The sequence below is a fragment of the Hydra vulgaris genome, chromosome 11, assembly GCF_038396675.1.
Source record: "Hydra vulgaris chromosome 11, alternate assembly HydraT2T_AEP".
NCBI lineage: Eukaryota > Metazoa > Cnidaria > Hydrozoa > Anthoathecata > Hydridae > Hydra > Hydra vulgaris.
Window position 1 is genome coordinate 53,689,660 of NC_088930.1, and position 72,089 is coordinate 53,761,748.

Sequence of the window (72,089 nt, forward strand, 5' to 3'; positions counted from 1 at the left end):
AGAAACAGAAAGATTGATGAAGCATGCGTTCTAATTGGTGACTGGGGTTATGGTTTAACCCAAAATGAAATCCTATAATTTGTATGCTACCTTAAACGCGAAGATCAATTGCACTTATTCAAAAATGGCAAGCCTGGTAAAGATTGGTTTTATGTCTTTATGAAGAGATAGTCAAAAGAAATTTCAACAAGAAAAATTGATTACTTAGCATCTAAGAGAGCTGCTTCTTGTACGCCAGAAATGGCAACAATGAATGAAATTATTATACTGTAAACAATTGCTGCAACGCTGATGGGCATTTTGCATCACCATTTATGATATACAAAGCCAAAAGAAACTTTCGTCCTGACTGGGCAAGAGGTGGTCCAGTTGGCACCAAATATTCAATTTCAAAATCAGGTTGGATGTAGCACAATACGTTTATTGATAGCCTGAAAGAAGTATTTATAGCCGAAACTGAGAAAATTGGTGGTATTCTTATTTTAGTATTAGATGAGCATACAAATCACACAACTTTGGAATCGGTATTGCTGTGCAAAAAATACAATATAATCTTGATTTGTCTACCAGAGCATTCTTCACATATTCCACCGTTGCTCAAACTGCTGTACAAGAGTGGTAAATGTTTTAAACGCTTGCATGCAATCGCTGGTTTCCAGTACATTGGTTTATTTCCATTTAATAAAAACAACATAATTTATAAGGCATTAGCAATCATTCAAATGTTTAATCCACCTTCATCAACTTTGGCAGCCACCGCAGCACCTACACCATCTTGCTCAGACACAGCTTCATAATCTTCAACACCGATTACCATCTTTCTCAACTACACCAGCTTCAAGTTTTAATAGGTATCAAGCATGTGTTGAGCGTTGCAAAAACAGTATCGAGATTGAGTTGAAGAAGTTTTTTCTTCAACTCAATCTTGATACTTTTTATTACCGACAAAAATGTGATCGAGTTCCTCGAACAAAAAGATGAAGAAAAAGCAACAAAGGAAGCCATGAAAGTTGCTAAACTTAACGCAAAGCGTAGACTGTCTATGCCAAGTGTAAACATGTTTCTTTGCACAACCGTTCTGGATGTGTCGGAAACGGTTGTGCAAAGAAACATGTTTACCAAAGAAATGTGTAGTTGGAATTAAATTTTTTGGTTGCAAAAAATGTAAAAACTTAAATATAGTTTCTTTAAATATAAGTTGTGTTAAAAAAAAGAATAAAAAAAGAGTTAAAATTTAAAAAATTCAATGTTTTCTCAAGTGCTCGGTTTTATCAGAATGTCGCCTAAAACCGCACAATTTTTTTTCTTTACATTTAACATTTTAGATAATTTTATTATTATTTTTTTAACATATATTTATATTATCCTATGCAGTTTTTTATTACCTATCTAACAAAAAGAAAAAGAAAAAAAAAGGTAATTTAATTTTTATTGATAAGTGTGCGGTTTGACCCGGTTTTACTTTATGCTTTTTTTCTACACAAAGTGAAAAAAAATAACTGGTTATAAGAAGTTAGAAAATATATTTTAAATTACTGTAATAACAGTTCTTTTTGTTTTTTCTGAAGTCACTGATTTAAAAATTGCAGCAATTTTTGAAAATTTTAATAATATCGAAACCATTAAAAACAATAAATGCTAAACTATTTCCTTTTTTGCTCAAAAAAATAGTTCTCATATAAAAATAGTTCTTCACATGAGAACTATTTTTTTTTTTATTTCTACTATACTAGTCATATGTGTTTAGAAGTCTGTCTTTAATTGTTGGAATTATTTAAAAAGACGCATAAGAGAAAACATTTCAGAGTTAAATATGGCAAGTTATTTTGTAATGATGCGTCGTTTTTCATAAGTTTTTGTTATATTCATTCATTGGTGTTCTTATGTGACATTTTCTAAAAAGGCCAATATATTTAAAGGCCACAAACTTGTTGTTTCAAATGATTTAATTATATTACCAGCTGTAAATTAATATTATAAATATATAAAATAAATCAATTTTATTTTTTGAGCAATAGATATATTTTATATTTTAGATTATATTTTTAGATATATTTTCGAAGCAACTTTTTTTTCTGTATTTTATTAGCAAAATGTTGTAAAATTTTAGACTCATAAATTAATTTTTTTTTTTAGCAAACTCTGGATTGACTTTGGTATTTTAATTTAGTTACTTTTCTGGTATTTTCCTAGGGAGGTGACTTAATTTAATTTTTGTAATTTTTACAAATATTTTTGGTTAGACATTTGTTCAAAATCTCAACATAAGTATTAAATATTTTGACAAAAAAATTTCAAAAGATTCCTTTTTAACATAAGTCAACTTTTTGTTTAATAAAACCTGTGTTTAATAAAACCTGTGTAACTGTTTTATACTGTTTCATACTGTTAACCTTGTTAAAAATTTTGTGTTTTTCCAATTCTGGTGGATATCTGCAATCATTCCTTCTTTTTGCATTATCATAATCCAGTATTCATATGTTCATATGTAACTTTTTTATTTTTGTTTCAATGTTTTTTATAGTTAATGCCTAAGAATGATTTGATATAATTTTTTTAACATAATCCCCTGATTATCAGTAAACACTTGCTTTACTTTAGATTTACTTAAATACTTTAGCAATTTAACTTCATTATCAACATCAGGCAATAAAGTAGTTGGCGAAGATTTTAAAAGCTGTAAATTGTATGAGTCAATAAATCATAAAAACAAGAAAAGTTCCAAAACACCTATGTAGACAAAAGCTCGATAAATAAAATTTTTGACCAAGCTAGTAAAAATCGTCGTATTTGCAAAATAGGTATTGTGACATCATAGCATTGTCAGTTTTAATAATTTCATATTTTTGTTTTTTGAGGAAGTCAAATATTAGAGCAAAATCATCATCATCGGATACCCTTTTCAATTTTATAATTAAATGAGAAGATGGTATAAATTGATGGAAACTTCTTGTCCCAGGAATAGTGGTTGTTATTAAAAATCTATTAGTAAGTTTGTTTCTTACTAGCTCCATTTCTTCAGCAGTGACATACACAAACGTAATCCCACTGATTGACTTTTGACAGTATTCAAACATTGCTTGAGAAGACAGTATATGACCTGTGGTTGGACTCTGCAAGCTAGCTGTTGCAACAAGCCTTTTAACAGTGCCACCTGTTCCATCGCATGGAGATTTGACTTGTTGCAAAGAAATTCCAGATGCAATGGAAAGAAAAATCTTGAGCGTGGTGACAAAATTTGTAAAATTGTAAAAATGCTTGCAGTTTTTATACTGCCCTGCACAGCCATCACAAAAATAATGAATTTTTGTAATTGTGGGACAAAGATGAGTTTTTATATGATTAATGGTTTCATGCATAACTTCATTAATAAATCCAACATCATGATTCAAATCATCTGAAATTACACAAAAAGAAGATATTTCCGATTTCACTTTCTTGTAATAGATGACAACTGGATGAAGGGAACATTGACTCTTGCTCCAATGGCAACTCTGTATCTTGTCTTGTACTACAAAAGTGTTATTCTCTGCAAAATCTGCCAGTACAATAGTCTCATTAATACTAATTGTTTCTTTGAGATGCTTTAGATAGCTAGATTGTGATTTTGCTATAAATGAATGAGAAGTAAATTATCAAGTTTTTCCCACAGGAGCTCTATGAATTCATTTAATGGAAGTTTTACTGTTAATAGTTCAGTTCTATCTGTTTTTGTCCACTGTTTGAAATCCACTGACTGTTCATTTTCATCGCTGTCATATTGCTCTTTTGGATCATCATTTTGTGTGAGATACTGCTGGAAATAATTTTGGGTAGCCTGTATGCCAGGACAACTATTGCATCGGTGAATCATGCAAACTTTAGATTTTCTGCTGCAGAAAATCTTTTCAATGATTTCATGGTAAGATGTTTCAAGGCCTATAGCACTCAACATTAATTTAACATTTTGATGTATTGTACACACACAAACAGAATGCGTACCTTTTGGACCAGCAAGGATGCACCATTTAGGCCAAAGACTGCAAAATTTAGAAAATCCAATTTTATGGCCTGGGTACTTTGTCTTATATGCCACACAGAGCTCCTTTAAGTTACACAAAATCAATTTTTTTGACATTTATTTTTTTTCCCATTACTTAGAATGTCTTTTTTACCTGGCATTTGCCTTGAATACTCATCGTTACAGTAAAAAAGCTTTACAAGTTCTATAACATCTTTACTGATTCGATGCCATTCAACCACATCAGGGTATGCTATGATGCCTTTTTGGTTGCGTAAAAACTTTGCATTTTGAATTTTGTGTTTGAAAACTGATAACTCTTTTGCTGCTTTTCTGATCGACCATGATTTTGGGGTTAATGTCAAAATTTGAAGTTGCTGCCTTCTGTTAGAAACCTTAAGTTTTTCTTTCATGCATTCTACAAGGAAGTCTAGATTAATGAAAGCGCAACCCATGGTAACAGAGCAAAAAATTTGACTAACCATTTTAAAATAAAAAAACAACTATCAAAAAATTTAAATTTCACTGTTTTATCTACATTTTTGAATTCAGTACCCTCAAAAATGGTCAGGTACCAATTTTTAGCCACATTCTTCCACTAGATCTTAAATTATTTAATTAAATGTACTTCTACAAAGTTCTTAATTGCAGAAGTGGAAAAAAATAGGGCGTTTTAGGCTGAATTTCAAAATGTCATAACTTTTGAACCATTTGGATTTGGGAACTCAAACTTTTTTTTTGTTATATTGATACGTACCACTGGTTCAAATTTGAAAGAAATCTTGAAAGAGGGTGACTGAAAAATTTCAATTTTTTGTCCCACTTTTACATGTTATATATATATATATATATATATATATATATATATATATATATATATATATATATATATATATATATATATATATATATATATATATATATATATATATATATATAAAATTTTTTTTTTTAATTGTTAGACTGCCTGCCCCAACCAAACCCTCAGTCGATGTAGCAGCACTCACTTACAAGTAGGCTATAAGATAATTGATGTAGCAGCACTTCGTTGCGAGTCAGGCTATTTATCAGTCAATGTAGCAGCACTCTGTTACGAGTCAGGCTATTTTTCAGTCAATGTAGCAGCACTCCCTTGCAAGTCAAGCTATAAAATAGTTGATGTAGCAACAGTCCACGCATGATTTACAGTAAAAAAAATAAAAACATTGTTTATATTATTAAAAACATTCAGAATGTTTCAAAAACATTCAAAATGTTTTAAAAACATTCTGGTCAATTAAATTTGCATTTTTGCGTTTTTTTTAAAAAACGATTAACTTGTAATTAAATTAATGGTTTTAACTTTCTGACAACATGGAAATGTTGGACAAAAGTCAAAAGTAATTAAAAGTGACGCAACAAAACTCAAATGCAAAAATGTATAGAACTATATAATATATATAATCTATGATATAAAATATGTAATATATATACAAGTACATATCTATAAGTCATATAAGTACATCTTATCATATATATAATATATATATATATATATATATATATATATATATATATATATATATATATATATATATATATATATATATATGTATGTATATATATGTATATATATATATATATATATATATATATAAAATATGTAATATTTATACAAGTACATATCTATAAGTCATATAAGTACATCTTATCATATATATATATATATATATATATATATATATATATATATATATATATATATATATATATATATATATATATATATATATATATATATATATATATATATATATATATATATATATAATATATATATATATATATATATTTATGTATGTATATATGTATGTATATATATATATATATATATAAATATATATATATATATATATATATATATATATATATATATATGTTTATATGATAAGATATATATATATTATATATATTATGATAACATGTACATATATAACTTATATATATGTTCTTGTAGATATATTACATATTTTGTAATTAAATTAACAAGTACCCTAACAAGTAAATTAACAAGTACCCTAATTTTGGATTTTTATTTTTTGAATGATAATTGTTTAGAAATAATTCAAACTATTAAAAGAACAAGAAAGAAAAGGAAAGCTTGAAGTGGTTTGAATCCATGAAAGTGGTGAATCCATTGAAAGAGTTTGAATCCATTGAAGTGGTTTGAATCCATTGTTATTAATAATCATAAAAATAAGGTACAAGATCAACATTTAAATTAACAAATGATTTTTGAAAATGAGGTTTATGGATTTTCAACAAAAGATGATCAAACCCTTAGCGAAGTAGAATTTAAAAAACTTGCTTGTGATCAAAATCTTGTATCAAATTATAAACAAATTCAACTAGAAATAAATGCTCAAAAAAATTGGGATTTATTTTATAAAAGAAATTCAACAAAATTCTTTAAAGATCGACATTGGACAACTCGAGAGTTTGATGAAATAACTTCTGAGGTTAAATTAATTATGTATTATTATAAAATTCATTATATATTAATTATAAAAATATTTTTATGATATATTAATAGTACATTTTAATATTTATTTCTGTTACAATAAGCGTTTTTTAAATACTTCAATAAAATTTGTTTGCGTTAGAAACTAAATGACAAAAAATTGTTAGAGGTTGGTTGTGGTTGCGGAAATGCAATTTTTCCATTAATTGAAGAAAACAAAAATGTTTTTGTTTATGCTTGTGATTTTTCTTCAAGAGCAATTGAATATGTAAAAGTGAGTTATGAGTTGTTTTTGTAAAATATAAAAGAAAAAAGAATCACAAACATTTTCGGTGTATTTATGAAGTCTTAAACATCTAGGCTCACAAGCTTTATGAACTGTCTCGATGTCTAGCTTTCCAATCTGATGTGACCAAAGATGATCTTTGTTCATTTGTACCTGAAGCGTCTATTGACATAGCACTGATGATATTTGTGCTTTCTGCTGTTCATCCTGATAAAATGAAAGAAGTTTTACGAAATGTACATAGAGTATGTGGTTTATTATTATTTTTTTAAGCTTTTAAATTAAGATTTTTAGAAAAATTTGTTGAAAAGAAATTTCAACAAATTTTTATTAATAAATACATAACAACAACAAAAATATAATAAAATACTTATTTTATTATATTTTTGTTGTTGTTATGTATTTGCATGTATTTAAAGTTAGTTTTTTAATTGCATAGACTATTACTAGTGAAAGTAGTTGCAAAATGTATAAATATGTTTTTTTTTTATTGAATTAATTTAATTATAACATGCATGTTTTTTTTTCAGTATTGATTCTTTAGTGTTAGGGTTTGAACAAACATAGTCAAATGTTAATAGTATATTAACAATTTTTATAACAGACTATTAATCTAATGTTTTCTTATTCAAATCAGTAGTGATGTTTCTTTTAGCACATGTAACAAGCATTTTTTTAAACTAAGCCTACAGGCAAAATTATATTATTGTTAATAACTGCAGTTCCTACCCCATGTACATGACACTACAATACTTTTTATATTCAAAAATTATTTGTTATAAAATTGTAAAAACATATGCATAAAGTTAAACTGATAATGTTCTAGGTTGGTATATTTGTTTTCTGCAAATATTTTTCGAAAAAGTTGGGGCTACTACAATAGCTCTGTAATTCTTTACCTCAGTGTTAGGTCGGCCACTTAATACATTACTAAATAAATAATGTAGGATTCATAGAATTTGTATCGTAAATAACTGTACCTTAAGCAGAGATTGAAAAACATACTAATTAGAAGATACAGCCTGTTATATGCCTCATGTATGAAAGCTTCCACCATGACCAGCTGCTTTTCATAATTTTTATTGAGTTGCATTGAGTTTAAATTGCCTAAAAGTTTGTAATAAAATCTTAAATAAAGTTCCTCAATAATTGAGGAACAACTTTATTTAAGATCTTATTACAAATACAGAATTTTGAAAGATCAAAATAAATTTCTAAATAATTTATCTTAAAACCAAATATAAGTAGGTTAATAGCTTTCTGCACAACGTGGCCAAAATGACAAAACGTAAAATGACATTTGATTCAAATTATTTGGCATATTGCTGAAAGATGAAAAAGATTGAAGAAAGAAGATTCCAATATTAAACATTTACTGAGCAACAAAAGGATCAAACTTATAGAAGAAACTGTTCAATTTTGCAAATATGCACTTGCCAATTTAGTATTTTCGAGAAATGATTATAAAGATCAAGTATAACTTACACTCACCTACTTATGTCCAGACATAAGCTTTAATGTTTATGCTGCAGGATTAATTTTCCATGCATGTTTTATGGCAAAACTATAAGTATTTTAAGTCTATATGACATAAGCTTTAATGTTTATGCTGCAGGATTAATTTTCCATGCATGTTTTATGGCAAAACTATAAGTCTTTTAAGTCTATATTGTATTATGTATACTGTCATTTGGTCCAGTATAAAAATTGGTTAGAATCTTATGATCTAGGAACTAATGATGTACTAGAGGGAGTAAAAGTAATATTGAAATTAATTGAGAGTCATACGTGGTATTTGGATCAAACCTTGATTCCATTATGTCTTGCAAATAAAGAAGTTGAAGATGATGAGAAAGAAAAAGATGAAAAAGTTCTTTTCTCACAACCTGTTCCTACACACTATGAGATGTCTGAAAATCCACTCCTTCTAAAAGATCTAGACTTCACCCAGGAGAAACTGCCTAGCTTGTCACAGTTGGTTGTTAAGAACTTGTGGTTTATTTCTGTCTGTTGTGTTATTTATAGTCTGTTAAATTTGAGTAAATACAATTATAAACCTTGTCTAAATTTTCCTTTATTTATTTTTGACCAATTTAAAACTTTCATTGAATTTGTTTACTATATGTAGTTAACAAATGCTCTGAATAGGCGATTAAGCTTGTGCCAGAGTTTGTTAAATCCATTCATAATAAAGAAGAGAAACAAGATATAATGTTAACTGTTTAGTAGAGTAGTGATTAATTCAGGGAGTTTGAAAAAGTACAAACAACGGAGAATGCCAAAAAAAGGCCACTCACAATGCATAATTTAGAGTTTTTAGTTCACAATTTTTCATCAAATACAAGAACAAAATTTGTTGTCCTTTTTTCTAGATTAAGTTATCATTATTGACCTTAATAATGTCGTTAAATATTTTTCTTAGCTGAAAATTTATTTGTTTACCTTAACTATCCCAGCTACTTGAGCAAAATAAAATTGTTGCAATAAATTTTATATGAAGCGCTTATATGAAGATCTAATCAAATTTATGTAAGATTTTATGAATTATATAAAAGCTGATTATTTGCTTAGTTCAGTTGTTGTGCAATTAACAGCCAAAGATGGTGTACCATTTATTAAATTTTGTGCATCTTACGATATAAGAATACTGTTAATTACTAATGGTTATGCTAATATTCCAAAGTCTCCAAATACGATTTGAAAAATTGTGAATGAATATGCAGCTAAATTACGCCAAAACAGTGAGCTAATCAAGGTGAAGGGTTTGGCATCACATTAGATGAGTGGACTTCTGTAAAAAAAGCCATTATATGTAAATCAGACTCCAAAACACATGTAAATCTACATGTGTTTTGGAGTCTGGGTCTTGCTAGAGGTCATGGATAAATTGGTCGTTTAGATGAAAAATGCGGTTTCGATTCTGACAGATGGAGCATTGGTAATGAAGAAAATAGAAAGTTTATTAGCGTTAATCATCGATTATGTTTAGTGCGAGGCATTCAATCGGCAATTATCAAGGTTCTTTATGATAAAGTTAATCTTGTTAGAATATTTTTCTAACAACAAGGAAGAAGATGTGGGTAGTTAAGAACTATTATTTAAAACTAGCGTTGATCTAATTATTAGACATGCAAATATTGGTCTGTTGATAAAAAAGATTTGCAAAATTGTTAAAATATTTTGCCAATCACTGACAAAAAATGAAATACTGCAGAAAAATATTAAAAGGGAATTGAGTAAGAAACTTTTGAACGCTCAAACCCATTTGAGTAGCAATAACAATGTTGTAGTATTCTTATAAAGTTACAAATCCTTTACAAAAAGTCTTATTTTGATGTAGAGTCTACAATCACATGTGATGAAAATGATATTGGCAAATTATCAAACATAATACCAGCATTGCAGCCTTTAAAAGTTGCTGTAGAAGCATTGTGTTGCAAAGATGTTAATCTTTATGCAGCTGATATAACATTACAACTTATGTTAATCAAACTAACTCAGCAAAACACTTTATTAAACAAACTAAAAAATTAAATGAACTTAAAACAGGCTCCACTCTGCTGGAAAATCTGGAAAAAAGGCTGTTTTTAAACAACATGCTGGAAAAACTGGAAATTAATGCTTTAAGCAACATTGATGCCGGAAAAACTAGAATTTTTGTTTAAATTGCTGTTTAGTAGCTTAATTTGTGTTTAGTTATTGGTTTTTGAAGATTTTTAAATCTTACTAACATTTATTCCTTTTAAAATTTTATATCTTTAATAAAGATTAGTATTGTTATTATAAATATGGAATTGGTTAAAAAAGTGAAGCATCAAAGACAATTTAAAGATGACTGGTTGAGCGATGATAACTTTAGAGATTGGCTAAAGAAAGATCTTAAAGATGATACTAAAGCAAGATTTGTGGTTTGCCACAGGTCAATAGAACTCTCTTCAAGTGGGTGCTCTGCCTTGACAGATCATGTAAAAGATTTGCAGATCATGTAAAAGATTATTAGAACTCTCTTCAAGTGGATGCTCTGCCTTGACAGATCATGTAAAAGATTTGCTCTTTTGCACAATATAGAATTAAGAAAAATGAAAAGATTCTTTGCAAAACCAAAAGAGAAAAGTTCTTTACCATCTGTCTTTTCTGACTCTAATGAGTTAATTACACAAAAACAAAAGACATTAGACTTGTGTGTCAAAAAACTAGATGTTTTTGACACACAAGTCCAATGACTTTGACCAATATGTTACCTGATGAAAAGCTTAATGCAGGATTTTCTGTTTATGAAGAACTACATCATCTGAAAAAGAATATTGAATTATCTTTTGGCATTAAATTAATTTTAGCACTTTGTCACGACCAGGCTGCTCTTGAGTATGATTTTAGCATAAACAGTTATTCTATTAAAACAAACATGACACCTTTAAGTATTATCTCTCTGAGAATCGTAAAGGACCATCTAATTGCCAATGATTTAAAACCGCACATAGTCGAAATCACCTTTGGTCAAAGCTTTTCAATCAGCCCATTAAAAATATATAATTGAGTTGGATAATGCTAAAAAGGAGAGAGAGAAAACAGACCAAGAACAAAAAGCGATGTATATCACAGCTGACATAACAAAATTAAATCAAAAAGTTAAGGTTGCAAAAAAATGCAACCTTGGAAAAAGAGATTACAGAGTGTATGGAACATGCAGAGAAAAAAAAAAATGACCTGAGTTACGCTAAGGAATAAAATTGAATAAAAAGAAAAAGTATCGAAACTAAACAAGAGATTGATTTTTAGAAAAACAAATTGAAGAACTTGAAAATAAGAAGAAAAGAATTATTAAGTTAGTTTTTATTAACAAATGAATTTTATTTCAGTCTTATTGTTATTATTATCTTAACACGTTGTGTATGGAGCGATATTCAGTGATTGTAGCTAAAATACGGCGGATAATTGACACTATAAACTCTCAAACTAAATATTTACTCTCAAACCAAATATTTACTCTCAAACCAAATATTTACTCTCAAACCAAATATTTACTCTCAAACCAAATATTTACTCTCAAACCAAATATTTACTCTCAAACCAAATATTTACTCTCAAACCAGATATTTACTCTCAAACCAAATATTTACTCTCAAACCAAATATTTACTCTCAAACCAAATATTTACTCTCAAACCAAATATTTACTCTCAAACCAAATATTTACTCTCAAACCAAATATTTACTCTCAAACCAAATATTTACTCTCAAACCAAATATTTACTCTCAAAAATATTTTTTTATTTAATTTAAGCTATAAAAATGGTATTTTTAATTTTTATTGACTGATGAAAGAGTACATAGTCAAACATAGTGTGGAACATGATTTTATGCGCACTATGGAAAATGAATATACTCGTGGCAAGTATACTCATTTTCCGTAGTGTGTATGAAATTTTAATACAGAGTATGGAAAACCAGTATACTCATCAGCAAAAAACCCATTTGAGTTGCTTTATTACTGTTAGAACTCAATAAAATTGAAGTTCAGTGTAAATTACGAACTACTTCCAAAAAATATTTTTTTCCTTTCAAGTAACTGTAAAGCTTACATAAGGTAACACCTTTTTTTCAGATTTTTTTATTATTTTATTATTTTATTATTTACTTACTTTATTATTATATTAATTTTAATTGTTATTTTCTTTTTATTGTTTAATAGATAATTTTATATATAATAGTTTCAAATATAATTTTAATGGTTTGATTTTTTAATCTCTGTTTTGTAATACAGATATAATGGCTTGTAGATATAATGTCGCAGAGGCCTTCAAACATTATCGAATGTGATTCTTTCGATAATGACGATTTTAGTAATGATACAAGGATATCTTGTTCTGAATTAGACTCTGATCCAAATCAAGGTTATTGTGGAGGGACTATTTCTGTATTTGCTGTTCCTAATCTTAATTCTCAATTACAAGGATGCGCATGTACATGAGGTGGAAATAACATAAGTCTTTGAACAAGAGGTAGAATGCAAACTAGGGGAGGTTATAGAAGTTAACCATTAATTAAATGACTCGACTTGGTTACACTAAATAACGACACAATAAGTGAGGATTACTAAAGTATTGATTGGTTAGAAGATCCACCAAATATCAAAAGTTATCCAGATTAAATCCAGGTATTTTTAACAAAATCCCTGGATTGAATCTGGGTGTTTCTAAGAATGCACTTCTAATATTTTTATTTGATATGTAACTGACAGATTACTTACTGAATAGTTTGTTACAGAAAATAAATATATATGCTGACAGGTTATTAATGCAGTAAGACCATTACAACGTAGATCTTTATGGATCCAATCGAAAGATATCAATCTCGATGAGATTAAAAAATTTATTGGAATAAATTGCAGAGACTCTCAAGAAAGTCAGAAAATGGAACTTAGAGTTACTGTAAATTGCAAAATTAATGAAATAAGAGGTTTTTGGAGGTCCCAAAATGATGCTACATTTTGCAAAAGGAAAGAAAAAAGAGATGGTTTACCATATCCAATACACATGTTCCACAAATGGTAAAAGTTACCATTTGTGGAACATGTGTATTGCCATCTTGTTGAGTTTTAAGAGTTTTGCCATCTTGTTGAGTTTTAAGAGAAAAAATGAAAAAGATGAAAAGTTTTATTGGAGAACAAAAAGTAAAACCATCTGCAAGACCTTTGGTCCCAAAAAACCTGGAAATGCAAGTTTCCATTACCCATTGACAATTCCATAAAATGGAAGAAAAATAAAAACTAAAAAGAAATGTAAGCAGTTTATAAAAAAATCAAGTAAAGAGAAATACAAGATACTGCAAATACTGCGCTGATCAACTAACTCTTTGTATTGATCCCTGTTTTAGATTGTGTCATATAGGGATCCCCAAGTGCCGAGACAAGTTCATATCATAGATTAACATTAAAAATAAATTAAAAGTTAATTAAACTTTTCAAAACAAATTATCGAATGAGATATTAACAAAGATCTTTTTAATTTTTAACACCATTTTGTTTCTGGCAAAGGAAAGTTAAGGTTGGTCTTTGACTATTTTTATTTTTTAAATCAAGATTAATGCTCTTATATTTGATGTCAATACAAAAAGTTTCTTAAAATTTATATTGCAGGGGTTTCCTCTTAGGTGGTTAAACAAAAATATAAGATTCAAGTTTTTCAATTTTATATATATCTGAAAAATATATATTAGATCATTTTGAAAACGATTTTTTGAATTAGAAATACAAATTATCATAAACATAAGTTAGAAATATATATAAAGTTATTTTTAAAATGGTTTCCTCAATTTATTAAAAAAATAAAAGTTTTTAAATCTTACAAAATTTAACCATGTTAGATTATATTGTACTTAGTGATTTATATACAAAAAATTGATTACATATTTTAAAAGAAAAATATTCATCTTGTGTATTTTAAAGTTCACTTTGCTTAATTATTATTTTTATTATACTAGTTTATTTAACTTAAACACTTAACTTTATGTTGAAGCAAAAACAAAAATATGCTACAGCAAATGTTTTTTATAACGCAAACTAAATATGAAGAGGAAAACCCAATCTGATTGTGTAAATCTGAACTGAGTTTAAAAACTCTGTGGTGAGCAAAAACATTTATTATTGAAACCAGATATTTTTTGAACGGAAAAAACTATGCAGATTTGATAGTCTAAAATTAGGCTCTGAACCGAAAGTATAATGGCAAAATAACAAATACTTTTGTTAATATCTCATTCAATAATTTGTTTTGGAAAGTTTTATTAACTTTTAACTTATTTTCTATTGTTTATCTATGATATGAACACAACTTGTCTTGGCACTTGGGGATCCCTTTAAGTATGAATATTTAAAGTGTAATATTGACAAATATATGTTCATGTAAAAACTTACCTGATGGATGTTTAATTCAAAATTTAAAAGCACTTTTAGAAAGTTATTAAAAAATTATTAGCATTTAAACTCAAGTGAGTATACTCGTTGTCTGTACACAAGGAGAGTTTCGTTCGACGAGTATAGTGGTCTTCTGTGCTCAATGTGTTAAGTTGTTTCTCCTTTAAAGTTTTCTGATTTTGTGATTTGAAATTTCTGATGAGAAATTTTGCAATTTATTCATTTTAACTAAGATAATGCTTTAAATGGATTGTAAGCGTTTTTTCCATAAGAGTTTTTTTGATATAATAACTAGAAACTTGGTAAGCCTAGAAGTAGTTCTTTATTTTAAACAGTTATTCTGTAATATAATGAAGCTTTGCAAAAAATTGCCATAATTGGAGGCTGGGAACAAAAAAGCCCTTTGACTTCATCCCCTCACGTGAATGACAACAAGTTGATAAAGTATTTTTTTATACTATTTTCAACTAGACTTATATTCATTGATAAATTTTAAGTTTCATAGTAATATCTCTCAGCGTTCGAAAATTATGACCATATAAAATTTGTAACCCACTCAAATTGAGGGGGTTTAAACATTATATGGTAATAATTTTCTAACGCTGAAAGATAATACTATGAAACTTGAAATTTTTCGTTGAATATAAGTCCAGTGGAGAATAGTACAAAAAATATTTTATTAACTTAACACCCCTCATGTTTGTGATGGGGAGGGAGGGAGATAAAGTCATATGGCTTTTTCATTCACATCCTCCAATCATCACAATTTTTTGCAAATCCTCATTATTGGGCATAAGTATAAACATACAAATATTTGGAGTTTGCTCCATGTGTGAAAGTTATCTCAAACCAGAAAAATCCTGGATTTGTCAGTAGTATATATATACATATATATATATATATATATATATATATATATATATATATATATATATATATATATATATATATATATATATATATATATATATATATATATATGTATATATATATATATATATATATATATATATATATATATATATATATATATATATATATATATATATATATATATATATATATGAAGAGTGTATTTTCAAAATGCGGTATATCCATTTTTGAAATAATTGACTTTTTTTGCCACACAATCATTTCTTGTATATTGGGAAAAATTATTGTTGCTTAATGTATATATAATTGTATAATAATGTAATAATGTTAATAATTGAAATATTGGTAAATAAAAAATATATATATTATTTGTCTATAAATTTGCATTTACTTTTAAAATGCTGTATATCCAATTACAGCTTATTAGCGAAATTCGGTATATCCATTTTATGAAGATATTAAGGAAAGTTTATAAACTTTAAAAGACCTAAATAACTTTTAACAATTAATTTTATTTAACATATTGTATAACTCTGTATATTTAATGTTTGGTAATTATATTTTAATGATATTGTGAATGTAAACAATGTTCTATTAAAGTAATGTAAACTATTATGTTTCAAAATTCATAATAGTGAATTTAAATTTATTTCGGAGAGTTAAATATGAGACAATAAACCATAATATCTTTTTTGTTTGTTTAATATTTAATTTTAAAGTTTAAAAAATAGTGATAATGTAGTTGTAATAATGATGATCAGATTTTTTAAATATTACTTTTTTAAGGAAAGAAGCATCAACTATGCTTATTTCTTGCTTTATCCATAGCACGCATATAAAAATAGACAAAGAGTTGATGCATTGGAAAATGATCAAATTTTTTAAAACATTTCCCTTATCTTCATAGGTCATTAATTTTTTATTTCCGCATATATTTTTAAGTCTGTTTAGAATTAATGGACAATTAATATAACATCAAACATCATCCTTATTTTTTTTAATGAAATAAAATTTTAAAAATGAAACACTGCATTAGCCTCATTTTCTTTGCAATAAAGGAATTGTCGATTTAACAAACAAAAAATAAGTATTATTATTGAATGCTTTCCATAAAAAGAAACAGATAACAAATATATATAAACTCATTAATATAATTTGTATTTTTGATATATTTTCCATCATCATTCTATAATCAGTTCAGTTAAACAAACAGAGTATGAAAGTATAAACAAACACTAGAATGAAGAAATGCTTTTCTTTTTTCTTGTTTCAAGCATTGTATCTTTTTTTCTATGTGAAAAAAGGAGATTAGATAACGCATTAATTTTGTCCATCGCAATCTGCCATTTTATTAATGCAACTTTACAAGGTTTGCGCTTGCACTGAAGTAATATACATTTGCCACGGATCGGTCACAATTAATTACCGCACTTTGACAATAAATTAAAAATTCCATACCGTGTTTTGAAAATAAATGTTTTTTAGAAGTAGAAAAATATAGGGTTACACTTTGCTTAGCATATATTTTGACACAATGTCTGTTAGGTCCTTATGAACTAAAAATAAACCACGCAATTTCTACGTTTTTTTGAAAATGGCGCTTTCTGTGTTTTGAAAATAAACTCTTCATTTATTTTAGGGGTGTACCGGATCAGAAATTTTGAATAGCGGTCAAAACCAGATTGAGAATTTTATTTATGTATTTTTTACCTTATAATATTTAACAAGTGTGTAAAATAAAAATTGTTTTTACTTTGGTTTTTCTAAAAAGTTGAATTTTAAATTGTGTTCCTAGTTCTGTGAATTTAAATTACAAATTAATGGTTATATAGAGTAAACTGGGGTAAGAGTAAATGAAAAAAAAAATTGAACGGTTGAGCAATTTTGTTTTTTTTTGCATTTATTGAAAGTTAAAACAAAAAATCTTTAAAAATGCGAGGCACCATTTTGTAGAGAATTTTGTGCTCTATCTAAAGGTGTAAAAATTATTTTTTTAAATTTAATTTTGCCTTAGCAAACCTCAAAGTTCTCACCCTTGTAAAAAAAAAAGTTTTTTTTTCTAAAAAATCAACTTTAAAACTCCCAAAACTAAAATTAAATTTTACTAAACAAAAAAGACCGTTTTGTAGAAAATTTAATGGCGATCAAGATTCTCTTTTCAAAATTGAATTTGATAGTTTCGTAAAAAAGTTCTGAGCAAAAAACCAATATAAATGTTTTTCGGGGGAAGAGTAAACATGCTAATTGTTCGCACTTATGCATTCAGATGAGTGTGGTTAAGCTTTTAAAACATAAAAACAAACGCAAACAACTTACAATAAAAAGCAATTGCAACTTGCAGTAGAACAAATCAAAAAAGGCGAAATATCACTCAGTAAAGCTTCAAAGGCATATAATATACCAAAGGCAGCTCTTTAAAGCGTGTGCACAACAAGTCTAATCACGTGATAGATGTACAACAACTTAGATTTTCAGGTGATCAAGGTAAACAGCATATAATTTGCAGGCTCGATGCTAAATGCCCTTTAAAATTGGTTGATAACAACAACAAAAATTAATTACACAGTCAGTAATTGAGTCAACGCTACTGGTACCATTCTACTAGCAAAATTTTTTAGCTCCGGTGACGCATTTACACGAACACAAATAATCACTAGATTTCAAAACACTGGTTTGTTCCCACTTAATATTAGCAAAATTGATCAATCAAAATAATTTATAGGTCAAACATTTCAAGTACCATCTCAGCCTGCTTCATCATCTATATCCAAGTCTGCTTCCTCATTCTCAACTGAGTCTGTTTCATCATGTTCATGCAAGTCTGTTTCATCATCCTCAGCCGAGCCTGCTTCATCATCCTCATCCCAGCCTATATCATCATCTAACATCAGTCAGCATCAAACTTCAACAATTTGCCAACTTCAAAATTTACCAACAACACCAGTGACTCCTGCTCAAACGTATCAAATGTTGCAACACTTCACAGAAAAACTCTAAGGCAATTTGAAAAATGTTTTACAACGCCACCATATTGACACGCTAATAACCCGAAAGAGTCAGCATTCCGAGAGTTGAAGGCCAGTGTCTAAGTGCATCTGAGGTGCTCAAGAAACTAAAGCAAGACAATGAGGCCAAAATGTCAAAGCAATTAAAGAAACGCAAAATTCACTTCAGTGAAACTTCAGATGAAACTCAGCAAGTGCAACATTCAAAAAAACCGAGACAAGACAAAGGCATCAAGATGTGCAAAAAGTGTTGCAGAGTTTGGAAAGAGGCATTGCCAACTCAAAACAAATGGGTTTTTTGATCGTGCTTACCCAAAAAATATAAAGTTGGTGAAGAGTTTTTTTGCATGAAAAAATGCCGCGAACCTGCTTCTGTCGATGAAACAACTTTTCCCCAATTATTAAGGGAAAAGGAAACGTTTTTTTTCTTCATAAAAATTGATTTTTTTAAAGATTTTCAAAATATTTTTTCTTAATTTTTATATATTTATATAACGTAAAAAATTATCTTTAAAACAATAAAATAAACATGAAATTTTTTTAATTTAAAAAAATATTTGAATTTGAAGCTAAACCGTTTACTCTTATCTCAGTTTACTCTATTATTTTGTTTGGATACAATTGTAATAATCAATGGATTTTGTTTTAAATTTATGTTTTATGTGTCATTACAGGTCATTACGTTATAAATCTACAGGCATATGCTACTTTTTTTTTTCTTTTTTTTTAGTTTTTGTACCATAATAATAAAAGGCTTATGAACACTCTGTTCATAAGATTTTTAATATTATATTAATATTAGCTCATTATTGTTCTTGAGATATCCACGTTTTAATTTTGCTTATTTATTTTACTTAAAATTGATTTTTTGGCATTTTATGCTATATTTAATGAACAAAACTGTCTGTGTATCAAATTTCAGGTATCAACCTGAAATTTGATACACAGAAAGTTTTCTCCTGACAGATTTAAATATCATCTTTAGATGATATTTAAATCTGCCATGTAGAAAATTTTGAGCACTATACAAATGTATATAATTTGTTTCCTAAATCAATAAAAATTTATTTATAGTAATATTAGCAATGTCTAATTTTTAAATCATTCTTTGTTCTTTTTGAAGTTAATATTAAACTTGCATTAATGCTACTTTAGTTGTACCAGAGTGGGCTCAAAATTGGGACAAGAATTATTTTTCCAAAAAAACCTTTTCCCCCTTCTCCTTCTCCAAAAAAATTTATTTAAAACACTATAAGACAAGTGCCCTGAACAATTTTTTTTGATTTATTTATTTTTTAAATGTTTCAAGATACCATCTTCAAATATCTTTGATATGTTTGTTATACAAATCTTTTTTTTTTGGTTATAGATTACAAAAACAGTTTATTTAACAATTATTTGTAGTCATTTGTAATCACTTTTTTCATAGTTATTCGTAATTGCTTTTATTCCTAAAAAAGTTAAAAGGTTCCAAAGTTTTGAAAATCATGTAAACCAATTATGAATTTCAAATGAATAATTATTCATTTGAAATTCAAAATTGGTTGCAAGTATGGTAAAGTGGTTGCAAGCTATGGTAAGTCTGCTTGAAATGACATTGGTGGCAGAGTAACTGCAGTTATAAACAATTATAGAAAGGAAATCAACTGATACATTTTAGATGATGTTTGAAACAATTTTAAAAAAGAAGTTGACTGATGGATTTTAGATAATGTTTAAACTTATTTTATTAAATATTTTAAATTTATTATAATTACTGTTTTTTTTAATAAAAGTAAATATTAGGTTAAAGATTATTATATTATTATACAAAGGTCTAATTTATTTAGTATATTTTACTATTAACATTTGTAAAAGCTGATTCTGAATCTTGTTTTCTTTTTTTTGCACTTAGTGTTGATGGTTATTATCCTTTGATTTGCTAATACTCCAATAATCACAAGATTATCTTGGGGGTTTACATATGCATCAATTCATCTGTTGTGAAATCAGGTTTGAATTCTTTGACTATTCTTTATTGCGCTTCTGCTTAGCACCTTTTCACTCTATCACCTTTCTCTTTGTTCTTTATTGTTCTCCTTCTCCTCAAGACTACACTCTTTTAAATGTAATCAAATTGACCATGTCCTTTCTCTTTACCCCTCTGCCAATATTGTTGTTGGAGATTTTAATGCTTATTACACTAAATAGCTTGGCTCCAACACCACTGACCCTCTTGGCACTAAAGCCCACAACTTCTGCGTTTCTTTATCTTTTACTCAGATAGTTGATTTAGTGACTCATTTTCCAGACAACCCTAATCACTTAACTTTACTCTTTGATTTGTATCTTGTCTCTGATTCTACCTTGTGTTCCGTTTCTTCTTTTTCTTCCTTAGGTGGTTCCTAATGTGATGATCAATTTTTTGTTGGCTATGCAATTATCTCTATAAATTTTCAATCTCGCACCTCTTCTTCAGACTCACTCTATCATCTCACTACAACGCACTAGCATCTTACTACTACCCTAAGGCTGACTGGGATTCTTTCTGCCTTTTTCTTAGCGAATAATATAATCATAATTTAATGATGAATGAACCATTCTGCAAGTATGATTCATTGCACTATTTGTAACTGGATACTAATTTGAAAACTCTCTATTAAAAACAGCATGTTGAAATCTGTTACACAAAAATTTCTACACCATCTAAGTGATTTATTTTGTATACCACATACTTTTTAGTTTAAGATTCTGTTATGTGGCACAGAATCGCAAACTTTTGATATATTTAAGAATACAATATCTACTGCTAATTTTTGTTCTGATGCATGTGTTAATTTATAGATTCCAGAAGGTTTGTATAAAAAAATCCATGATGTTCCTTAAACAAAAGATTTTTTTTTTGTAGATACAACATAAATGTAGCTTTTAAAATACATTCCATTACTTTGCTTATAACTGACATAAATGATACTTGTTGGAAGCTTGCTGAATTTGATTTAACTCCGCTTTTGGATAGTATCATATTTGCATTTAACTATATTGACATACATTATTATATAATTGATTAAAAATGAAATTTGAAAAAACTTATATAAGTGACAAAAAAAGTAAAAATGCATCCACACATTTTTTTAAGGAATAAGAGTGAACTTCTGTACTTTTAGATGGATTTAGTGACTTTTATTGAAATTTTGTCTGGTAAAAATTTAGGTTCATCACATAAGTTTGTTTATGGTGAGGATCATCACATATGTTTGTTTATCGTGAGGGTCATCTCATATGTTTATTTATGGTGAGGGTCATCACATATGTTTGTTTTTATTTTTAAAATGGTTAATTATTATTGGTTATTAATTATTATTGGTTTCCTTGATGAAAACTGAGCTTTAAAAGCTTTTTCAAAAAAAAATTTTAAAAAATTTCCTAATTATAAATAGTTTATAAATAGTTTGGTTCAATATTGCCTTTTACATTTCATGAGTTAATTTTTACTTTTTTTTTTTGTTTTACATTTTTATTTGTAATTGTTATAATAAAAATTAATGTTCTCTATTATAAAAATTGACGAATTTCTTGTATGAATCATTAATATCTAAATTTTTTAAATTCAAAAGCTGTTTAACTTATTACTTAGGCGTAGCTATTGAACATATCACGAACGCCATTGTAACTACCTTAACTGTACAAAGATATTTTATTAACTGATATCATTTTCTTTAAACTATTTCTAAAACAATCCAAAAACTTTATCGCAATAAATAATTTTGTAGTTTTAACGTAGTTTTATGTTATTTTTATTTTGAATGAACAAGTGTTTATGTTTATACAAAAGTATTTCTAATAAATAAACAAGTGTTTATGTACCGCAAAGTTTTGGGGATAAAAATATCTAAATTTAATTTCAATTGATTAATACAACTTTATATTAACATTGCAAAAAGTTAAATTAAAAGAAAAAAAGAGTTAAAAGATTGCAATTCTTTTTACTTTTTCTAGTGTAAAAATCTAAAACCATCTTTCTCTTGTTATAAAATTAGAAAATGTCCTAATATTTTAAATATATAAATATATATATATATATATATATATATATATATATATATATATATATATATATATATATATATATATATATATATATATATGTAAATTATGTTAGTGTATTTTACAAATAGAGTGCTCAATGTTCTTAAAGAACAGAGCAATAATTAATTAGTAAAAAACACTTATCTAACTTTTATCTTCGACTCGGAGTTTCACCATCGCTGGATCATCAGGAAGAGTTACTAAATCTCAAAAAAAATTCAATTTATAGAAAAAATATTTTACAGGAAGTTATAAATTATTATAAAAAATTTTTAATTACTATATTTTTTTGTTAACGGGAAGTTACAGAAAGTAATTATGAAATAATTTTCTTTGGAATGGGGATAGTTTAATTTGGTCATTTGTTTTTATAATTTTTTAAGAGGTATTTATTTTCGTGCCTACATTTAGAAATTAATTCAGATTTTTTATTTAATAAATTTTCTTGATTCAAATGAGTAATTATTTCAAATTTTTCTTGCAAACATAGCATACATTTTTTGGAAATGTTATTATAGGCAGGGGCAGATTTTAGAATAGACCATTGTAAATTAAAATTTTTATTTTTTTCTTTTAAATCCCAAATATATTTTGACAGCATAGTCTCTTTTGAATATTTTTTGTGTTTAAACGATTGTTTGTGGTTGGCATAACGTTTTTTCCATTCCCCTTCGGTTAAGCCAATATATTGTTTATCAGGGTTGTTTTGTGAGGAAACAATGCACTTGTAAATTACATTTTTCGAAAGGCATTTTCCATTTAGAGGGCAATCTATTTTTTGTTTACAATTACAATAATCAGTGTTTTTTTCTTTTATATGTTCATTTTTACTAATTAACGCGTAGTTGTGGCCTTTTATAATTCTTTCTAAATTTTTTGTACAACTATAACTTACTTTAATGGTATTTCTGTTAAAAATCTTATGTAATTTATTAGAGGGAGGAAAATGTTTGTCTACTAATTTTAGAAAAATTTTACCAATATTTGTTGAAACATTTTTGCTGTACGGGGGGTTGAACCAAATTATGTTTCTATTTCTATTACGCTTTTTTGCAATTTTCTTTTCAAATTTTAGCTCGAAATTTTGAAAGCCACTTTTTTTAAGGGCATCTTCATAAACGCGTTTAGAGGAGTTAAAAATATTTTCATTAGAAGAGTTTTGGTTTAGCCTATTGTTAATTGAAATTGGAATTTGTTTTAGAATTATATATGTATATGTATGTGTATATATATATATATATATATATATATATATATATATATATATATCTGTGTGTTTCACTTGCAAACACACTATGAATGTATGTATGTATTATTTAGGTACTTAAGCCAGGTGGAATAGTATTGTTTCGTGACTATGGTCTATATGATCATGCAATGTTACGATTTGGGCCTGGCCATAAACTTGATGATAGGTTTTATGTAAGACAGGACGGAACTCGCGCCTATTACTTTTCGACAGGTAATTTTTTTTATAAAGATATAATTTTTTACAAAAATATATAGGATTTTATATATTTTTTTGATATTTATTGATTATATTATTATTATTAAAAAATTAGATAAGTTATTTGAGTTATTTACATCATGTGATTACGAAGTTGTTGAAAATACATATATACATCGAAGAACAATAAATAAAAAAGAAGGTATAGATGTACCTAGAATTTTTGTGCAAGGAAAATTTACCAAATTATTTTAAATAAATAGTTTTCATTTGTGGAAAACAATGTGTTTTGACGATGCTGATAAGTTTGTCGGTACGGCGTTGAATTTAACCGATTTTGTGAAAACCGATTGAAAAATCGTGAAAATATCAAAGTAATTATTTTCAAAAACTATTTTTAAAAAAGCAGATCTGGTGACGAAGTTTTAATTTTAGGCGTTGGTTGGTGTTGCAACTGAAAGTTAATTGACTGCCTTGTGCAAATATTGATGTAAAATAAAGTTGAGTGCGAGTTTGTTCCTGGAAAATCAATTCGTTAGATCTAATAATAACTTTGACTGGATCTTCTGCCATTTTTATTATGAATCAACTCTTTTTGTAATTGTCGTTATATTTTTTTCATAATTGAATTTTTAAGAAGTTTAAGACAGTAAGTTACTTTGAATGCGTTAAACGTTTTAAATAACTCTTAAAAAAAAAAAAACTTTATTTTTAATAATTTTATAAGTAGTAACTACGAATAATGTTAACTATGAATGACTCATTTATAATATGATTTTAAATAATTGTTTGTAATATAATTAATTTTATATAACCCCATTTTATGACCCTATAACCCCATATAACCTTGACCCCGATCCCATTTTTTCCTTCCCTATTCCACATTATCGTTTACAAAAACAAAAAGAGCTTATACAAAAGAAAACAAAAATCTTTGTTTTTATTTAGTAAAAGTACTAAAACCTTTCTTGTAGTTATGGAAACAAATAAGTTTTACAAAAGCATGCACTCATATTATCGCGGAATTTCAAAATCTGATTTGTTTTTGCATTAATTAGGTTTTAACTCATAATTGTATATTTGTCTTACGTCATCTAGTCTACGCCAAATTTAACGTCAACGAGCGACGTTTAACTTAAAGTTCGTCAACACAACTTCAGTTTCAAATATTGTTGAACTCAACTGTATCTCATTTTTTATAATTTAACTCATTTGTGATTTCTTCTTTTGATTAATTGTAGCTGCTCTGTGTTTAGTTTTAACTCAAAAGTTTTAACCCATCAGGGTTACTTCATTTTTAAGTTTTTTTAATTAATTTTTTGAAAATAATTTTCATTTGATTTTCATCTATTTAAATAGTAAGGAAATTTCTTTTCAATTAAATAAAAAGTTAAATCTTTTTTCATTATATCTTATTTTACACTGCAACATTATTGGTAGTGCCGGGGTAAGCTTTTCTTTTTTTAGTTACCTAATATTCTAAGGCTCTCAAATTGCTTTAAATTTTTAAACGGAGTAAAAAAATGTTAACTATATTATTCTTTGATTATCCAAAAATCAAAGTTTTTAGACTTTAGTTGAAGAGAATTTTGGGGTAAAAAAGTTTCGTAAATTTGCCCATCTGTTTTATAAAATCCCTTTTATATTTTAATGTCTTGTTATCTTGGTGAAGTGTATAAAGCTTCTCATTTTTAAATCCTGTTTTATCTACTTTTCGTTGCGTTGAGAAGAAAAAAGTTTAACATTCTGTTACGATTAAAATTTAACATTTTTAAAAAGTAATAAAGTGGCTAATGGTAAGCGTAAGTGCTGATATTATATCACTTAGAGTCACAGTTGTCTGATCAGATATTATATCACTTAGACTCACAGTTGTCTGATCAGATATTATATCACTTAGACTCACAGTTGTCTGATCAGATATTATATCACTTAGACTCACAGTTGTCTGATCAGATATATCACTTAGAGTCACAGTTGTCTGATCAGATATTATATCACTTAGAGTCACAGTTGTCTGATCAGATATTATATCGCTTAGAGTCACAGTTATCTGATCAGATATTATATCACTTAGAGTCACAGTTGTCTGATCAGATATTATATCACTTAGAGTCACAGTTGTCTGATCAGATATTATATCGCTTAGAGTCACAGTTATCTGATCAGATATTATATCACTTAGAGTCACAGTTGTCTGATCAGATATTATATCACTTAGAGTCACAGTTGTCTGATCAGATATTATATCACTTAGAGTCACAGTTGTTGGTCTGTCTGATCAGATAAGTTAGTTAAGTTTACAAAGTTTTTTGAACTGGTTGATAAAAATTACTTTTGGATGATAATGTTTGTGCTCGCTAGAGAATGTTGTTGCTAGAGATCAGAAATGTTATCTTTTCTACTGTTGAGCTTTTCTTATTTTATCAAGATTTTAAAACATGGTTTCTTCAGATTAAATAAAGCTTTTGATCTGTAATTTTCAAGACATATTCCTAACAACATCAAAATTTACTTGACTGATAGATTTTGTTGAGTTATTTTTAAAACTCATTGTTTTTGGTTTTAACATATTTAAATTGCTTGTAAATAATACAAGTTTCAACTTGATTTTAAATATGGTCATATCATTACTTATAAAAGGATTAAAAATCTATCCGTCAAATGAAGTACGATAGTGTCTAAAAACAGATAGGTAAAGTTTGATTCATGGTTCTTATCTAGTCTAACTCAAGATAAGGGGCTGTCCATTAAATTACGTCAACAATTTTTCCCGCCACCTTCCTCCCCCTTGTCAAACTTTCAGAGACCCCTCATAAAATGCGTCAATAATTAATTTACCCGCCTTCCTCCTTTTTTTTGTAAAATAAAAAAAATATGAAAAAGATTAAACATTTTTATATAGTAGTAATACAGAGTTTTAATATTAAATAATTAATAGTTAAAAATGACTCAAAAAGCACTTGGAAAGTATTAAAAGAAATTACTGGAAAACAAAAAACATGCTCAAGCTTTTTGCCACATGCTGATAACAGTCGATAACAATAGCTTGTATGAACCACACATAATAGCTCATGAATTCAATAAATATTTCACTGAAATTGGATCAACTCTGTCAAGAAAAATACCAAATACCCAAACCTAACTTTATGATTTTTTGGTACCTATTGACAAAGATATTTGCTCTGAAGAATTATCTGCCGAACTATCATTTGATGAGTTTGAAAAAGCTTTCAAATCCTTAAAAAAAATAAAGCACCTGGTGCAGATGAAATAAACGGGAATATTGTTATAGATTGCTACGAACAATTAAAAAAAGTTCTTTTTTAAAATTTTCAGAGCATCAATTCATCAAGGCATTTTTCCTGAACGTTTAAAACTTGACAGGGTTACCCCTATCCATAAAGAAGGCGACAGATCCAATATCAGTCATTATCGTCCTATCTCTGTTCTTTCTATATTTTCTAAAATGTTAGAAAGAATTATCTTCAACAGAGTATACAAATATTTTAATTACAACAACTTATTTCATGACGATCAGTATGGTTTCAGAAAAGGGAGTTTAACTGAACATGCCATTATTCAATTTATACATAACATCTAGGTGTTTTTATTGACCTATCAAAAGCTTTTTATACGGTCAATCACCGCATTTTAATCAAAAAAATTAAACATTATGGTTTAAACAATAAAATCTTAAAATGGTTTAAAAGCTATTTAACAAATCGAAAGCAACTTGTGTATAGTAATGATGGTCAGCAAAGTGAACCCCTGAGCATAACCTGTGGTGTTCCACAAGGTTCTATTCTCGGACCACTACTATTTTTAATCTATGTCAACGACTTAAACAATGCTTCCAAATTGAAAAGTATAATGTTCGCTGATAATACTAATCTTTTCTTATCCCATACTGATGTTTATGAACATTTTTCAACAAAAAACAAAGAACTCAATCTCATTTCTAATTGGTTCAAAGCTAATAAATTAACTTTAAATATTAACAAAACAAAATGGATTATCTTTCACTCCTGTGCAAAAAAACGTTTTTTACCAAGTAATATGCCTCAAATTTATATTGATGAAACGATAATAAAAAGAGATACTGTTATAAAATTCTTAGGTGTTTATCTTGATGAGAATATTACTTGGGGAAAACATATTGATCATGTAAGCACAAAAATTTCCAAAATTATTGGCATTTTATACAAAGCCCGAAATTATCTAAACAAAAAAACCTAACCCAACTCTATTATTCATTTATACACAATTATATAAATTATGCAATCATCGCCTGGGGAAGTACGGATAAAAGTAAATTACAACATTTTTATCGCCGTCAGAAACATGCAATCCGCGTAGTTAATTATGCGGATCGCTTTTCGCATTCAAAATATTTTTTTGATTATATGAAGGTTCTAGATGTTTATAAACTGAACGTATTTAATGTCTTATGTTTTACTTTTATATGGAAAAACGATTTATCTTTATTTGTTTTTAACGACCTTTTTTTTTTAAAACCAATAAATAAATACACAGTAAGAAATTATAGTTTTTTAAATGAACTTTTTTGTAGAACTAAGTTCAATCAATTTTGTATTTCATATCGTGCACCGCATCTTTGGAATAAAATAGTATTACCAAACTTTGATCCTTCTATTACTCTTCCTGTTTTTAAAAATAAGTTAAAAAAATCAATTCTCTCTATGGACAACATTCTAAAATTCTACTAAAAATGTATGTAAAATGTATTTGTTAAATCTTCAGCTTATTACATGTTAAAATGTGTTGTATCTTTGCTTAGTGTAAATACGTTAAAACTTTTATATGTGTATATATATAATTATATATATATATATATATATATATATATATATATATATATATATATATATATATATATATATATATATATATATATATATATATATATATATATTATATATATATATATATTTTTTATATATATATATATTTATATATATATATATATATATATATATATTATATATATATATATATATGAATATATATATATATATATATATATATATATATATATATATATATATATATATATATTAATGTCAGATCAGGTTATCATGCTACTGGTAACATGTAAGCCAGTACAATCTGCTTCATGTTCTGCTGCCTTGTAGGATACGCCTTTTTAGACAAAGGCTAGGAGATGCCAACTCCGATTTAAAACACCCCCTGCCTTGGGGCTTTTAGTTGAGTAAAGACTAGAGATGGTGTCTCGATATAAATACTCATCTTGGGCAGATGTTAAATGCACCCGGCTACTGTCTTGTAGAAGGCCTCCTAGGCAAAGACTTAAGGGGTAAACAGATTCTATCTGTTGACCAGCCTCGCACCCCTTCTTCATCTATTAGGCTGGCGCAGATGTATTTAATGCTGGATCTTCTTGCCTCAATGCATGGGTTTTGCTTGTGTCTCTGTTTTTATGACAAGGCAACTCATTCTATTATCTCCTTATGAGGGTACAGCTCTAAAACTCAGTTTTATGGTTCTGAGGCCGGCTGGTAGTCAGGTTTCCCGAACTCTGTGGTAGCTCTCAGAGAGGCTGATTCCATCAACAGCTGAAAAATATCAAAGTATTAACAGTGCCATGTTGCGCATGGATGGTGTCCCTGTTTGTACTTTTGGTGTGAATGGTGGAGGCCGCATTTGGAGCCCTTTGTTACGGCTTAGGGTTTATTAGCAGTAATAAGACAATTGCTTGGGCTATTAACAAGGTTCTGAGTACTATCTATGCTTTGAGTCAAGTTCTTCAATCTAAATTAAAATTGAATAAAGTGCCAAAAACTATAAAACACAAAAAACCATCATCATCACCAAATTCTCTAAACCTATCATTCACTAATATTCGTGGTCTTCGAAGTAACTTTTCTTCTGTTGAGTCTTATCTCTTGCAAAGTTCACCAGACCTACTTGCTCTTTGTGAGACTAATTTGAGTTCAGCTGTCTCATCTTGTGATCTTAGTGTTGATGGTTATCTTCCTCTAATTCGTAAAGACTCCAATAGTCACATGCTTGGCCTGGGCATTTACATCCGAAAGAATTCACCCATTTGTCGTGAAACTAACCACTGACTATTCTTTTATGTGCTTTCGTTTAGCACTACTTCACTCTATTGCCTTTCTCTTTGTTCTATATCGCTCTCCTTCATCTCAAGACTGCACACTTTTTGACGTTATTTCTGATCATATTGACCAAGCCCTCTCTCTTTATCCATCAGCTAATATAGTTATTGTCGGTGACTTTAATGCTCACCACTCTGAATGGATTGGCTCTAGTGTCAGTGATTCGGCAGGCATTAAAGCGCACAACTTTTGCCTTTCTCAATCCCTAACTCAAATAGTCAACTTTCCAACTCGCTTTCCAGACAACCCGAATCATTTACCTTCTCTACTCGACTTATGTCTTGTTTCTGATCCTAGTCAGTGCTCAGTTTCTCCACATTCACCCTTAGGTGCTTCTGATCACAGTTTGATCTCTCCAAAACTATTATATCATTCTTCTTCATCACCTGAATCCCCCTATTATCGAACCTCTCACAACTACAGTAAAGCTGACTGGGATTCTTTCGGTGATTTTCTTCGTTATGGCCCTTGGGTAGAAATATTTCGTCTTCCTGTCGACAAATGTGCTTCTTACATAACTTCGTGGATTCAAGCTGGCATGGAATCTTTTATTCCCTCTCGACAATTCCAGGTCAGGCCTCACTCTCCTCCATGGTTTTCTTCACACTGTGCTGCTGCGATTGCCAATCGAAACCGTTACTTCCATATTTATCAGCAAAACAATTCTTCAGAAAACAGACGTCTGTTTATTACTGCTAGAAACAATTGTAAAAAGGTTTTGTCTAACGCCAAAACCCGCTATTCTCAGGTCATGAAATCTCGTATCTCATCTCAAAAATTAGGCTCTCGTGACTTCTGGAGAATCTTTAATAATATCAATAATAAGGGCAAATCTATAATTCCACCTCTCTTGAATGGTTCAGACCTGGTTGCCACCTCACCTAAAGACAAAGCTGAACTGTTTGCTAAAAACTTTTCATCAATATCATCTCTTGATTCCACTAGTTGCTTTCTACCTGATATTGCCAACAAACAGGTTGATCCATTGCTTGACATTCATATCACTCCAGCATCTGTATCTAAAGTGATTTCCTGCCTAGACTCTTCTACAGCTTGTGACCCGGACAACATACCTGTTATTGTCTTGCAGAACTGTTCTCCGGAGCTGTCGTCTATACTCTCAAAACTATTCAACAAGTGCTTATCAGAGTCTTGCTTTCCAGCCTGCTGGAAAGCGGCATCCGTTATCCCTATCTTCAAAAATTCTGGAGAGCGATCTGATTCGTCTAACTACCGTCCCATAAGTCTTCTTCCTATCATAAGCAAGGTTTTTGAATCTTTAATTAACAAACACTTAATTTCTCATCTTGAATCTAATCACTTACTTTCTGACCATCAATATGGATTTCGATCTTCTCGTTCTACAGCTGATTTGCTAACAGTAATAACCGATAGGTTTTATCGTGCATTAGATAAAGGTGGAGAGGTTAAAGCCATCGCTCTTGAAATTTCAAAAGTTTTTGATAAAGTTCGGCATGCTGGTCTTTTCCATAAGCTTTCTTCTTATGGTGTATCTGGTAACAACTTTAAGATTATTGAATCCTTCCTTTCCAATCGTAGCATAAAAGTTGTCCTCGATGGACAGCACTCTTCTTCTTATTCTGTAACTTCAGGGGTTCCTCAAGGTTCTATTCTTGGCCCTATACTCTTTTTAATTTACATTAACGATCTTCCAGATATTCTCTCATTTAAGGTGGCATTGTTTGCTGATGACACTACCTTTTATTCTTGTCGTGATAAGAAACCAACACCCTCTGATTGCCTGGAGGGGGCATTTGAGCTTGAAAAGGATCTCACTTCTGCTACAGCATGGGGCTCTCAGTGGCTGGTGAACTTTAATTCAGATAAAACTCAATTTTTTTCAGCCAATCGTTATCGCAATAATTTAGATCTTCCTATATTTATGAACTGTGATGTACTCGATGAGTCACCTACTCTTCATTCTCTAGGATTAACTCTTACTTCCAATCTTTCTTGGAAACCATATATCAAATCAGTTGCAAAATTAGCATCTGCTAAGGTTGCATCTCTTTATCGAGCTCGTCACTTTCTTACTTCGGATTCTGTTCTCTATCTCTATAAATCTCTAATCCGGCCTTTTATGGAATATTGTTGCCATATCTGGGGCGGATCTCCTAATGATGCCCTTTCACTTTTACACAAGGTGCAAAAACGCGTTGTAAACATAGTTGGACCTGCTCTTGCAGCCAACCTCCAACCATTATCACATCGTTGTAATGTTGCTTCTCTTTTTCTTTTCTACAAATACTATAATGGGCACTGCTCTAAAGAGCTAGCGTCTCTTGTGCCATCTACTATAATTCATTCTCGTGTTACACGTCATTCAATTAAGTGTCATCCTTTTTCTGTGACTGTTCCTAAGTGCCATAAAAACGCTTATTCGTCTAGTTTTTTTCCTCGAACATCAGCTCTTTGGAAGTTACAGTAACTTCCAACTTTAATTAGTGGCTGCTTGCAGCCTTGTTGGAAGCGAAGATGCTTAAAAAAAAAAAAAATATATATATATATATATATATGTTTTACATGTATATATATATATATATATACATTTTCATTTTATTATATATATATATATACGTTATAAATATTACTTTTTAAGGTTCCGATGATAAGATCCTTATGATCTTCTTTTGGAAACCTAGCTTTATATTGTTAGTACGCTGAATTGTATTTTTTGCGTAATCGTTTTACGACTTATGTTTATGTAGGGGAGAGTGGGGTAATGGCGAACGCGGGGTAACTCCGAACATGGTCAAAACAGCATTGTAAAAAAATAAATTCGACAATTTTTTTTTACCTGCTGAGAAGGGATCCTATGCTCAGTTCCAGACGTGCAGTAGTGTAATGAAGCTGCGGATGTTGTTCACTATAATTTGATTTTAAATTTTTCTGATAATTTTATGCAACTTTTTTCTTGAGTAACACTCTGTTGTAGCTTCTATGGAAATAAAGTCACTCCTTTTTTTTGTTTTTGTTGCATAATATAGTTTTTAGACTTAGTTATTACAATTAGCTTTTTATTCGCTATTACACAACAGTGCTTGTGATTGCCCCCCAATGTGTTCGGAATTACCCCACGTAGGCAGGGTAATTCCGAACACCAATGGTTTTATTTCTGGCATAAATTTTTGTTTTATAATAAGATTTTTAAAAATTCCTTTTGAGGGTTTGTGGCTGAGTAGTTAAACTAATTGATAAGCAATAAATATGATCAATTTTGTATAACTGGTGTCTTTAATTTGCATTCCCGCTTAGGTGTTCGCCAATACCCCACTCTCCCCTATTATATTATGCTTATGTATTATATTATATTACGGCTTATGAATTATGTAACACGACTAACATTGTAAACTTTAAAAAAAAGAAAAAAAAAAAAAGTTTACAACTTCAAGAAAAATTGTTTAAAAGTAAAATGTTTAGAAAAAAAAACTTAGTTCAACTTTTAAAATTACAAAGGCTTGCTCTGAACAAAAAGTAAATTGGAGTAAAAGTGATTACTACATGCAACTCTATTAGTTTATTCTTTCAGTGCATGATAGAAGGTAAAAAAAATTAAATTCACTCAACTTATCTATGAACTGCAAGTCGATATTTTGCCAGTAATAAAAAAATCGTTCCAGTTATGGAACTTAAAAGAACAAAGAGAAACATTAAAACTTTGATGGAAGAGAGTATTCCTCGATGTTTTCCGAAATTCTTACTATGATAAGAAATCGTAACTGTTGAAATTTTTGTCATGTATTTTGTCGAAATAGTATTGTTTTTGCATGGATAACGTTAGCATTTAGGTAATTTGGGATAACGGTAGTAATCAACGTGCCCGTCAACAGACCTACTAGATAATGTTAAATATTTATCATAATATTTTTATCATAATTTATGTACAGTGCAGAGTCACAAAACGTGAATGTGCAAATCCTCCTTTTTTTAACTTTAGACCTAATCCATTTCCACATTTAATGCAAACAAATATCTTTTATTCAGCGTTTTTGTAGGAATTACCCAGCTTTACATGAATAAACACTTAAGCAGTCGTTAAAAATTTTACTCACTTAAAGCTGAGCAATTACTTAGCGTTTTTGGAATAAATTGCTCAGCAATTTATTCCAAAATTGAATTTGACTTGAGCAAATTTGTAAAAATTTTATTCACGTAAAGCTGAGCAATTACTCCTGAGTAAAAGCAATGGTGCTTTTTAATTAACCCGGCCTATTGTGTCAAACTATTATAAACCAGGTTTCCTCGATAGTTGTATTGTACATTTGTTCAGTAACCTCTTAATACGCTCAAAAAAAAAAGCTACTAAAAAAGATGACTTTAAAAAACAAGAAAAAAATTTGAAAGATAAAAAAATATTTAATTTTTTTTTCCTGTAGTAAAAAAATTAACAACATTGAAACATAAGCACAAAAACAAAATTGGATTAAGTTTTTTTTTTTTTTTTTTCTTTTTACAAATAAAATGCATTATGAAACTTATGTGTTGAGAAATGAAAGTTTTAACTTCGGCATCGAACCTTAAATTTCTTGGTGCTGATCCAGAACTCTTACCACTATTCCACGGCTGCCTAAATTTGTTTATAAACCAAGTTTATAGTAACAAAATGTAAGTTTCGGGTATTAAGACCATTCGATCAATCAAATGTTGAAACAATTTGAAATGCTATTTTAATGAAGTGCTACAGTAATGTAACACTACACCTTTTCAAGATGTAATTGAGAACTTGAAAGTTGTAGTTACGAAAAGTAAGATGTAATTGAGAATTACAATATGTAATTTAGAAGTCGCAATATGTAATTAAGAAACACAACATGTAATTAAGAAATTTTAAAGTGTAATTGAGAAACCCAACATGTAAATAAGAAATCGCAATGTGTAATTTGAAAAACAAAAGTTGCAATTCAGAAATCGTAATATTTAAAAATAATACATTATTTGTAATTGCGAATTCAATGTAAGCTTAAATGTCATTATAAAAGATCTTCTCGGACATGCATTTTAATAAGTTAATAGTATCAAATTTAGAATTTGTATGCACCAGCAATACAGTAATACAGTAATGGAATTGGAAGATCGTTGTGCTATGATCGTTGTGTTGTGATCGTTGTCAATACACCATGAATAGAAAGTCTGTTATTAAATTGAATCCGTGCAAGCATTTATTTTACCAAATTTGTTTACAACCACTTCTGGAACAACCAGAACCACCTTGTCCAATTTGTAGACATAAAATACATTCAACTGAACAAGTTAAAAGAAAACATATTTTATCTTCATCGAATGATAGAAGAAGAGTAATTGAATGTGCTAAGCGAAACGACGGTTGGGTGACTCTGGCGTAAACTTTAGGTGTCAAATATAAGTAGCATACAATTGGGTCCGCAGCGGAAATTTAAATTTTATCGGAAGAGGTGGTTTTAAACCAAAAAAATTAACTGATGATCAAATTGAAGAAACACCAACATGGATTGAAAGTGACTGTCAATTGACATTGGTGGCCATTAAAACAAGGATATTAAGACAATTTAATATCAGCGTCAGCATAACCACAGTTGCCAATTACCTCAAAGGTGGACTATTTTCATTTAAAAGAGTACACAAGGAGTCTACTACAATAAATAGTAATGAAAACAAATAAAAAAGAGCTGAATATGTTAGGAACATTAACGAACACATCACAAATGGTCATCAGATAGTTTGATTGGATGAAACAAATATTATTCTTTTTTGTAGAACAACGCAAGGACGTGCCAAACATACATTTGATTGCAGCTATATTAACAACAAATGTCATGATGAAAACTCGCAGAGGATCATTTTAAGCAGATTCTTGTTACGAGTGGATGTTGGCTTTGTTTAACCAGTGGGTTACATCCGGAGTCGTTTAGAGGATTTGGTCGTCGTAGCAGACAATGCTCCATGTCACGCTAGTTTGGAAAGGGTGTTTGAAAATCAGTTGTTACGATTAGAACCCTACAGCCCAATGTTAAACCCAGTGGAAGCTATATGGTCCAAAATAAAAATAAACGTTAAAAATGTTATTCGCATTCCACCTGTATTCGGTGCTGGGATTAGGGAACAACGAATGCAGTATTTCGAAAAAATTGTTACTGCGGTAAAAATGCGGTTTCTTAATTACAACTTTCAAGTTCTCAATTACATCTTGAAAAGGTGTATTACATCTAGTAAACTTTATTTAAATCAACTGAAAATCATACTCATGTGGGTTAATTTTTTAAAAAGATTGCAATCATTAAAACTACGATGCATTTATCTTTTTAATTACTTCCGTTTTTTAGGAATTTTATATGAGACAAAAAAAATCCGTTTCTTAGAGTTAATTCGTTCATCAGACAGATCTTATCAACTTTTACTGCTCTTTCAGCACATAAATTGCCAAAAAAAAAAAAAAAAAATTAGTGTAGGCTAGGGTACATATATTGGATTGTTTCTAGACCATCCAATGTGTATAGCCTAGGATACAATTTTTTAATAAAATCAGAAAAATGCTGTAGAGACGTCCAATTTAATGTTATTTATTCCGATTTTTATAAATAAGATATAAAAATTTTATAATCAAAATATTGAAAAGCAAAATGACCGCACTGCGCGTAAATAATATTCCCTAAAAAATAAACTTTGGTCCCTAAAAATTGAAGTTTTTTCTAACAAACTGACGATGATAATTTTTCTGATAATAAGAGCTTTCAAATCTACATAAACATTAATAAAACAATTTGCAACACATCAATAAAAATAATTGAAATTATAAAATTTTAACAAAATGTTTTTTAAATAAAATTAATGGTTTTTGTTACTTGGTAAGTTTTATAACCATATTTTGAGTTTACGGAGATACTACGGGATTTCTCTTCATTCTTTCATTATCGCGCCTGATATAGCCTAATAAGGAGTTGGGGGGGGGCAGATGCTACTGAAATTCAAATTTTATCAAAAAAAAAGTTGTTACTATGGAAAATTAATTATTTATAAAAAATTGGGGGGGGGGGGCAGATGCCACTGAAATTCAAATTTTATTAAAAGAAAGTTGTTAATATGGAATAATAATTAATCCATGTGATAGAGAGTAGAAAAGTAACAAATGAAAATTGAACACGTGTCTATAGGCGAAAAAAATTGATGTAGGTAAGTTGCAATTCATGCTCGAAAACACTGACCCTAATCAATTCAACTAAAGATAAGCAATATGTTTTACTGGTTTTCAGTGCCGACAATAACAACTTACATTCGATTTTGAATGGCGGTTAAGATGATTTTAAATTTTCCTAATTTCAGGAAGATAAAATGTTCTAAAGTTTTTTATTTATAAAATATTTTTATATTTCTTTTAAAAATAAATACTACTAAATAAATTTTAAATTTATATTTTATATTTATTCATTTAAGTCATTAATGATGCTTTATAGACTTTAGCATTATTATTTATATAAAAATAATTATACCCCCTGATTTACAGAAATCAATTGTATAAGTAAAGAGACGAAGTAGCAGTTTATTTATAATAATTTAATTAAAAATCGATATTTTAGAGCTTTTTCCTTAACTTCAAGACTGTATCTGTAATTTTTTTCCCCTCATTCTAACATGGAAATCACATTTCGAATCTCTCTTCTTGACAGTCACGTCGGTCTAAACTGCAAATAAACTTTTATCAGCCATGGGTGATGCTGCGGTAGGTTATAAAATATAAAATTTATAAAGCTTTAAATATTATTCAATATAACATTTTCTGTATAGTAATGGAGTATTTTTATCCAGAAATAAATCGTTTTATTTCATGTTTATTTAAAAAAATTTAACCCTACTTTTGTTTCGGAAAAACATTTGAACTATTGATGTCAAAAATATCTCAATAAAAACCATTTTTTAAACTAATTTTGAATTGTTTTGTTAATTTATTTTATGGTGAATCGCATATTTTATTATATATATGGCAATACAGTACAGTTTCTAATATGAGCTTTCTGTTGTTCATTTGTTACTCTAAAAATGACTCTAATGTCATTTTAAAACGAATCTAACTAAAATTACTAGTTTTTATTTAGTGATTTACGTCTTCCTTTTTGCCTATGTAATGTTAAACAGATTGATTAAAAATGTATTTTACAACGCTCTTCTGTGCTTATTTGCAATTCTCCTGTGCTTATTTGCATTTCTCCTGTGTTATATGCTATATTGTATATAAGTATATTAATAAATACGTTAAACTCACACTATTTATTGTAATTAATTTCAATAGTATTAATTAGTTAATTGTAAACTTTTTAATAAAATCTAATTTTATTAGTAAAAAAAGTTCTGTTAAATCCTATATTTTGAGTTATTTGCAGATGCTAGTCTAAAAGTTAGCAGGTATATGCACATAATTCATTTTGTATAAATTACATTAAAATATGTTCACATACAGTGAAATACATTACTGTTAGCTTTTAATTGTGGAAGTGGTTAATTAAAGATAAACTACTAACAAACTCACTTCATTTTTGTGCTTTTGTGGAATTGAGTTTAGGCAAGTCTTAGTAAGTAGTTTGCACTTATGCATTTAGGAACTTATCTCAGTGATTGTAAAATTTTTTAAGGTAGGTAATTGGATCAGTGGTTGTAAAATTCACTTTTAAACTAGTTTACTCTCAGCAGTTAAAGTTGTCAGTGCTACTAGACCTTCTCTCTTCCCCCACCCCACCCCCCTTGTTTTTACAATTGATTATGATAGAATACATTATACTTATTCAGAATCATATAAAAACATGGGTCTGAAAACTTTAGGAAAGTACTCTAATTTGATGTTAAAGTATAAAAAACCAGGTTAAATCGTATTTTATGTACGTAAACTAAAAAAGTTAAAAGCGCAACTTTGCGTATTTAAAAGAAGAGCGCATAATTATGCAACAGTTGTTAAATTATGTTTAAAATCTATTTCTTTGAATACATCTTAGTTGAAAATTATGCAAACTCTTTTGTTTAAAAATATTCTAAAAACAAAAGAACTTCTTCTTTTCTTTTTATTACGCAATGGAAAAGTAGCGCTTTTTACATTTTTTGTTTACGTACATAAAATACGAGTCAACCAAAAACCACATTAAAAAGCTAATATGCTACCATCTTTTTTAAAAACATTTTAACACTGTTTTCAAAAATTAAGAAGTAATTTTTTTTAACAATCTGACCCAGTTTTTATTGTCAACAAAATTTAAACATTTGAACTTAATTTAAAATGTACATTCATCGACTGACAAATAGGAATTGGTACAAATAAATATACATACATTGACTGATAGATAGGGATTGGTGCAATTAAATGTACATACATCAACTGACAAATAGGGATTGGCACAATTAAATGTACTTGGTTTGGGTTCAGGTAGGGTCAGAGATCAATCAGAATTAAAAGTGTCAATAGAAACCAGGTTTTTTAAAGTTGTTATTGAAAAGGAATTTAATCATATTAAGCATGAAAAAGATAGTAGAATATTAGCGTTTTTAATGTAGTTTGAGAAAGTTAAGTAGTGCCAAAATTGTCACCCACTAAATTTTAGTCAATGGAATAAAACAAATCCTACTAAAAATTTGAAAATATTTATTCTTTCTAATTATCCACAGCTTATGCTGATCAGACCTGTGTTTAATAAAATAAAGATGTGGGGCAGGTAGCTGATGCTGATTAATGTGGTGATCACTTTTTCAGATTGTTAGGGGATAGGTGAAAATTTTTTAATTTAAGCAACAATTTTAATATAACTGCACTATGACATACATGTTTATTAGTCACTCTAATACTTACAGTCTTATTTTTCTTTGTTAAGTTTTAAAATTTTTGTGCTATCCTTGCTGTCACTCCTTTTTAGTATTTTTACACATGCCTCGACATCAATTTATTAAGAAAAAAAGTAATTATACCCGATCATCTTTATGCTCTACAAATAAAAACCATTCAGCCTTTTTATGACAATCTCTATTCAGATACATTAACTATTTCCAAACTATCTTTTTTTTTTCTGTTTTTTTAGACTTACCCTACAAATCTACATGATCATCATCTTGCTTGTTATTTCCAGACACAGATGTTTTACTGTCATACATCATGCCATATATGTAAATTGTTGTTTTTAAAATTGATAATTTGTATGTCAATATATGTGCATTTATACCCTTTTAAGTTATTTCTGCACGCAGTGACTTTCTGTCATGAATTATGTTTTAAAGTAAAACAGTGTAATGAAAAAATTGTTTTTACAACCTCAGTTGCTTTATTTTATTGTTTATTATTTTTTTAGTTACTTTTTTTGCATGCTGTATAATTTTGTAAATTTATACATGATTGGTATTATCAATTATTAAAGTCTTTTTTTTTTTTTGTTTTGTTTTGTTAACTTTCTTGTCATTTATAATATTTACAATACTGAACTGGTCAAGAAAATGACATGCTTGTTTTATTGCCAAGCCTCTAAATACCCATAACCCTAGCCCTATAAATATTTTTTTATAATTATAAATTAGACAAAGCAAATTGCGCATTGCCAATTTGTTTTTTCTAATATTAATTATATTAGAAAAATTAAAATACTTTAAAAGTCATAAAACAATTGAAAATATATTTTTTTTAATCAAGGTTTTAATTATGTAAGTTAATCATGTAATTAACTGATACACAAACTATTATTTTTCATAATTGTTTTTCATAATTTTTTCTAGGAAAGCAAAGGTGATGAAAATCATATTAACTTAAAAGTTGTTGGTGCTGTAAGTACTTTTTTAAAAATATTTAAAAATTTTTTCTGTTTAATGTAATTTATCTCTGTATCTTGATAAGAATATATCTAGTTAATTAAATATTATTAGTCTATATTATTATTATTATTATTTACTATATATTAAATATTATCAGTCTATATTAGTCTACATTTTAGGACTTGATTTTTTAGAGTTTATCATATCAACCAATTTTTCTATAACTTGTATAAAAAAAGTAATGTTTTTTATCTCCTAAAAATATTAATGTCACCAATACTATTCTATTTTACATATTTGCTTTCTGTAATTTTTGTGCAATAAAAAATACACTATTGAATTAAAATCGCTAAGTCTGAATAAAAAAACAAAATTTCAGGCCTTCTTGTAAGAAGAGTGCAATAGCATGTCTTAAATGACCACACACATAAAACTTTATTTTGATAACTTGACCCACGGATCTTTGAAAGTTTTGACAATTAGTGCTTTTAAAAAAGACGCTAAAAAAACAAAACAAACTTAAATTAAAATTAATAACTCATAAACTTAGAGAATAAAAATAAACAAAAAAAATAAATTAAACTAAATTATCAAAAATTAAACTAAAAAAATAAAAATTTTAAAGAATAACAAAATAAATAGCAGAAAAACCAGAAAAAATTAAAACATTTATTATTTAATGTAAACTTAATTGTAAGCGAAAGTTAAAAAAATTTATCACAGCTCTATCATTCTTTATCATTCCCTCCCATAAATAAATTGGCTGATATAAGGGTGGATCCATAGTGAGGGGATGGGTCATTAGTCTGCCCCTTCCTCCCACACCCACAGATCTTTTATTTATGTTCTTAGAAACGGATGTTTAAAACGTTAGTAACTTAAAGTTTTTAAAAGTGCCATGGATTTTAATAAAATTTTGTGGTGCAAATTTTTAACTTGATTAAAAAGTTAAAATGATATAGGGTGTGACAAATTGACAAGCGTGCGTGCATTTGTTAAAACACGCTTCTTAAATTTTGCTTACGCAAATGTTGGCATTTGATTGAGATCATTCAAAACGAAATTTTCTTATTTTCCTTAAAGTGTAGTAATATTTGTTTGCATATTAAAAACACTTTAAAAAGTATTTTATTATTGTGCATTTATCAATATTTTGCAAATGTGTAAAAAAAGAAATTTGAATAAATTTACCAAGCATCTTTGATGTATTTAATAACTTATTTACTAGAATAAAAATTATTTAAAAATAAAACTCCCTTATTTTACATAAATCTCATAAATTTATTTATTGGCGTTCGTCCATAAGTAAAAATACGCTAGTCAATGTTCATTTAAAAAAACGATAGGTCGTGCCCTGGGATAGTTAATAAATAGTTAGCAGATGCGATTGTTTGAAGATGTTGTAATGCTTTTTTTTTTATTAAATATTTTTATATTAGAAATTATATTTCCATTATAAAACGGTTTGTAATTATTTTTTGATAGCTTCTGTACTCATTTTGCTATAAACTCTAATTTGATTATTTTTGTAGCAGTTTAATTGTAATTATGGAATCGATTAAACTAAAAATCACATTTACATTTGCTTTGTTTTTTTTTTAGCGCATTTTTTAGAAGCGCTTTTTTGTCAAAACTTGCAAAGAGTCATGGCCAAGTTGTCAAAAGAAAGTATTATATGTGTGGCACGCCTCTTGCGCAAAGGCCTGAAATTTTCGCCATTTGTCTTAATTGGTATTTTAAAAATCAAAAAAAATTTTGACAATTTTGTTTCAAGTTATGCCTTCAGAAGCATTCAGTGAAATATTTTTTTTGCTATGTGAAGAGTACATCTACTAGACATTAAAATAAAAGTTTTAAGTTAATTTCAATTTGACCTTCAATATACTGAAATTTATCACCTATTTAAATATTGGACCAATTTAAAAATAATGCAAAAATTTGTCACATCTTTGTAAAGTAATACTTTATATTATTATTTTTTTTCTTCATATTATTTTTACAATTTAGTATTATAATACAATCTTTTGTCCATGTAATGGACAAAAGATTGTATTATAATACTAAAATGTCAAGGTTCGTGCTTTGGAATTATAGAGTTGTGAGTGGGTCGTAACGACAACTAAAGCAGCCTATTGACTGTAGTGGCCTTCATGGTCTTAGGGAGGTTAATTGAAATTTAAAAAGTATAATTTTCTCTGATAGATTTGTTGTGGAGCATATCTTCATCATCTGCGGCTATAGCTGCATTTAGAGTTGTTTGGATAGATTTAAACAGACCTAAAGATCAACATATATTTTGTCACCTATGCACAGGGTTATCACAATCGTGGTATGGTGTTTTCTAATTTCTGGCTTAATCCACTTATTATTCCAAGCAATCAAAAATATTCATAATATTTTCCTTCTAAAAAATACTACAGTTTATAAGTGATGGAATTGCACTTTAGCTCTCTTAAAATAAATTATAACATGAATATTTATTTTTTATAATAAACGTTAATAAATAAATATATGCTTATTATAATATATGCAAAATATAAATGTTAATAAATATATACTTTTATTATAATATTTTAAAACTTAATATAATTTTGTTGTTGTTGTTATTCACCTTCTCAAAGCCGATAAGGTCACTACAAATGAGGAGGCTGCTCAATAGTGGTTATAACCATCTCACAACTCTATAACTCCGAAACACAAACAAGGCTGCTGTGCAGAAAAACAAGTTGAGCGCGGTACTACCAGGGACGTGGTGGGGATCAAACTCAGAACCTCTTGCTTATAAAACAAGCGATTTACCACTTACACCACTGCAAACTACCTCAATGTGATAAATTTTAAAATTATATTTATTAGGGTTATGGCTTTTTGATATATGACTTTTGAACTAAAAAAAAAATATTCCCTGTGTCATAAATCAATGAACTTTTGTTAGAAAACATTGAAAATATGTTTAATTCCTCAAGGTTGCAAAAAAAAGGTCACTCTGCAATTAAAATTATGAATCGTATTTTATTTAATCTAGTTACTGCAACTAATACATGTGGCTTTGCTGAAAATCATTTAAAACTTGTATAGATTAGAAGCGTTCAGAACTTTAGAACATTTTGGAAAATTCCATAATATTTAGACAGCTTTAGAACATTCTGGAACAATTAAGAATATTCTAAACAGTATAGAACATTGTGGAACAATTTAGACTGTTTATATATAACTGCTTATCTAATTTTATAGTTATAACAGAAGCAAAACATGGCAATGTACAAGCCTAGTGATAGTAGCAGCCAGAAGAACAAGGATGTCTAGACCAATAACCTGGTAAAATTTAAAGACTCTCATAAAAGAAGAAGAATGGTCCCTTTGGAAGAATACTCACTAGAAGAAAAGTGCAGAATGTCTCTCCTAAAGCAAATTATCAGACGCTACCATTTCCTTGGACCAAAAAGATGTCACCAAATTGTGAAAAAATTAACTAAATTTTCCTCATGTATCTGATCAAGTTATACGAGCAAAGCTTGAAAAAATACTGAAATGTTATAAAGAATTTGTTAAGTGGGGAAGCTATGAACCCCTTGATGAAATTTTTGATATTACTAAAGTGGATAGAACATGGTTATCTTCTGAGGACAAGCGATTGTACCGTCTCCAAGTGGAAAGCAAAGAAACAGTGGGATACTCTATAGACCAAGCGGCCAGTAAAGAAATGATCTGCCCTCTAAAAGACAACTTTCTAATAGGTCATCCAACTCATGATGATATGAAATTTTTATTTCATCTCACTCAAGTGTTCTGATTTTTTGATGAAAAGGGACATTTTCCATTGATCAGGTTTCAGAAAATACCTAACATCAGCAATGCTAAGTGGAATTCCAGAGCAATTCTAGCGATCCTGGCCTTCATTTTAATTCCTTCAACAAGGACCGTTCTGTAGAGAGTATGTTGATTTATATCATATGACTGGGCTGACCATTGGTTTACAGACCAAACTGTACAACAAAAACAACTTTATTAACTTGGTTGAAATTCTGAAATCCATACAAAAAGGTTTTATGCTCTTTGAAAAATCACTGGAAGCGAGAGCCATTCATGCTACAGATCCCCAGAAGTAATCAATGCGCAGAGTGCGCAATGAAAGTAATGAAGGAAATGTCATGCAAAAATAAAGACGAGCTGTACCTTTTATTCCTTCTATGCAACAAGCAAGAGCAAGGTCATCAGTCTGAGTCATTGTTGGATTGAAAATTTATTGTATTACATGACTATAACATTCTAAATACATTCGAATGCATAGTAGTACTTATGTCAAAATCAATTTTTCAATGGTGGGGTGAACTTTTTTCAAAAGATATGAAAATAAGAGTTCATTTCGTGCTGTTTAGGTAAAAGTTCATCAAACTACAGTACAGGAACAATGGGGCTAAAAAAAAGTCATAACCCTGATATATAACACAGTCTTGCTTTGTCATTTTTTTTTTTTTTTCAATGAAATGTCAAGTTTATGTGTTTTTACTGTAATAAATTTTAATTATATATTCAAAACTCTAATTAATTGTTTTATTTTAGGACAACTCTGAAGTTCACTTTAAAATTAAAAAAACTACTCAACTAAGGAAATTAAAGCAAGCATATGCAGACAGGCAGGTATATTTGAGCACTTTTTATTGTAAATTAGTTCATTGAATTAATTCTGTGATTTTTTATATGTTGATATAATACATCTTGAGTTATTAAAATAATTTATTAAAAATATTAGTTTATTGTTTAAAAAAGCTCCTGGAATGTTTTATTAAAAGAAAAACATTTAATTCTGGGTAAGTCAAACACTGGCTAATTGAAACTTGTTATTTCTAACTGTTTCATTTATTCACCTAAAATCCTTTAATTGATTACTGGGTCAAATCATTATATTTCAACCGATCGCCTGTGGGTTACCATCTCTGATTTTTACATAAGTTAAGTGCATTATGTAGATAGGTTAAATTTGAAATTTCAGACTTCCAAGTGCCAATTTTCAGCATTTTGAGATGCTTGTAAATTTTTCTAACACTTTGTTTTGATCTAAGATAAACAGCATATAAGACCATTAGACCCAACTATCTGAAAATGCAAACACTATAAACTTGTCGAATCCACACCAAAAATGCCAGCATTTTTAAATAACCCTATTTTTCAATCATCAACAGTTGAATGTAATTCTAGAAACCAGTGTCCCTCTAATCTGCCAACTGCCCTATGTAAAGGGTGCAACTAATTATAAGTCATTTCTTAATAAAAAGAAAGATATGGTTGATTTGATTCTCCTCTTGATCTGGTCTTTATAGGGCACAAATAAAGGGGCAGTAACCTTTTTAGAGACCTTTATTATGGTTCAAGTAAAGGTCTCTAAATTAATTTAAATATTTAGATACTTACCCCCCCCCCCCCCACACACATACACACACACACACACACACACACACTTACTAAGATGAGGTGGAGGGGGTTTAGGGTTGCACCAATCAAAAGGAGAAGGGGGGGGGAAATAACTTTTAGTGATATAATTAACTTTTGTTAATTCCTTTTTAAGACCATTACATTGTATATTTGCTGGAAAATCTGCCACATTTTTGATTGTCACTATCAAAATTTGAATCCTATGATAAAAGCACAAAAAAATGCAATAAAGATCTAATGGCCTTAACCCTTTAAGGATTGATATTTTTTCAAATAAATGCTCCAAAAAAATCGATTATTTTTTAATGCTTAGAACTTTGATATTGACATATTAATATTAAAAAAAAAAATCTGTTAAAAAACTAAATATTATTAATTTAATTGATTCTTAGTTGATTTAATATAATAATATTGTTATAAGATTATTTTCATGAATTATTTTGGGCTAATACACAATGAAATGTAAAATATGGGACCGCCCAAGTTATCTTGGGTTCGGTCTTTTTGGACCATATAGTATGACCCAAGATATCTCAGGCCTGGTCCTTAAGGGGTTAGCTGTATATTCATTAGAAAATGAATCATTTATGTTTCATGCTAGAAAATGAATGCTTGTATCTTTGTAAGTTGGTTGCCCCCCTTTCCTCTTTGATTGGACTTAAAAGTCATGAAGTTAACAAGTTTAAATTGGTTAAGTAGGTTATTGCATTTATTTACATAAGTATACTATTTTGTTAAAAACTTAATAAACATGTAGTTATCAAGTTTTATTTTAAAGTTTTCTGGATAAAAAATATTTGCCTCAAGACCCCTTTAAACATTTAATGGGTCCCTAATATTGATTTTTTTTTTTTTTTTAATTATGTCTTGTTGGATCTCAAATGAAGTCTTCAATTTATTAAAAAAAAAAAATTTATTTTAGGTTTTACTGCCTATAAAACATTTTTTAGCTAAAAATAAAAAAATATGCGCTTTACAGTTTTTTAGTTTTTAATTTTTTTTACTAGTCTTAAGTTTTTTTAAATAATTTTTTTTGTGATTCAACAAGACTTTTAAAAAACTTTTCCAGATATCAAATATTGCAATATCTGAAAATGCTTTCGGTCCTTCTTAGCTTTTTAAAAACCATAAACTGTTTTCATCACTAAACTCAATAGCCATTAATTCAATAAATAATATTTATATTGATCTTGAATTATGACATAAAATTTCATTATATTAATACTATTTTATTATTATAAAAAGTATGATTTAAACTTTAATATTTTAATTCATTTTGTAAATCATCAGATAAAACTAAAAAACAAAAGCATGATAAAGTATGATGTAATTATTATATAACAGCCGCTATTCATAACAGTCTAAAGGAATTTAGTGATGATCAAATATTTTATTTAAAAGAATTTTTGAAATAAAATATAAAATACTTTTTTTATATCTTATTTAAATCTTAATCAATATTTTCTTATTAAATCAGGATTATCTTTTTCTGGATAATTCCGGAAATTCCTATAATTTTTTATTTTTTCCATATATCCAAATAATTTTTTGGAAATAGAAGTAAAAATTATTTTTTTTTGTCATCAAATAATTAAAACAGTCAAAGTGCCGTTCATCAATTACTTTACATAAATTTTACTTAGGTGAGGCATTATTTGTTCAAATAATTTTTTCTTGTTTGTACGCATTTATTATTACAGGTATTCCAAAGTGCCCAGACAAACTGTATTAATTGCTTAGCTTTATGTGAATAAAAATTTTAGCAAAATCCCTAAAAAAAATTATTTACATAAAGCTGAGCAGTTACTCGAAAAACGCTGAGTAAAAGCAATTGCTTTTTTTTTTATTCGCCTAGACTATTAAAAAATAAATGTATGTATTTAAATTATAAAATAAGTTTATGTTGATTAAAATTACCAAATCGATTTATTTATTGAGATATTAACAAAAAATCATTTAATGTTTTGCCATTATACTTCCAGTTGAGAGGTTAATATAAACTTAATCTTTTTCATTGTAAGATATCTGGTTTGAATAATATAAATGTACCTACAGCAGAGTTTTTTAAACATTTTTGGAACAATTTCACAATCAGGTTAGGGTTTTCCCCTTGAAAAACTGTTTGCGTTTTGGTTCAACTTATGACAAAATAAAAATTTTAATTAAATGAAGAATATCACTTTTCTACTTTTTTTATTTTTATTTCCATTAAAATATTTTGTTTTCATTTACCATGAAATCAAATTTATTTGCACTATTGTCTTACTAAATCCAAATAAAAAAGAAAAATTGGTATTTTGGTTTTAAGATTTTATCAGTAAAACTTGTATCATAATTTTTAAATTTACTAATGTTATATCTAAAGCAGTAATACTAATTTTGTTATTAAAATAGATCAAATCTAAGTTAGACTTTTAAAGCGTTTACTTAATATTTTTATTTGGTTTTATATGTTTTATAAATGGTTGTATATAAAAGCATTGATATACATAAAAATTAATTGCAAAAGGGAAAACCTAAACTTTTTTATACTCAAGTTAAAGTTATTTGAAAGAGCTTGTTTGTTTGATGTCATTTATTAACAACAGTGTTTAACACACTAGTATTTTTAAATAATCAAATATCTGTAACTTACCTTTAAGAAAAAGAAAAGGCATTAAAAATCACTTTAATTATTTTGACTATTTCACCTAAAAATCTAGTTTAATTTAATTTGTAAACTTAATAAGTAAGTATACTTTTCTGTTTTTATAGAAGAATGTCTGTCAAAAATTTTCTTTTCAAGCACACAAGATATTCTTAAATACACAAAAAATATAAGAACTAATTCAAATTTTTTATAGCTATTTTAAAACAAAAACTCTAACTTGTTTCAAAACATATCTTTTATTATTTTTGCATTTATTATCAATTAATTAATTTCTAACTTATAACATTTAAATTTTAAAATAAATAAATCCTCAAACTTTTCCCCCCAAGCAAAAATTGATTTTAATTCTCATACAATGTGCAAATAGCTTTAGCATAGTTTTTAGTTAGTTGGTTTCTAAATTAAAGCGCAAGTCTTTATTTAAAGCATAAAGTGGTGCACCATTTAAATATTTTTTTTAATGTGTTACGCATGTACTCTATATGTAAATAAATTTAAACGTTTGAACTTTTTTTTTTTTTTTTTTTTAAATAAAAATAAAATAATAAAAATTTCTTTGTTTTTTCTTAACTTATCACATTTGTAATCAGCGCTAATATCAAATGTAATTGTCATTAAAACTTTTTTACATTATTGTCATTAAAACTTCATAAATGGTTTTTATAAAGTTAACTGCTTTTATCTTACTGCTTAAATGATATTGTTAGACTTGTTTAATTTTAAAAACTGATAAAGAGTAGTCTACATAAAAAAGAGTTTATATTTATAACACATAGTAATAACATCCATAAGTCTCAAAAAATAACAATTTTTTTTTGTATTGAGTTCTTAATGGATTTAACTTATTATTCTGAGAGTTCATTAAAGATTAATGATCAACAAAAAAAACTGTTGTTCTTGTGAACGTCTAAAAAAAATTATGAGGTTTTCCATGTTTTTTTATTTTTTATGTACATAAAAAAATATAATCTTAATGTAAATTTATAAAATTTTAGTTTTTAAGACTGAAGATTAATATTAAATTGAAATTTTAACTCAAATATAAGAGTCTGCTCCTGAAATACTTTGTATTTTCTACTTTCAAAGTTTACTGTGTATATGTAGTTAGGGTGTCTCATTTTATCAATTTTTGAAATTGAACTCGCGAATTGACTTATAAATTGACCATTTATATGAAAATAAGTTTAAGTAAAAAAAAATAATTTTTAGGGTGTTTTTATTTTATTAAGAAATTATTCTACAGAATCTTCTGAAATTGGTCAAAAATCCAAATTTTTCTTTACAAAAACTTATTTTATAACTCAGTGGCGTATCTTAATTTTTTCAACATACTCCTTTTATGTAATTAATATTCAATCCAACATATAATATTTAAAAGAATAAGAAAATTTTGTATGATAAATTTTAAGGTCCCCGCCAGGTGTTTAAAACACCCAACATTTTTGCTCAAAATCAAACTGGCTGGGACCCTAAAAATTATATATATATATATATACTTTTTTTTGCTCAAACTTATTTTCATATAAATGGTCAATCTATAAATCGATTCGTGAGTTCAATTTCAAAAATTGATAAAATGTGAAACACCCAAATGTTTATTTAGAGAGAGAAAGCGCGTTTTTGTTTTATTAAAGCTATTATTGATTATTTTCGAAGTTTATTTTTTGTTAAATAAATGCTCTGATTGTTTTGTTCTTTTTTACTTCAGGGAGTTCCATTGAATTCTTTGAGATTTTTGTTTGATGGACAACGGATTTCTGATGAAATGTCACCAAAGCAGGTATAGGTTTTTTTCCAATGAAAAAGATGTATGTAGCTAATTGTTTTAAAAAAATATGATAATAAATATAACTAATAAAAAAAATAAAGTTGAACAAATTAAGAATATACATTTATAATCAAGACATATTATGGAGTTGCAAGAGATAAATAATGGAAATTAGAATACAAGTCAATGTAAAGTTTTTTTAAAAAAATATTCTGATAAGTAAAGTTTTTTTTAAAAGTGTTTACATCAAATAAAAAACAATTGAATTATAAAAAGAAACAAATCAAAACAAGTACTAGTATGCATAAGATTGGGATTAGGATATTTTTTAAAATAGTTAGTTGATGTTTTGATTAAAGACAATGTTTTGTTTTTTCTTTTTATCATAGTGAACAATTTAAATAAATTTTTGTTTTGCATTGCAAAAGTTTGCATTTTTTCTGCAATGACAATTGTATGTGTAGATCTATTTATATACAGTTAATTCCTGGTGGGCATTTCCATTTCTGTACATGATTTTCTATTTTTCTTTGTTTTTACAATTAATTAAACTAGGATTTCAAGTAATATGCATGCTATTATGATTATCTTAAGGTTGGTTTCAATATAGTCGCACGACAGCATGCGGTAAAACAAGTTGAGCACGTACCGCGCTCAACTTGTTTCACCGGCGGAGCAGCCTTGTTTGTCAAGGTTCGTCTTTCAAAGTTATAGAGTTTGGAGAGGTTTTATAACCGCAAGTAGCCTCCTCATCTGTAGTGGCCTTCTTGGCCTTGGGAGGTGAATTGCAAATATATATATATATGTATTTATTATAAACCTGTTTCTAAATTTATGAAATATGTACTTTTAGCTGAAGATATTACAAGTTGTTGTAAAAAAAATGTTTTAAAAATATGATGAATATACACAAATGAAACTATACACAGGTTCTAATGATAACAAAAAACTTTAACACTAACTGGGAATATAACAAAGATTTAAAAAAACAAACTTAAGAATCAAATTTTAAAAAAATTAAATAATTTTTGTGAAGAATTTTAGCATTTACAAAAATTTATTTCAAAACACCACGTTAAAAATATCTACATAACTTTAGTTCAAATAATTTTTGTTAAGAAATAGTTACCCAGATTAAAAAAATAATAGATGTTGATCATCAGCTTTAGTACTATTGAAAAATTCTTCTCTAACTTTTTTCTAATGATAAATTTAATGAATTAATTCAAGTAACAAATAGAGTAATAATAAAAAAAAATAATTATATGAACCAATTGATTTTTAGAATAATGGCAAATATTAAAAAATATCTCTTGAAGTGCCAGCTTGCACTTTGCAATACATTACCAGCATTACAATACATTACTAGCATCACAATACATTACTAGCATTAACATTGCAGAGTTAAAAAAAAAAGCACAAATTTTGGATTTGCTCATTGTTTAAAAACTGTTGTGAAAAAGGAGCATTTAACACACTTATTCCTGAGCAACGACTTCATGACAGATTTTTTTCATCGCTTTTACAGAATGTTGCCTGAAAGGTATGAACACTTGTTGTCAATGATTGCACCTAGCATTACAAAAAAGTAATGTCGAAGCCGTCAAACTATATCACCCTCAGAACAATTGACTTGAACTGAGATACTTGGCTACTGGAGATTCACAATAAACACAAGCTTTTTACTTAAGACTGGGTAGAACAACAGTATGCAATATTATAAATGAAACCACAAAGGCCATTTAGGATGTGTTACAGCCATGTTATCTAAAGGCATCAAGTACATCAAATGAGTGGGAAAAATTGGCAAATGAATGAAACTTTCCTAATTGTATTAGGGCCATAGATGGAAAACATGTACATATAAAAGCTTCTAGTTTGAGGGTTCAGCATGGTTTTGATAGTCATATGTGATGCAAGATTGCTTTACTTTGGTAGTTATAGATAGCTATGGCAGATATAGCGATGCTTTTTTATTTAGTAAAAGTAAAATGGGTAAAGCTTTCAAGAACGACTTATTTAAACTAAAAACCGACAGCTATCAAATGGCACACAAGTACCACCAGTACTAGTTGGTGATGATATTTTTGCATTGAAATCATGGTTTATGAAGCCTTTTTCTGGTAAAAATTTGACAATCAAAGAACATATTTTTATCTATCAATTTTCTAGGACTAGACCAACAATTGAAAACACGTTTGAAATGATGGTAGTTAAATGAAGAGTTCTTAGACGTCCAATAAAAGCAACCTCAAAAAATATTGAAAACGTAAAAGCTGCAATGTTAACATAATTATTTAAAGAAAAATGGCGGCATATACTGTGTACCATCTAGATTTGTTGATTTAGAAACAAATTCTGGTGAAGTTATACGTGGAGACTGAAGGAAAATAACACTTAAAGGTAATGCTTTGTATATTTTACCTCGATGTATAAGCAATCTATAGACAACAGATGCTAACACTGTAAGATTAACGCTAACAGAGTATTTTAATCATCAAGTGGATCCTTGTCAAGGCAACAACTTTGTAACTAGCTATGGGCACAATCTAGCAGGAAATACAATTTTTTTGGAACAATGAAAAAAAATCTTTTGTTTGTATATATAATATATTGAAATAATGGTTTGAATAATTTATAACAAAATGTTAAACAACAAACAAGTTGTATATCAATCAACTATATCTGGATATTCCAGAGCAGCTAAATATTGCTGTAGTTTTATTTTAGCAACTGTTTGGGTTATAGGAGGTAGTCTTTTGATTGTAGCACAAATAGATTTACAAACATGTGTAATATCGTTGCCTTCTTCGTGTGCATTAATTCCTAATGTTGCAATTATATTGTTCATAGTACTAAGTATTGCATCTTGTATTTTTGTATTTTCATCAGATAGAGATCTTTTAAATTGTTTTTTTCTTACATTTATAGGAGATTTTATTTCGTTTAACGATTTTTGTTGATTACTGAATGTATTTTATTTGTGTGTATTTGAAGAAAAATTCAACTTGTATTTTCACTTAAATTTTCATTTTCTACTTTTGCCTGATTATTAACTTCTTGGTCATAGTTTATAGTTTCATAACTTATACAAGACATAGGTGATTCTGTTGTTGATTCTGTTGTAGTTGCTTTATCTCCAACATTAGTTGTGGTATCTCTATGGTCAATGTAAACATTTAACCACTGCAAAAAATCATATTCTTTACTAATAAAAGTTCGCAGTCGCACGACCATTTTAGAAAAATAGAGACCAACCTTTAAAAAACAATTATAACAAATATTTTAATTATTTATTAGTCTACCTGAATGTTTTTATATATACAGTATTATCATTTTATATTTTTCGTTCAAAAAATGTACAATGACTTTCTAAACACCAAACTCTGCTAAAAAAAATTTATGACTGCTATTTCTCTTTAATATATTAAATATGATTTAATATATTTAATATATTAAAGATATAATACTTAACTCACCAGCAGTTTATTATTATGAAATTAGCTACATGAACTTGATGAATTCATAAGTTCCATGCGAGACAATACTTGAACTGCACTTAAATGCTTGGAATGCCTAGTGCAATCCTGTAATTTTTGTTGTTGTTGTTGTTACAAAACTCTCTGGACCCTTTAACTTAAATATTAAATTAACTGAGTTTATAGACGTTTTTGTAATTAATGTTATTAAACGTACTAAAGGTCCTCTCATCAAAATAGTTTTTGAGAATACATCTAAGTGTAAAAAATGTTTTTAGTGAAGCCGTTTTCATTTATAGATATAAACCGCTGTTAAAGCTTATTTAGTAAATATTTTATACCCAATAAAGATAAATTTTTTAACCTTTTTAGATTTTTTTAAATTTAATTTTCTAAAGTGAAAAAAATATTTAACTTATGAAATTTAAGAATATCTAAAAAAAAAAGTACAATTAAAGTTGGTAACCCTTAATCTAATGCTAGTTCTACGTTAATCTTAGAAGAACCTGTAATATTAACCTTGGAATTGGTTTAAATATTAAGTTTAAAAAGATCTTTAAGTTGCATCAACAACTTTGGCGAGCGAATAGTTTCAGGATAACAATTCATTTAGGTTACTAATGGATTTCTTAAATGCATACGTAAAATATGCATTAAAAGAGAGCCTCAAATGATTTTCGTAATTTACTAATGTCAAAAACGTATTTTTTAATTAATTGTTGCAGCTGTTGAAATAAAAAATATTTCGCTTGTAAATTTGTTTTTATTTTCATTTGTTCTAATTTAGTTAGAAATGGAGGAGTCTGATGTTATAGAAGTATACCAAGAGCAAACAGGAGGAAAAACAAACTCATTTGTCTAATTTTCATGGTAAGCATGAGTTTTTTTCTTTCTTTTTTTTTTTTTTTCTCTTTTTCTAGGCACAAAGTATAAATTAAAAATATTCTTTTTTTTTTCTTCAGAAAATTCGTTATTTTACTCCACGAAAGTGCCATTTGCTAATGATGTTATTTGTACCTACTGGAGTTGCAAATTCAAAAAGTTAAATCTTATTAAGCTATTGGTTGAAAAGCTTGAGCGAGAGACTTGTAAATAATTAGATTTTGGATTTTTACTTTATACCAGCTACAGGCCTTTTTTTAATCAACTAATCGACTATATATTTATATCTGAGATGACGCGCAAGGATTAATATTCTCACTTCTGTAAAAACAAGATTTTTTGTTGCTTTAATCAGAAATCTATTTCGATATTAAATCAAATTGTTGTTATTTTTTTAGACAGCTATAAAATTACATAAGTTTTAAAAAAATATTTTCAATTTTTCAATGCACTTTGGACCAGATAGGCGTATTTTGAGTTTTTATTTTTATTTTCCCGAAAAACCTCGTCTATCATATTAAATGCAAGTGACTGCAAATTTTTTAAACTATCTTCTACACAATCCATTTATTAACAAGAATGCTCAGAATTCGTTTTAAATCTACTGTCTGTCTATATTGAGCAGGTTCGTTTAAAATTTAAATTGCGATTAGATTTCGACGTTTTGGTCTTTCGAAATTTAGTTCTTTAGACAGCTAGAATGATATTTTCTAATTAGCTGTAAAAATGTTTTTTTTAATAAAACCTTCACTCCGTTACTATTTATAGATTTTGTTTTTCGTTCTCACTAGGCCCTCAACAAACCATAATCAATAATGGATAGATATCGACTAATGTTTACCAATCCTTCAATTTTTTATTTGCTGTTGAAATTAAAATCAGTTGTTTTCTTAAGATTGTTTTTCTCGAAAATTTTTCCATTTTGATTTAGCTACTAGATCATTAGTAAACATTGCAGTTTTAACTTAAGATTAAGGATTATCCTGAATAAAAAAGGCAGTTGGAAACCTCGAGTTAAATGGAAATGGTTTTAGCGAAGCGGAAATAGAATTTTACTTTTCTGAATAATCTAAAAATTTCGATTTTAAAAATTTTTAACCGAAGCAAGAAGGCATTAATTAAAAAAAAGTTTTATTTTTTTTGAATTTTTTTTTTTTAAAAGTGCGGGATTTTAAGGGGTAAAAAAAACCTAGGTTTTTCACTAAACCTCTATATTACATAAAATAACTTCGAAAATTTCTTCAATTTTTTGCACATCAAATAAATGATACATTTTGTAAATTAAAAACCAAGATAAGTATAAGAAAAAAATATTTGGGTCATTGTTTTTATGTGTCCGTAAAGATTGATTGTCTGGACTATGTTACTACAGAGGTAGCCAGTTTTTTATTTTGTTATAAATTTCCTGCAATAAATTGACTTTTTAAAAGTGAAATAATATTCTGGCTACTTCTGTAGTAACATGGTATAAAATCAGTTCTACTGTAGCAGGTAACCAGTTAGTTAACGGTTTTTGTTAAGTATAAAAAACTGTATGCAGAGCGGTACATTCGTTCCTAATCTTAAGTTTCTAAGTTAAGTGGTGTGGTGATTAAACAGGGTAATCAACTTAATCTGATTAAACAGGGTAATCAACTTATAAAGCAGAGCGAGCAAAGACTAAAAAAACGTGATTTACTGCTTCACAATTATGGATCCAATATAAGCAAGTCAGGATCATTTCGATATTAGGAAAAAGCACTATGTTTAGGTACGCATGCGTCAATTAATTTGAAAAAGTGCAGAATTTTTAAAATGGTTAACTACAGCAAACATTTTATATGAAAATCTTTTTGTTGGTGGTTTGTTAATGGAAACTAACTATTTTTATCTTATAAATGAAGTAAATCAGTAGATGGATAACTTAGTTTCATAATTGAAAAAGTCAAATAAGCTTAAAATGATCTTGGCGTATTAAACCTTCAGTTTCCTTTAATGCTATTTTAGTTTGAGTCAGTAATTTGTTTATTTTTTCAAAATCGATTTTCTCAATTTTTTACCGTAGAAATTCAAAAAAAAAATTTTAATTTCACATAAATATTTCCTCTATATATGGTGATTTTTTGGTTGCTGCTTAAACTTTTTTTCTATTTAAAGTATACTTCTGCTCTTATGCATAAGAAGAAATAAAACCCATTAAGTTATATCAGGTAAAACGTCATATATCGCTATACCCTGATAGAATAAAATATTTTTTTTTCTTTTTATAACTATATTATATAATTACTAGGGAAAAAAAAACTTAAATACTCAGGGCATAGTCGTAAGAGTAGAAATACATTTTTTTTCGAAAAAATGTTGATGCATCAACCAAAAAAAAATAAAAAAATAGAGGAAATGTTGTAGCATCTATTGTATACTACTACATGTCAATCAATATTGAAAAAAATAGTTATAATAAATATATTTATACCTCAAAATAATGCCTACATATGTTGCATATCACTGATTAGTTCGATACAGTATAATAAATATGTCCATACTTAATATATTATTATACTGGATTACTTACTGTATAATAGGGTACTTGCACATGCGCAAGTATGTAGTATTGCCAAACCCAGGTAAAATAGACCAATAGACACTAGCGCAGATTTTTCACAAATATTTTGATGCAGGGTACGATAAAGGAGGTGAATCAATTCATGATGAGTTTAACAAACTAAGTATAATATATCATTTTATTCCTTGTCAGACAAAACGATGAAGTGTATCCTTAAATCCCACCATCCAAAAATTAAGTTGTCAAAACAAAATATTACTACCTGTAAAAAAAAAAAGAAAAAGGAATTAAACTTTATTTAGCATAAAACTTTATTTACTACAAAAATATTTATATGGTAACTTTGTAAATAAAAAAAAGAAAATGTAAATAATAGTAAAATAGAAATATTTATTTTATATTTAGAACTTATTTGTAAAAAAAGTCTATATATATATATATATATATATATATATATATATATATATATATATATATATATATATATATATATATATATATATATATATATATATATATATCAGGATGGCCATAGTTCCTCTAAAATCCTCTTAATTCATTTTTATTCAAAAAACTCCTCTATTATACTCTTAAAAGTTGAAAAATATGTTTAAATTACCAATTCTTGGTTTGCAAAACTGGTTAACTTTCAAAGTGCACCGGATTGTAAAAAATATGTTCAAAATACCCATTCTATGGTCTGCAAAACTGATTAACACCTTCAAGTGCAATGGATTAAAAAAAACTGTCCTAATCCATTTCATTTAACATAAAAAATGTCATTATTAATCTGTCCATACTCCATAAGGGCAGTAACATGGATGTTAAACCTATAAAAAAAGTTCTCTATTTTTATCCAAAACTTTGAAGTTTTGAGAAAAAAGTTCTGTAAATTAGATGCTAAATCTCCTCTAAAATTCTTTAATATCCTCTTTTTCTTATAAAAACTTTTTGGCCACCCTGTATATATACCTACATGTAAATACAGATACCCTAATAATATCAAAAAACAAGTTCTTTAAGAATATATTTTGTTGGGTCTTAAAAGAAGCAAAGTTTTATAAAAGTTTTAAAAATATTCATTAAAATATAAAAAAAAATTATTATTTTTGATTTCGCTGCCAAGAAAATAATATTTTTTAACTAAAAATAAAAAACTTTTTTATAAAAAATAATTATAAAACTATTTTTTTCAATGTTTTTTAATTCAGCATTATTATATTAAATAGAGCACATTTATAGGGCATATATTACATACATTTATAGGATAAGTGCAAATATATATATATATATATATATATATTTTTATATATATATTTATATATATATATATATATATATATATATATATATATATATATATATATATATATATATATATATAGATATATATATATATATAGATATATATATATATACATATATATATATATATATACATACATATATATATATACATACATATATATACATACATATATATATACATACATACATATATATACATACAGGCCTCAGCGGGAGAAATGTATGCAAGAGCGAAGAAAAGCTCTCCTTAAACGAACATGGCGAGCCATACGAGCTGCTTCTCTAAACAGCTTCTTACAAGAGCGTTTGGTTTTTGCACGAGCTATCTGCTTATTTATTAAAAATATTGCCTATTAAATACAAAATTTAGTTTTATACTTGTTACAAGCATATGTTTGTAACGTTTGTTACAAGAGTATATACATAACAACCGTCATTTATTGCGCCCTAAAAAAATTCATTAGCGTTTTTTTTAGATTTTCACACTATTGATTAAAAATTTGACTTAGAGCTATAAAAGTTTTTACTGTTTACAATAAATGTTTTATATATTCTTATTGTTATAGAATTATTACAACAATTAAAAATTCCGCAGAAATTAAAAAGGTGAACAATATATTAAAATAAATAATATATAAAATATATAATTCATTAAAAAAAATTATTACACAATAATTTAATACTTCATCAATATAATTTAGAGGGTAATAATTTTATATATATCAATGAATCCAATCTAATCAAAAACATTTGCATTTAAATCGGTGCTTTTTTTAAATTTATTTTGCAACAATCGTGCCTTTTAAAAAGCATTGCAATAATTTTTTTTTTTATATAAAAGTAACTTTGTGTTTTTCGTTTTAGTTATATCGATAATTATACTTTTGAGAGAAAAAATTATACTTTTGAGAGTATGTAAATTGCTCCCATAAATCGTTTTAGGGTGTGTGGGCAAGGGCGAGAGCTAAAGCTCTCGCTTCGTGCCGAGACGTCACAGATATATATATATATTTTTTTTTTTTTTTTTTTTTTTTTTTTTAAAAATCTTCGCTTCCAACAAGGCTGCAAGCAGCCACTAATTAAAGTTGGAAGTTACTGTAAGAGAAAAGATGAAGATTGTAGAGCAAGATAACGATTGACGGACGATTTAAAAGATTGCAAATTATATGAATCAGGAAAGCAAGATGAAGGAAGCGAATTCCAAAGAGCTGATGTTCGAGGAAAAAAACTAGACGAATAAGCGTTTTTGGAGCACTTAGGAACAGTCACAGAAAAAGGATGACACTTAATTGAATGACGAGTAACACGAGAATGAATTTTAGTAGATGGCACAAGAGACGTTAGCTCTTTCGAGCAGTGCCCATTATAGTATTTGTAGAAAAGAGAAAGAGAAGCAACATTACGACGATGTGATAATGGTTGAAGGTTGGCTGCAAGAGCAGGTCCAACTATGTTTACAATGCGTTTTTGCACCTTGTCTAAAAGAGAAAGGGCATCATTAGAAGATCCGCCCCAGATATGGCAACAGTATTCCATACAAGGCCGGATTTGAGATTTATAGAGGTAGAGAATAGAATCCAGAGTAAGAAAGTGGCGAGCTCGATAAAGAGATGCAACCTTAGCAGATGCTAATTTTGCAACCGATTTGATATATGGTTTCCAAGAAAGATTGGAAGTAAGAGTTAATCCTAGAAGATGAAGAGTAGGTGACTCATCGAGTACATCACCGTTCATAAATATAGGAAGATCTAAATTATTGCGATAACGATTGGCTGAAAAAAATTGAGTTTTATCTGAATTAAAGTTCACCAGCCACTGTGAGCCCCATGCTGTAGCAGAAGTGAGATCCTTTTCAAGCTCAAATGCCCCCTCCAGGCAATCAGAGGGTGTTGGTTTCTTATCACGACAAGAATAAATGGTAGAATCATCAGCAAACAATGCCACCTTAGATGTGAGAATATCTGGAAGATCGTTAATGTAAATTAAAAAGAGTATAGGGCCAAGGATAGAACCTTGAGGAACCCCTGAAGTTACAGAATAAGAAGAAGAGTGTTGTCCATCGAGGACAACTTTTATGCTACGATTGGAAAGGAAGGATTCAATGATCTTAAAGATGTTGCCGGATACACCATAAGAAGAAAGCTTATGGAGAAGACCAGCATGCCAAACTTTATCAAACGCTTTTGAAATGTCAAGAGCGATGGCCTTAACCTCTCCACCTTCATCTAATGCACGATAAAACCTGTCAGTTATTACTGTTAGCAAATCAGCTGTAGAACGAGAAGATCGAAATCCATATTGATGGTCAGAAAGTAAGTTATTAGATTCAAGATGAGAAATTAAGTGTTTGTTAATTAAAGATTCAAAAACCTTGCTTATGATAGGAAGAAGACTTATGGGACGGTAGTTAGACGAATCAGATCGCTCCCCAGAATTTTTGAAGATAGGGATAACAGATGCGGCTTTCCAGCAGGCTGGAAAACAAGACTCTGATAAGCACTTGTTGAATAGTTTTGAGAGTATAGACGACAGCTCTGGAGAACACTTCTGCAAGACAATAACAGGTATGTCTATATATATATATATATATATATATATATATATATATATATATATATATATATATATGGCATTTATATAAGGGAGAGTTGCCATAATTGGAACGGCGCCTTAATCGGAACACTTGCATTTATTTTTGAAAAAAAAATGAATTATGGCTATACTTAGCATTTTTTTTTGTAAAACGCCTTATTTTTTACGTTTTGACACATTTTGAAAGTTATTCTTTAAAAAATGCATGTACACCATTGATTTAGTAATCTAATTTTGTGTTCACGCTATATTGATTGTGCTGGGTAAACTATACTTCTATAGGTTATACGGTTTTTTGTGTTTAATTCGATGGGATTTAAAATGCAAAATAACAATATAAGCTTATAAGTTGCTGCAAGCATTTAGTGATTTTGATATCGCAGTGATATTACAAAATAGTCCAAAGTTTCCTTGATTGGAACTATAACTTTTTCCTTAATCAGTTATAAAATCAAAGGATTGTAAATACTTAATAACAATCATAAACCTTAAGGTGGTTTACCAGGAATTATGGTTAAAATTTTTCAAAATTTTCAAATTTTCAGTTTAGATTGTTTTAAGATAATTAATTATCCCTGAATTCATTTCTAAAATCGATTTTTTAGTAAAATAAATACAAAAGGTTTATTTTTAGATTTAAGCAAGGTGGTTAAATACAATACGCTTAGCAACGGGCCTAGCAACGCACTTTTCTTTCTTGTTTTAGACTAATTTTTGTATACTTGGCATACTTTTTAAAAAATTGAACTGATGGTCTGTTCTATACCGTAGATAGTCTGTTCTATACCCTGTGAGTGACACCGAAGTGTTTTTCTTGCGGACGTGTCCTTGGATGTAGCGGACGTGTCCTTGCGAATGACACCGAAGTAAACGGACGTGTTTTTCTTGTTTAAAAAAAAAAAAAAAGGAACGAAAAAGAAAAAACTTTAAAAAAAGTTAATTTAAAGATTAAAAAAAGTTTTTATTTTTATTTCTTTAGTTTTAATAACTAAATGGATAAATTTAAAGATTCCGAAATCTCAATACAGTTAGTAAAGCAAATTTTTGAAGAGATGTTTCTGAAACAGCAAAAGGATATTTTGAAATTGATAAGGGTAATTTAAAAATTACTAATGAACTAATCGACGGGTTACTAAAGGATATTAATACAATTAAAACTTGCGAATGTTTAAAAAATGAAAATGAAAAGTGAAAGCTGATCAAGTAAAGTTAAACAGTTGGTGAATAACGAAAAAGTACAAAAGTATATTGAAGAAAGTTTGTTGTTTCATCAAGAATGTCACGATAAAAAGGTTAGTGAACTAGAGAAAAAAATCTATTCAAAATCTAGTTTAGGAAGCGATAACATAACAAAAATACGACAACTCGAAGATCGGCAAAGAAGAAATAGTTTAAGATTCGAGGGAATTACTGAAAACGAGTCGGAAAGTTGGGATGATTCGGAAATAAAAATGATAAATATTCTTGAAAATAATCTAAATGTAAATGGAGTGAAAATAGAAAGAGCTCATCGGACAGGTAAGCCTAATACCAACAAGCCAAGAACAATTGTGATTAAGTTACTCGATTATAAAGATAAAATAAAAATTCTGAAAAATGCAAACAAACTTGAAGGTTTGGGAATATTTATAAACGAGGATTTCTTTGTCGAAAAAATTATTCGAAGAAAGAAAGTTACAGAGGAAAAACGGTATGTATTGTACTGTTATATATGATAAATTAATTGTAAAGGATTTTAAAAAATCAAATATTTGAATTATTTTATCTTATTTGTTATCAAAATTACTCTTATTTAAAATGGCTAACAAAAATGACAGATCCGATTTTGAGTTTAAAACGTTTGAAATTAATAATTCAACACTTTTAAATCAAAGTTCGGATCCTGATATTAATTTTGACAATAACGATGAAGTAATTAAACATATTAGCCCATTATATTATAACTCAAACTCAAAATATATCACGGAAGGAATGGACGATAACTCAATTTCAAATCTCCATATTAATATTAGGAGTATTCAAAAAATTTTGAATCATTAAAACAGTTTTTATATAAAATCAAAATTAATTTTAACATTATTTGCCTTAGCGAAACATGATAAAAATATAAAACATGATAAAACATGATAGAAATATAAAAAGCGATTTAAATTTCCAAATAACTTATTACAATGTAGTACGCCAAGTTAGAGGTTGGGGCAAGGAAGGTGGGGGTTTATGTACATTTATTATTAACTCATTATCATACAAATTGCAAAATTTAAGCTCAACCACTAATGACTACGAATCATTATGCGTGGAAATCGTTAGCAAAACCTCAAGAAATATTATTGTGCATGTATTATATATTATAGGAAAAATTAATGCATTTAAAGATCACATTAAAAAATAATTAAAAAAAAAATCAAGTTTAAATAAAAGTGTATCGGAGGCATTAACCTCAACATTTTTGACTATGACGTTAATAAGCACATTAATAATGCTGATAAAGCCTATGATATCTTCCTAAATATTATAATAAAGCATTTCCCAAAGTTACAAAATTATTAAAAGAAAAAAACATTTTCAGCCATTGTATAACAAAAAAAATTATTAAATCTTTAAAAATAAAACAGCGATATAACTGCAAATATCTTAAAAAAGAACACTAGAAAATGAAACTAGTTATAAAAATTATAAACGTTTATTTGAGTTAATTTTGAGACGTTCAAAAACTAATTACTATTAAGATCAAATAATAAAAAGTAATTGTTCACAAAACACATGGCACATTATTAAGTAAGTAATTGGCAAGAAAAATTTAGACAGAAATGCTCAGCAAAAAAATCTCAAATGCAATAATAAATTAGTTGTTGATAAATCTATGGTAGCAGAAACGCTTAATAACTGTTAATGTTGGTAAAAGTTTAGCCGCTAAAATTGAACCATCTAAAATAAGCTTTAAATCATACTTGACATCAAATAATGCTATTATGCCTAATCATGAACTTACGAAGGAAGAATTATTAAATTCAGTATCCATGTTAAAACCTAACAAAAGTTCAGGTTTAGATAATGTCACCAGTAATGTCGTTATTAATTCACTAAAATATATGACAGTACCACTTTTGCATATTTTTAATTTATCTTTAAAACATGGCCTTTTTCCTGAAAAACTAAAAAGTGCAAAGGTAACACCAATTTTTAAAACAGGTGATCCTTCTGATGTTTCTTACTACAGACCAATCTCAGTTCTTAATTGTTTTCCCAAGATTTTAGAGCGTGTAATGTATAATAGACTTTATTCCTTCTTAAATGTAAATAATATATTTTACAATAAACAATTTGGTTTTAAATCCGGTCATTCGACCTATCATGCAATAATTAATCTTGTACAAGAAATATTTAAAGCTTTTGATGAACAAAAATTTACTTTAGGTGTCTTTATTGATGTAAGCAAAGCGTTTGACACGGTAGATCATGACATTCTTCTATATAAACTTAAAAATTAAGAGTTATTTGAAGAATAGAAATCAATGCATTTTATATGATGGCGAAAAAACAGATTTAATGACAATTAACTGCGGAGTCCCCCAAGGATCAATTCTGGGACCGCTTTTATTCTTCATTTAGATAAATGACTTGAGTAAATTTTCTAATATCTTAAACTCAATTTTATTTGCCAACGATACTAATGTATTTTATTCTAATAAAGATATTAATATTTTATTTGCAACAATGAACAAAGAGCTTGCGAAACCAAGCGAATGGTTTATATCGAATAAATTGTCCATAAATATTAAAAAAACAAAATATACTTTCTACCATCGTCTTCATGATAAAGACAACATTCCCTTAAAACCTCCTAAGCTTTTTATTAATAACTCTTATGTCAAAAGAGAGCGTTCTTTGTTGTTTCTAGGTGTAGTTTTAGATGAAAATGTAACGTGGAAAGAGCACATACGTATAATCCATAATAAAATCTCAAAAAATTTAGACCTCTTATTTAAAGCCAAACACTTGTTAAACCAAACTGTTTGAAATTTATTTTTCTTTTATTCATTGCTATCTAAATTACGCTAACGTTGCTTGGTGCAACACTAATATATCTAAAAATAAAAAGCTTTTATTTAAACAAAAACACGCTGTAAGAATTATTGGAAATGTGGATCGCTTCTCGCACACTAAATTTCTTTTTAATAAATTCAAAATACTCAACGTATTTCAACTTAATTTATATCATATTCTTATATTTATGTTCAAAGTAGATATTAAAATGGCACTCATTTTATTTAACTCATTTTTTGCAAAAATAAATCATTTATACCCAACAAGATATCCAAATAATAATTATATTCAACCAAAAACATATTATTCTGCTACTAAATTCTCGATTGCAATCAGAGGACCTAAATTATGGAACACGTTATTGGATAATGAGTTAAAAAAATTCCTTCCCTTGATCAATTTTAAAATAAAATAAAAAGTAAACTTTTAATAATTGGCAACGAACTAGACTTTTTATGAAACTTTTAAATAGGAGTAACCATGGTAACCACTCGTTTTATTTACTTGTTATTTACTTTATTTGTGATCATATTTATTTTTAATTTTACCCTGAATCTTTACCTTTCTCTGATGTTCATATTTTATTTATTTTTAAATTCGAAATGTTAATAAATAAAAGTTTCAAAAAAAATAAAATTATATGTATATGAAAATTATTTTTTATATTTACATTTATATATGTATTTTATGCATATATTACATAGTGATATTATCGTTAAATGGTAATACTTTTTTTCTTGTTATTTATATTCTTGTTTTTGAAGGGGCTTAGCGATAAGACTGAATTTGTCTTCTTCTTGCCCCAGCCGTGTATATACATTTTGTAAAAGTCTAATTTTGTAAAAAAAATTTTTATGGCGAAATACATACCCGTAGATTAATATAAAACAAACTTTTACTGTTATATAAGAGCTTTTTATCTCTAGAGATTTATCTCTAGAGACGAATTAATGATATTTTTTATGTATATTTATCTATATCAATAAAGTAGTTTATAGATTATGATTATTTCATTTTAGCTAATAAAAAATAAATAAATCAAAATAAGGAAATAATTTTTATGCAAGTACTAACTGCCCAGATTGTCAAAAAAGAGTAAACAAGCAAAATGACAATTCAAAGGAATAGGATTTTTATACAGATTGAAAATCAAATGGATATCTTGTTCGTATAAATGGTGCACTTTTACAAGTAATAATGTGGGAAAAAACATACAAAATAAAGACATGACCGCATTTGACATTAACTTAAAAACGATTATTGCTTTTAGAGTAGTACATTTTTACTGTACCAATTTCAAAAGTCAATTGCAACGCCAAAAAGAAAAAACTTTTGATAAAAAAGTAGAAATTTATTTAAAAAGATTATTTAAATGCTGGTTTAATGAAGAACAAGAACTTAAAGCTAATAAATTGTGTGCTTTTGGGAATAAATTGTGTGCTTTTGGGAAGTTTATAGACTGTTTTTATTTTTTGTTTTTAAAATGTTGTTTTCTCAGTTTGTCATTTTTCACTATTTACTTTTACCTGAAACAAGATATTTTTAGATTGATTTAAGATATGGAGCTAAATTTTTCAGCATTTGCAGTAACCACTTAGATCTGAAGACTGAACTAAAATCAAGATTTAAGGTGTTTTATTTACAGTGTTATTACTCATTGTTCATGATTTTTTCATGTAAACCCCCCAAATAGTCATAGAAAAATTCAATAATTGATCTTTCTACTTGTGCAATGAACATCATTTTAGTTCAAAAACTAGATAATATAAGTGAGATTATCTGTGCAAAATTTTGAAATTTTTTGTACAATGTGTACAAAAAATTTCAAAATTTCAAATTTTTTTTGATAACTAGTAACTAAAATTCATTATTGGAACTATTTTATTTATTATTCTGAAAAAAAATAATTCAATTTGACAAAAAAAATTTACTTTCTCGTAAACCACTATAAAAATAATACTTTATTTAGTAATTTTTAATCAATAAATTAATACAACGTCATGGCAGTTTTAGTTTTAACAGAATTTTTCCAGTATGACAGATTAATATTATTCTTATTATAAATTTTGAATGAACTGTTTAAATTTTTACTGTAAAGATAAAAATCATTTTGAATCAATTTTGGTCGATGGGTTTTTTTAGAAAAAACAACCTATTCTGATTAAGGAACCAAAGTGTTCCAATTTAGGGAACCAGTTGCCTTGATTTGAACAAAATGGTAGCTCTGCAAATACAAATTTATTTCCAATAACAGTGCAATCAATTAAGTCAAACTATGGTTAAAAGTAAAGTGGGGTTGTCTGTTTGTAATTATCAAATCATAATTGTTTTCATAGTTAAGCCATCTTTGGTAAATAAATAACTATTTCTAAAATGTTCCAATTAAGGCAACTCTCCCCTATATACGAAACTGTATATATATATATATATATATATATATATATATATATATATATATATATATATATATATATATATATATATATATATATATATATATATATATATATATATACATATATATATATATATATATATATATATATATATATATATATATATATATATATATATATATATATTGTTTTCAGTTTAGGATGTTGAATGCTGGATCTTCTTGACTCAATGCATGGGTTTTGCTTGTGTCTCTGTTTTATGACTAGGCAACTCATTCTATTATCTCCTAATGAGGGTACAGCTCTAAAACTCAGTTTTATGGTTCTGAAGCTGGCTGGTAGTCAGGTTTCCCGAACTCTGTAGTAGCTCTCAGAGAGGTTGATTCCATCAATAGCTGAAAAATATCAAAGTATTCACAGTGCCATGTTGCGCATAGATGGTGCCCCTGTTTGTACTTTTGGTATGCATTGCTGAGGCCACATTTGGAGCCCTTTGTTACAGCTTAGGGTTTATTAATAGTAATGTGGCAATTGCTTGGGTTATTAAACAGTGTTCTGAGTACTATCTATGCTTTGAGTCAAGTTCTTTAACAAATTTAAAAATGAATAAAGTACTAAAATCTATAAAACACAAAAATCCAGCATCATCAGCAAGTTCTCTAAGTCTATCATTCACAGATATTCGTGGTCTTTGAAGTAACTTTTCTTCTGTTGAGTCTTATCTCTTGCAAAGTTCACCAGACCTAATTGCTCTTTTTTAATACTAATTTGAGTTCAGCTGTCTCATATGGCAATCTTAGTGTTGATGGTTATCTTCCTTTAATTCGTAATGACCCCAATAATCACATGCTTGGCCTGGGCATTTACATTCGCAAGAATTCACCCATTTGTTGTGAAACTAGATTTGAATCAACAGATTACTTTTTCATGTGCTTTTATGTGCACCAGCCAATATTGTATATATTGTTGTTTAAATTATAGCATTATTATTCCAATCAATTACAGCATTATTATTCCAATCAATTATAGCATTATTATTCCAATCAATTATGTTATATAGCTTTTAACATTTCCTAGAGAAAAACTTGCAACTTTTAAAATTTCTTTGTTAAAAATTATTTTTATAAAAAGATTACATATACAGATTCAAAATTTAAAAAAAATTTAAAATCTTAAACTGACTATGAATAAAAATATACTACTAAAATATACTGAAATAATTTTTATTTTTTTGTTGTTGGTGACTTTAATGCTCATTACACTGAATGGCTTGGTAATCAGGTTTTTTTACTTTATTTAGAATCTGCTGTGAAGTAAATTAAATATTCAATCATAAAATCTCAATACATGAAATTAGTAATGGAGTTTTGGTTCATAATAATCCGAATACCCTTGGATTGTTATGAACTAAAACTATGGACCAATATACTTGATTTAATTTTAAATTTCCATTGTGATATTGATTACGTTTTAGTTCACAAATTTATTAAAAGATCCTTAACTCAAGTCTATGTATCCATAGTTTGATGTTAATGGATTAAACTTTGTCAATAATAAAAATAATTGTTGTTTATATGTTGTGAAGATTTTGTATATATGTTGTTGCTATGTGGTATAAGTTCAACTGTCTCATCTTGCAATTTCAGTGTTGATGGTTATCTTCCTTTAATTCGTAAAGACTCCAATAGTCACATGCTTGGCCAAGGCATTTACATTCGTAAGAATTCACCCATGTGTCACGAAACTAGGTTTGAATCCATAGACTATTCTTTCATGTGCTTTCGTTTAGCACCACTTCACTCTATTGCCTTTCTCTTTGTTCTATATAGCTCTCCTTCATCTCAAGACTGCACTCTTTTTGACACTATTTCTGATCATATTGACCAAGCCCTCTCTCTTTATCCATCAGCTAATATAGTTGTTGTCGGTGACTTTAATGCTCACCACTCTGAATGGCTTAGCTCTAGTGTCAGTGACTCTGCAGGCATTAAAGCCCACAACTTTTGCCTTTCTCAATCCCTAACTCAAATAGTCAACTTTCCAACTTGCCTTCCTGACAACCCGAATCATCTACCTTCTCTACTCGATTGCCAATCGAAACCGTTACTTCCATATTTATCAGCAAAACAATTCTCCAGAAAACAGACGTCTGTTTATTACTGCTAGAAACCATTGTAAAAAGGTTTTGTCTAACGCTAAAGCCCGCTATTCTCAGGTCATGAAATCTCGTATCTCATCTCAAAAATTAGGCTCTCGTGACTTCTGGAGAATCTTTAATAGTATTAATAATAAGGGCAAATCTTTAATTCCACTTCTCTTGTATGGTTCAGACTTTGTCACCTCACCTAAAGACAAAGCTGAACTGTTTGCTAAAAACTTTTCATCAATATCATCTCTTGATTCCACTAGCTGCGTTGTACCTAACATTGCCAACAAACAGGTTGATCCATTGCTTGACATTTGTATCACTTCAGCTTCTGTATTTAAAGTGATTTCTTAGACTCTTCTATAGCTTGTGGCCCGGATAATATACCTGTTATTGTCTTGATGAAGCGTTCTCCGGGGCTGTCGTCTATACTCTCAAAACTATTCGACAAGTGCATAACAGAATCTTGTTTTCCAGCCTGCTGGAAAGTGGCATCTGTTATCCCTATCTTTAAAAATTCTAGAGAGCGATCTGATTTGTCTAACTGCCGTCCCATTAGTCTTCATCCTATCATTAGCAAGGTTTTTGAATCTTTAATTAACAAACACTTAATTTCTCATCTTGAATCTAATAGCATACTTTCTGACCATCAATATGGATTTTGATCTTCTCGTTCTACAGCTGATTTGCTAACAGTAATAACCGATAGGTTTTATCGTGCATTAGATAAAGGTGGATAGGTTAAAGACATCGCTCTTCAAATTTCAAAAGTTTTTGATAAAGTTTGGCATGCTGGTCTTTTCCATAAGCTTTCTTCTTATGGTGTATCTGGTAACAACTTTAAGATTATTGAATCCTTCCTTTCCAATCATAGCATAAAAGTTGTCCGCGATGGACAACACTCTTCTTCTTATTCTGTAACTTCATGGGTTCCTCAAGGTTCTATCCTTGGCCCTATACTCTTTTTAATTGGGGTTCACAGTGGCTGGTGAACTTCAATACAGATAAAACTCAATTTTTTTCAGCCAATTATTATCGCAATAAGTTAGATCTTCCTATATTTATAAATGGTATTGTACTCGATCAGTCATTCACTCTTCATCTGCAAAGATTAACTCTTACTTCTGATCTTTCTTGGAAACCATATATCAAATCCGTTGCAAAATTAGCATCTGTTAAAGTTGCATCTCTTTATCGAGCTCGACACTTTCTTACTTCGGATTCTATTCTTTATCTTTATAAATCTCAAATTCGGTCTTGTATGGAATACTGTTGCCATATCTGGGGCGGATCGTCTAATGATGCCCTTTTTCTTTTAGACAAGGTGCAAAAACGCATTGTAAGCATAGTTGGACCTGTTCTTGCAGCCAACCTCGAATCATTATCACATCGCCGTAATGTTGCTTTTTATTCTCTTTTCTACAAATACTATAATGGGCACTGTCTCTAACAAAAACAACCTCATAAAATATAAAGATTGACAATCTAATATTGGGTAGGTGGTAGACGTCATATGATATCAATATTTATATTTAATTTTTCACCCTTTTCACCCTTGCCTTGGGTTCAAATCCGCCTCGTTTTCTTTTTTTTTTTAAAAATAAACACAAGTACGTGCTCGCGAAAAGTTTACACGCAGCTAACAAAGTTAAAATCTAAAAAAAGTTCGGTAGCACTGATAATTCGCTTTAATGTCGGTTGTTAAATTAAAAAAATATCTGAAGTGAACATTTGAAGTGTTTTACTTTACAATTGAAAATACAATACTTAAACTATAAACTGTAAAGCCTTTTTTTTTTTTTAGAAAAACAATGTCTTTATT

The 72,089-nt window shown here is 28.0% G+C and overlaps 3 protein-coding genes across 4 annotated transcripts in view; all 3 read left to right on the forward strand.

Moving 5' to 3' along the window:
- The first annotated feature begins 1,316 nt into the window (after positions 1–1,316).
- LOC100200148 (tRNA N(3)-methylcytidine methyltransferase METTL6) lies at positions 1,317–24,878 on the forward strand. Of its 2 annotated transcripts, none has more exons than XM_065809202.1 (6): positions 1,317–1,416; positions 6,098–6,498; positions 6,643–6,774; positions 6,861–7,031; positions 23,967–24,108; positions 24,209–24,878. In XM_065809202.1, the coding sequence occupies exons 2-6, from the start codon at positions 6,268–6,270 to the stop codon at positions 24,346–24,348; spliced, it is 816 nt and encodes a 271-aa protein (XP_065665274.1). In that variant the 5' UTR covers positions 1,317–1,416; positions 6,098–6,267; the 3' UTR covers positions 24,349–24,878. The 2 variants fall into 2 exon arrangements, with proteins under 2 accessions (XP_065665274.1, XP_065665275.1); XM_065809203.1 differs by lacking the exon at positions 1,317–1,416 and adding an exon at positions 2,142–2,197.
- A 12,940-nt stretch (positions 24,879–37,818) lies between these two features.
- Positions 37,819–55,617, forward strand: LOC100209666 (small ubiquitin-related modifier 1). Its single transcript, XM_065809204.1, has 6 exons — positions 37,819–37,968; positions 40,989–41,036; positions 45,588–45,665; positions 50,816–50,887; positions 55,142–55,224; positions 55,317–55,617. The coding sequence occupies exons 1-5, from the start codon at positions 37,954–37,956 to the stop codon at positions 55,214–55,216; spliced, it is 288 nt and encodes a 95-aa protein (XP_065665276.1). The 5' UTR covers positions 37,819–37,953; the 3' UTR covers positions 55,217–55,224; positions 55,317–55,617.
- Positions 55,618–71,908: 16,291 nt separating this feature from the next.
- LOC100203743 (3-hydroxyisobutyrate dehydrogenase, mitochondrial) overlaps positions 71,909–72,089 on the forward strand; it is a 34,446-nt gene continuing 34,265 nt past the window's right edge. The window contains exon 1 of the mRNA XM_065809205.1: positions 71,909–72,089. This exon is cut by the window's right edge and continues 92 nt beyond it. Within this exon, the coding sequence (XP_065665277.1) occupies positions 72,079–72,089 (11 nt within the window). The 5' untranslated portion in view covers positions 71,909–72,078.

What these genes read in the sequence shown, in the direction of transcription:
- LOC100200148 (XM_065809202.1), top strand. Translation starts at nt 6,268, where the DNA reads ATGATTTTTGAAAATGAGGTTTATGGATTTTCAACAAAAGATGATCAA. An exon ending in TTGATGAAATAACTTCTGAG is followed by an intron (nt 6,499 to 6,642) that starts GTTAAATTAATT and finishes TGTTTGCGTTAG; the next exon opens with AAACTAAATGACAAAAAATT. An exon ending in CGCCTATTACTTTTCGACAG is followed by an intron (nt 24,109 to 24,208) that starts GTAATTTTTTTT and finishes TTAAAAAATTAG; the next exon opens with ATAAGTTATTTGAGTTATTT.
- LOC100209666 (XM_065809204.1), top strand. An exon ending in ACTTAAAAGTTGTTGGTGCT is followed by an intron (nt 41,037 to 45,587) that starts GTAAGTACTTTT and finishes GTTTTATTTTAG; the next exon opens with GACAACTCTGAAGTTCACTT. An exon ending in ATGAAATGTCACCAAAGCAG is followed by an intron (nt 50,888 to 55,141) that starts GTATAGGTTTTT and finishes GTTCTAATTTAG; the next exon opens with TTAGAAATGGAGGAGTCTGA.